This window comes from Beta vulgaris, chromosome 1, assembly GCF_026745355.1.
Source record: "Beta vulgaris subsp. vulgaris cultivar EL10 chromosome 1, EL10.2, whole genome shotgun sequence".
Lineage (NCBI taxonomy): Eukaryota > Viridiplantae > Streptophyta > Magnoliopsida > Caryophyllales > Amaranthaceae > Beta > Beta vulgaris.
The window spans coordinates 42,015,727-42,087,815 of record NC_079202.1 but is presented as its reverse complement, the minus strand read 5'-3'; the positions used below and the strand labels follow the sequence as shown (position 1 = coordinate 42,087,815).

Genomic DNA, 72,089 nt, shown 5'->3' with positions numbered 1-72,089 from the left:
ATCTGTAATAGCCCTGTTTCTAAGAGTGTTTATTTAAAAGCTAATTACAATTTTTAAATTAATTATGTTTCGAAAATCTTATTTTATATGAATTATGGAGTATGAATTTTATTTGTCGATCATGTATATATATATTTGTTATGTTAATTTTATGGAGTTATTATTATATAATTTTATATATCGCATTTAATGAGCAATTTCTTGATATGTATTTACCCGAATAGGAAACCGAAGTCGGGTTCCCTTCCTTTATGTTGTCGGTTAATGAAGTAAAACCCCCCCAAGATCTTTTCGTCGGCATTCTCGCCTAAACCAAAACCCCAACTCTATCACGCTCGGAAAAAAAACCCCAAAGAAAACCCCCAAACCCATTCTCTCTCCTCCCCGTCAGACTCTCTGTTTCTCTCTCGCTCACCTACGTTGCGCCTCGCCGACGTTCTCCGAGGCTGCCGGAGATCCGCACCACTCTCTCCTCCTCTATTTCATGTTACGGTTGTCCATGGGTGTCGTCTTACGTCGCTGCTCTTCGTGCGTCGCGTCGCACCAAGACCGCCGACTTTACCCGAGCTTTCCTAGTCGGCTCGCGTTGCTGCTGGTGTCGTTGTTGTTCGGTTTCTACCGTCACCTCCCCTGCCTTGTTTTCTCTCCCCTATCCGCGTGTCGTTGTTGCTGCTGCCGTTGTTAACTGTTGTCGCTGTTGTGCTATGGCGGTGGTGCCGCCGTTGCTTTGGCCTCCGCGAATCGTAGCACGCCGGATTAGCGTTTCTTTTCCCTTCCTTGCTTGCCTCTCGATGTGGCCATGATTTAGTGGTACTATACCTTCTTCTTCTTCTCTTACTATTCTCCATATGTTAGAAGTTATCATTGAGATTCTGAATTTCAAAATTTGGGGTATTAATTGTGGATGTTTGAATTGATTTCTTGAGTTATTGTAAGTATTACAACTATGCTAATTTTAGTATTACTTGAATTAATATGAAAGACTTGGTTAGTGTTAATCCTTGAGGAAATTGGGGTTGGGTGTGAATTCTTATTTTCAATCGATTGTGTTTGTGTTGGTGATTTCATAAGTGTTGTATTATTGGATTGTTAGTCATTGTTGGTAAACTTAGTTTGGAATTGTTTCATAATTAAGTGATAAATTAAGTTGGAGTATTGTTAGTTTTGGAAATTATTTGTGATTATAAGTTCTTAAATCAGTTTAGTAAAATGTGTTGGGTTAGTTTGATTGATGAGAAGCCTTGTTCTAGTTATATTGATAGTAAGTTATACAATTGGATTAATGTTTTTAATTAGAATTGTCATTTAGATTATTGAAATGGTTTATACTAAGAAAGTGAATTGGACTAATTCTTGAAATGATTTTATTGAGTGATGGTTATTGTTATTTATTAACATAATTGCGGTGAAATGATGGGATTGGATTATGGAGTTGAACGTTATGATTTATTTATATCTAGAATGGTTTTTCTACTATTATTGGTTTAGGAAGGCTCTAAGAAGATGTCTAGTTTGATGAAAGCTTACGCTAAGATGTATTAATGGATTAAAAGATTAGCTTCTAAAATGATAGAGTATGTGAGGGAATTGTTCAAGGGTGTTTGAAGAATAATTACTTGAGCATACCTTAAAAGTGAATTAATTTAATTAGTTACTCACATGAAGTTAGAAAGAGAATTAATAATATGAAGAGTATGAAAGTTAGATTACTTAACTATAGAGTAGATCGGAGAAGATGTGTTTGATAAAGTATTTGATTGGATAGCTATGAATAGAATAATATAATAAAGCGATGTTGATTGATTAGAATTGAGTTTATAAGATTACTTAAGTGCAAGTTTGTGGATTACTTTAAAGTACTTTGAGTTATACAATTAAATGACTTCTAATTAGAAGAGAGGTTGACTCGCTGTACTAAGTAAGAATATGATCCATTAATGGTTGGTATTTATAATAGTATTAGAATCGAACTTACGAGATAACATGGACCATAATTGATTAGGTCTAATCAACCTTTGTTTCATGAATCTCGAGTTGTGGAATCTACGCTAACTCTCCTTAGTTAATTCTAAGAGAGAGACTTATTGTAATTGTTGATGGTGTTTAATAACGGTTATTATCATTATTGAGATGAGTCTACATAGATATCGGTGAAGTGAAAAAGAATATGAACTATCTATATGCAAAAGTATGTGATGTGTGAAATCGGGTTAGTAACTCTCGCTAGTTAATTCTAGCTGAGAGACTTATTGTCACTATGGTTGGGTATTTTATAGAATATGATTAGTTACTTGTGTGGTAAGTATGTTTTGTAATTGTAATTGAGTTGAATCGAAATGCATAACTATATTGGCCTCGAAATACTTAAGCGATTATAACTCTCTAAGAAGAAGCCTTGCTTGTTGTTCAATGATTGTCAAGGATTACTATAACTATCGAATAGTTCTAAGAATGGCGAGTGAGTTATGAACGATAATCGAAAGGAATCTGAAAGGGGAAAGTAGCCTCGTCTGAGTCGACGGATGAGGTGACATGAACAGTGCCCCATGGACTGTGAACCTTGGGGCCCCACAGGGAAACCTGCCCATTGCTCTGTGGGGCGATAATCGGGCGATATATCAGGTAATGTGAAACCTGTGGATGGCTGATGAAATCAGCGGAAAAATGTACTCCGGACTAGTCGCGGTTATTGGCCAAAAGTAAAGCGAATGGTTGGGTGACGACCCCCACTGTCGGAGTGTAAGCTTTGTCTCCTCCGCCGCGTTCTCTTTCCCCCTGGTTAAAAGGAATGTTATTTCAAAGTATGAAAGTTATATCGATAGTGGATTCCCGATAAGGAATCGTATCGTGGTAAGTTGTTTCGATATCGGATTCCCGATAAGGAATCATATGAGGTAAGTAATGAATGTTTATTGAGTATATGAATATGAATATCGATATTGATTTCCTGATAAGGAGGCATATCATGGTAAGTGATACTAACGTTAGATTCCTGATAAGGAATCGTATCTTGTTATGTGAATTCCCGATACGGAATCGTATCTCGTTATTGGATTCCTGATAAGGAATCGCTATGATGAAAGTTGTTATGTTATTTATTGCCTGATAAGGGTTTGTGTAGGACAATCAAGAGAATGATTGATAGAGTATCAAAGCATAAGTTGGGATTTCTGATAAGAAATCAATTAAAGGAAGTAAAGTTTATTACTTATATCAAAGTTGGTGACCTCATATTCCTACTATGGAATCGTGGTAAGTTAAAAGGTTGATCAAATGAGAATATATGAAACGTATCATTGTTAGGAGTCACCTTAGCGTGTTTGCTACTATGTGATTAATGATGTATTATGAAATGTGGAACTAGAAATATAATATGTATGTTCAACAAGATTATTGCTGCTAAGCATGCTATGATGGATGTGATTGTTGAACTTATGTTGACTGCTGAGTCGTTTTTAAGTAAAAGCCACCAAAGCATGTGTTACTCTTGTTTACGGGTTTAGTACTCAGCTTTGCTGATGTGTGTATGTTGTTTTGTCATTTTGTGGTCTGTCACTTGGTGGGTGCAGTATCTTAAATGTTTCAGGTTGAAGCCGTGAGTTAATCTTCTACAAGTTGAAGCTGATACGAGACGGTGTATTATCGTAGTTGTTACTATGTGAGGGCGCTTAACTTGTAATAGTTAGTTATCAAACTTTTGTTTTAATTCTTTGTATTTAAGAGTCGTTAGTGCTCCTGATTCTCTGTTGGTTGTTGCTCCGCGAAAGCGTTGAGGTTGATGAGTTATGGGATTTGGAAATATTTTATTTATTGAAATTGAATAGGTTCATATTATTTTTCGCTTTAGCGTTGTTCTATTTTCAAAGGAAATTCTGCCGGATTTTCTGTAGAAATTTATGGGAATAAAGTCTGAGAATCAGAGCATAGTTGCAATAGTTAATCAATTTGAATAGAATTGGGAATTGAGCTCCACCCTCTCCGATGTAGTTCGGTGAGTGTGATGGTAATAGTTCGGGTTATCTCGACCAGAGTCTCTTTCGCTGTGCTTAATCCTCTCTAAGCTGGTTGGGAGAATTCGGGTTGTTACACTATCCTATCATTCTCATTATCATCCTCTCCTTTTTTGATATCAACCTCATCATTAATGTGATCAACATGCAAATCATCACACAAGCGAGTGCAGCTCATACCCTGATCATAAATCTCTTCATACCATGTACACCTAGTATAGTTACTCTTAAACCCACAAGGAATCAAATGATCTTTAATTTGATCCACATCACGATACCCCTAGAGTTATTGCAATCACAACAAGGACACAAGACTAACTTTGATCCATTATGCGATTGATGTTCTAATGCAACCTTGATAAATTCATCAACCCCTTGTAGAAATGTCGCCAAAATCTGATTACCATACATCCAGTTTTGATCCATAGTCATACACTAGAGACACCAAACAAGAACACAATCGATCACGTCATTCAAAATGTCTTATCAAATGCAGTCATGAACATTTGGGTCCTTATCACTCCAATGTAACCCATCCTTGAGTTTCTCATCTCACTATTACATGAACATTTGTTTTTCAATATAATTCTGAGAAAAATCTGGTACCACTTCCCTAAAACTCTCTAAGTACACGATGAAGATAGTAGTTAAACTATCAACATATGTACCTAGAGAATGCTTAGGGAAATGAGTTAGATCTTTCTTAGAATCAAAAATCAAACATTCATTCGCATCCTAAGTGAGATAAGAAACTCAAAAATAGTATGAAATCGTACTATTCAAGACTCACTCCTAATGAGTAAGCCTCGAACGAGTATCTAGGCTAATGATGCACGTTGAAATTGAACAGCACAAACCAATCCATTCCATAAATTTCCCTCCCCACCCCTTAAGGTATGTCCATATAGTTTTGGTCATAATTCAACATATACTTTCCCAATCTTATAACCAAATAATTCGCATATACTTTCCTAATCACATAACCAACCAACACTAGTAGAATAAATGCTTATTGATGCGATCATTAAAGGGCCTATTGCGGCGATTTTGGCCGCGCAGCAATTAAGGGGGCAGCAATAGGTAATTAATATATTGTTGCGGTTTTAAACCGCAGTAGTAGGCCAAGATATTGCTGCGTTCCTAGCCAAACCGCAACAATATGTTTATTTTTTATTAATAAACTACAACGTATTGCTGCGGTTATTGCTAGGAACTGCAGCAATATCTTGGCCTATTGCTGCAATTGTTGCCCAAAACCGCAGCAGTAAGCAATCATTCTACTAGTGCAATTCCTTAAATTTGAAAGATTAATACTAAGCAACTAACATATCCACGGTCCACCAAATTCTCAGACAAACTGAAGATGAAATGACATATAAATCTCATTAATATATAAAGATAAAAAAAGTTAGTTACATAAATAATACAAAAAGATCAAAAAGTAAAATAAAAAAAAATTCAACAATTACAAGTAATGACTAATTACAAAAATATAATAAAAACAAAAAATGTATTAAGAAAAATAAGAAACTGAAAATTAAAAGAGTTGCTAAAACAAAAAATCAACAAACAAACTCGAACAACAAAGTTCAACTCTCTACGAAGCAATTCCAACAGATACACCCATCTTTCTACCCACCTTTGACTCCCTCAACAACAACAAAATCACAAACCCAGCCGAACTCCGAGTTACTATTATCATTCACATCATCGAACTCCAAGTATCTTACAAACAACAACAACAACCCACCTTCTCCAATCAGCAAAACCCACGACTAAACCCACACATTGCAGATTACAACTCAACAAAATTCATGACTAAAACCCACGACTAAACCCACAAGTTCCAGAGTTTAACTCAGCAAAACTAAACCCCGACCCGAGTTACCGGAAAACTCCGATTCATTGCCGAACTCCGGTCAACGCACCTCCGTCGTAGTGGTAGTTTTGTTGTTGACTGTTGCGACGAACGATCCACCGACAAACCCTCCGAATGCAAAAGGTGGAGGACAGAGCCATGAGCGAGTATTAGACAATTGCGACGAACGAACAAACAATCGACCGATGTAGGATGGTTAAAGCGTCGTGGTTAGAGGTGATTGAGATGATGAGAGGGTTAGAGGTCATTGAGATGATGAAAGGGTTAGAGGAAGAGAGAAGATGATAGGAAGCGTGAAACTGATGAGAGGAAGAGAGAGAAGATGAGGGTAAGAGGAGGCGTACGTGAAAGTGAGAGGAAACCCTAGATGGGCCTTTTTATAAACTCCTTAATTAAGATCTAGAAAGAAAAAAAAAGACATAAATTAAAAAAAGTCAGAAATTAAAAAAAAAGACAGAAATTGAAAAAAAATACATGACTTACATTGTCGGCGACAACAACGGTGGCGGTGAGACCTGGTGTTCTGCGGCGACGATGAGACCTGATCTGGGTGGCGATAGGGTGACATTCAACAGCGACAGTGAGTGAGAGAAAAAAGAGTGAGAGAGAAAGATGAGAAGGTCGAAGTGCAGCAGCGGTGGCGGCGGAGAGACCTGGAGTGCACCAGAGGCAGCGGCAGCAAGAAGGCCGCAAGGAGCCGCCGACGAAGTGGTGGCATCCGGAGTGGGAATACCCACTAGTAGAATAAACGCTTATTGTTGCGGTCAATAAGTGGCATATTGCGGTGGTTTTGGCGGCGCAACAATTAAGGGGGCAACAATAGGTAATTAATATATTGCTGCGGTTTTTAAATCGCAGTAATATTTGAACATATTGTTGCGGTTTTTAGGTAAAACCGCAACAATATACTTATTTTATATATTCAAATTTATAATGCATATTGCTACGGTTTCTTGGAAAAGCCGCAGCAATAGATACATGTGTAATCAAATTTTTTTTTTCGCATTTTGCCATTAAATTCGAAACACAAAAAAATTCAGAAAAATAACAAAAAATCAAAAACTTCCACCAAAAAATGCAATGAAACTAACAAGGAAAAGAAAAGTAAACAAAGTAAAAAACAACAATACTAAACAAGAAAATAAAAATCAGAGATTCCAGAAAAATTACAGAAAACGAGAATTACATCATAATAAACAAACAAAAATGAGATAATTACAATGAACAAACAAAAATGAAATAAGTACAATGAACAAGCAAATCTGAAACAATCACTACAATAGTCTACAACACTAACCTAACAAAAAGAATTGAATTAAAAAAACCATATGTTTGGTGAATTAAAAAAAAACCATATGAGAATTGAATAAAAAAAAGTCGGCAGCGATAAAAAAGAGTTTGGACTTGGAGTTCCGGCGATGAAGCAAAGGCGGCGACGATGGAGGGCTGACGACGAAAAGAGAACGACGACGAGCAACGATAGAGGGCTGACGACGATGCTTTGCGAGCAAATGAAAGGTGATGAGCCGCTGACGACGATGCTTTGCGAGCGGATGAAAGGCGCTGAGCCGCCGACGACTTGCGAGCAGATGAACGACCGGTGAAAAGAGCACAACAACTAAGGCCTACTTGCTGTCAACGGGAAAAGAACGGCGACGAAAGCCTACTTGCTGTCGACGAAAAGAGAACGGCGACGAGGGCTTTGCTGTCGACGAAAAGAGAAAGGCCGACGAAGAGAGATCCGGCCGAGGTTCGCGGAAGAGAGATCCGTCGAGGTTGAGAGGAAGAGAGAGGTTGAGAGGAGAAGAGAGAGAGGATGAGAGAAGAAGAGAACGGCGTGTAGGTTTTATGATAGAAGTGAGAAAGAAAGCCCTAACTCATGACAGGTAGTTTTTTTTTTTTTTTTTTAAATTTAATGATATTGCTGCGGTTTCTGATAAGAACCGCTGCAATATATTAAAGTTTTATTTTTTAATATTATTTTATCATATTGCTGCGGTTTTTGATAAAACTGCAGCAATATATCTGGTCAAATAGTCAACCTTCTTTCAAAAAAATTTCTATTAGTACTATATTGCTGCGGTTTTAGGCCAAAATCGCAGCAATATGTTAATTTTATATTTTGCTTTTCTTTTTACGTGATGTATTGGTGCGTATGGGTAAAACCGCAGCAATAAACATTTATTCTACTAGTGACCGAGAGAGAGAGAGAGTCTGAGTAACCAACAAAAACAGAAGGAGAGGGTCGATCTACGGTCGCTGACAAGGTTAAGGTAGCGCCAACGAGTGTGAGTTTGACGTAATTGCAGGAGAAAGGGAGAGAAAAAGAGAGAGAGAGAGATAGAGTGAGAGAGAGAGTGAGAGAGTGAGTGAGCATGTGAGTTTTGAGAAAGGGAGAGAGGAGCGTTTAGGGCTCAATGCCATTAGAGAAAAAAGTAACCGAGCCTTCGTTATTTGCATCGCACGACCGTCCGAATATGACGTAGATAGGGTATTGAAAACATTTGTGTGACACAGTCCTTTGGGACCCGACGTAGGTAAGACGTGTCCAAAGGCCTGGATACACGCAGTGATGTGCGTCGCATATCCTCAGCACGCGACGCAGATTGCTGGATGCAACCGTGTGCGTCGCTTGTGAGCTGCGTGCGACGCACATCATGTCAGTCATTTGCGTTGCTCGCGCATTACCATGTGAGGCACATGATTCGTCCACATCTACTGTCATTTTTTGCGTCGCACGTTCTCTTGTGCGATGCAAATAGGCTCTTCTTGAGCATTTGCGTCAGTGCTTCTAGGGTGCGACGTACATACACTGACGCAAATTTTGCATTTCACTAGTAGTGGAGTCACTTCAACGTAATCTTTCACAACAACGCTCTTATAATTGTTCTGCTCATACCTGTAATAGAACAAAAAAATGTCATGAGGCGAAGCTCAGCAACATACTACTATGACATCATAAATTCATTTTAATTCATTTTGTTGCAAATAGGGAAGAGAGAATAAGGTAAATATTTCATAAACATATATGTAAACATGAATCTATTATTGTCCTTTGATCATGTTTATCATCATAATTATCTAATTGTTAACTTGGCGAGTATAAATAAGGGACGTCTCCCACAAACATTATCATCATTATCATAGGGCAAGAGACACCTAGGACATTGTCCCTAACAAGAAGGAGGCATAAAGCCATGCATAGTGTGGTGCCACCAGGGACAATTGTCCCTAACCAAAAGATGTGTTCCGCCATAGAATAGCACGGTACGTGCACCCCAACATAACATTGTACTTCCAAGAACCATCTTTCACTTTTGTTAGTCATGTTCCATTTCTTTTTATTTATACATTATACCTCACAATCATCATGAAAATAATATTCTTTAATCTTCACTAAATCATCAAAAATTACATAACATCGGTATTACATGAATAACGTCATGAATCATCATATTTATAAAAGTTCATACCCCGCAATCCATAAAGCATACATTTAACATAAACATTATTTAAAGATCAAACATGTATTTAGAAAGGGATTGCGGTGGTTAGCAGTAGGCGTTACATCAAATCCTGCGTAGTAACTTTGATAGCCGGGGAGGCTGTAATATCCTTTTTCCTTTAATCAACCAATAATTGGTGACGAGACGGTTAATATTGTAACTTCTCTCATTCGTTATTATCACAATTAAAAAGATGGCTCGTTAACCAAGCAACTTAAAAAAGAAACTGCATATATTTATTAATTTTTAAACTTTATAAGTACCATCGTATTACTTGAATAATTGTCGTTATTACATTAACTGTTCATTAAATAAAATTCTCATCATTTGTACATTTTAATTAATTAAGATCAATGATATTGACTTAATAACATATAAGATAGGACTAATTAGTATTAAATTTGCATAATTTGGTTCACTCGACTTGGTCCAACACTCATACTAAGTCATATTAAACTTCAACGATTATATTATACACAAGTTTATATTACATACTTTAATATAATTAGCCCAAATAACAAAGTTATATTGTAACTAACAACAATTTATATTTTTTTATCTTAAAATTTAGGTCAGTTCTGACTATAACTCTTGTTCAACATAAGTTATATATATGTGGCCAAATCTTCACTTACACCAGTATCTATAGTTTGCTTCCAAAAACAAAAAAAAAGACATGGTAATATTGTGGTATCTTAAGTAATGTAAGCTAGCTAGGGTAGCACTTGGCAGGGAGCACATCATCCTTTCTTTTTTCTTGTATTTAATAAGTTTAACCATGTCTTATGCAGAGTTGGATATCATCTTTGTCGGAAACCCAAGTGAAATCTTATTAACATCATGCTACCTGCTAAGTAAGTAAATTAAATAAAGCTAAGTAATTCAGTTTAAGTTTGGCAACTAAATAAAAGTGGTCTGCTAATGCATACCTATGTTATCTGCTTCTTCTATCTTTGGCTTTGAGATATAACAAAGGATGTAAAGGAAGGCTGCGGCGTGCAGACAATTTGGAGTTGCAGGTTGGCACTTTAGCAGTAACGTTACGGTGGCGCTACTGTAAACCACCAAAATAGAAGGCTGATAAGAGGTTTTTAGTGTGTCGCTAAGGCACTAAGAACCGCTTTCCAAACAATATTTGTAAGTCCTAACAAACAATTACTAAGAGAATAGTAAGGGCAAGTCAAGGGTCGGTCCACAGGGAAAATGGGATTGATTAAAGTCTATCAAGTCCAGACTACCTAATTGAAAGGTATTTGGGGGTTTGAAAGATGTTTGGTAACAATTAAGACTAACTAACAACTAGAACAAGCAAATATCACGAGTTTAAATATCAAATAAAAGACACTAGAGTTAAGGTTACTAGTATGAATAAGAACGGATAATGATTGTTAATGCGATTGTGAAGCAACAAAGACGATTATGCAAGGTTTAGTTCTCCTCTAAAATACTCGAGTCCTCTCTCGAATGGTCCTAAGAGTAATCACTTAATCAATCAACTAAATCCTCTCTCGAATGGTCTTTAGTTAATTGATTAAGAGATTCAATAAGTTTGGAAAACCCCTAATGAAGGATCCCCTTAATTTCCATCCAATATCTTGGTATAGAAATTAAGTTGATTCTTGGGGATGATAAAAGAGTTCAAAATCCGATTTAAGAACATTTGAAATCAAAATACCAAAGTATAAATGTGATCAATATCTATCCTAAGGTTCAAAACACCAAGATCAATGCATAAGCTTCTCCATAATCACAATCACATCAAATCATATTTAAAACCCTAATTCATACTTTCACCCTAACCCTAGATTATGAAACTACTCACTAATCATGGAGTTAAAGCAATTAAACAATGAATCTATGACTAATCTAAGGCTAAACATGGATTAAGTAATGATTAAACTAATGTAAATCGCAATTATGGAACTAAGAGAATAAAGATCTTAAATAATATAAGAACATAAACAAACACAAAGAGAATGAATTAAAAACTGAAACTTTGAATTAAGATGAAAGAAAAGTACATTCAATATCAATGGAATCACAAACTATGATCTCTAATCTCAATGAAAAACTCAAGTGTTTTCTCTCTAATACAAAACCCTAAAATATTGTGTAAAAACTAGAATGAAAGCGCAAGTCTTCGAAATAAAACAAAAACTCGTTTAATGAAGCCACGAGCTCCATTTTCCGGAAACGACTGGTGCGGGCGCACCAAGATGAGGTGCGGGCGCACCAAACAGAGGTGCGGGCGCACCAAACAGAGGTGCGGGCGCACCAAAATCAGGTGCGGGCGCACCTCACCCTTCTGCCTCAAACTGGACAGTTCAACTTAAAACGAGCATAACTTCTTCGTTTTATATCCAAATCAAGCTTATGACCAGTCGTTGGAAAGATATCGAAACGAGCTTTCACCTCCAACTGGAATTACCTTCATCCGATTTGTGGTTTGAAAGTTATGTCCATTTGAAGTTCTCCGTTCAAGATTTCATTGTGCAATGTGCTCCTTTGTGCGAGCGGACATGGGGAATGGTGCAAGCGCACCATTTATCAAGTGTGCTTTGTTTTCATTGCTACCTTTTCCAACTTTACAAATCGTAGCCATCTTAGTAGTTTCACCTATATCAAGAACATGGCAAAACAAGGTGAAAGCAAATGTACTAGAAATTCGGTCAAAAATGACTAAAAATCTAGCAAAATATCACTATGATCAAGTATGATCAAGTGAATGAAATAGAAGGGGAAAGGGAGAATAAAGAGGGAAGAAAGGGGAGAAAGAGGATCAAAATGAGCTAAAAGGAGTCCATAAAGTACGTTTGAAACACACTTATCAAAGGCCGAGAGCAAGGGTGAAATATAACAGTAAGGAGGAGGAGACAGGAAGAAGTAATTATAAATTTTGGAGCAATTGGTAAGAAAATTAGTTTTAGTTTTTGTTTGAGTTCTTGATCGGTAATTGCTTGGGTATTTATAGAGCTGAGAATGGGTTTGAAACTTCACCATTGTTGCAAAGAAGTCTCCTTCTTCAGGATATTGATTAATGGAGGAGATGGGATGATCTTCATTTTAGATGTTTGTTGGATCGAGGAGTTGTTCTTTGCTGACTTTGTGCTTGAAATGAGGTGGCTACTAACATGAGCATTGAAAATTTGTAGAGTGGAAGTGTTTTTCTTCAACCAATTCATGGATGAAACACGTAGGGAGAGAGAAAGAAGGTAGGATAGAGTTATAGAACATATAGGGGGCTAGGGGCATTCTTAGAGATGGCCAACAGTGCGGGCCAATCCAGCCATCCAACCCAGCCCACCTCATGGGCTATGTGAGCGGGGCTCGCAAAAAGCTCGGTCTAGCCCAGCTTGAACCGTGAAATTGGTGGGTGGGTCGTGGGCCAAATTTCTTGAGCTCAGCCCACTAAAGCCCGCAACTAAAACCGCTCAACCCGGACCACGAAATCGGACCAACCCAATCCATGAACCGGATCAGCCCAGTCCAAGTTATTATTAAACCAAATCGTGTATATTTAAATCAAATTATATATATTTAAATAAAATTGCATATATTATAATTCAATCAAATTTTATAATAATGAAATTATTCATTAATATTAATAATTTTATATATTTTTATTCATTTTAAAGATTTTATATAACAATAATGAATTATTTCGATGATTAAATAATTTTGAAAAAAAAAATCTTATGCTGGCCCGCCAGCCCGGTCCAGCCCACTAGACCCACGAACTGCCAGAAAACGGGTAACAGACTGGTGTGGGCCAAGATTTTTCAGCCTGTGGACCAGCCCACCCAACCCATGAATTTCACGGTCCGGACCTGGGCCGTGAAATCTCAGCCCAACCCGCTACAGCCCACGGTCCGGCTCGCCCAACCCGCACTAGTGGCCATCACTAGGCATTCTTAGTAAATCTTGATATTATTTAGTTTTCGTTTTGCTTAAATATTTAGTTGTTGTTCATATTGTCTATACAATAAACTTGAAACAAGTTTTTACATCTTTTATTACCTTTAACAAGTTTCAGTTCAGTTCAGTTCAGCTCCATTCTTTTATAACCATTTTGTTAAATATTATTATTATGTTGGTATAATTTATTTTATTAATTACTCTTATTATTATTATTATTATTATTATTATTATTATTATTTATTTTTATATCATTACTATTAAGTATTATTATTATTATTATTATTTATTTTTATATCATTACTATTGAGTATTATTATTATTATTATTATTATTGTTATTATTATTATTATTATTATTATTTCTTTATATTATTTTGTTTATTATAGCTTTACTCATTATTATTACTATTATTATTAAGAGGAACATGGTTTAGGTCAAAACACAAATAAACCTATGTCTTTTAGCCATAAACCAATCAAATCGCGTCAAAATGGTTTATGATGCAATTTTCGCGGTCCGATCCAATCATTATTTTTATTTCTAAATATTATTATATTATTAAATCTAATTATTAAAATAGTAATATTAATTTACTTATTAGATATTATTGTTATTATATAATCATCATCAAGTACTAATATATAAATACAAATAATATAAAATAATTATTATTAATTATCATTATTATCATTTATTATTATTATTATTATTATTATTATTATTATTATTATTATTATTATTATTATTATTAATTTATGATTATAAATATTATTTATTTATAACTATCATTTAAAAATATCCAAAATACTATTATTATTATTCATTATTATTACTTATCATTATAATTATTCTTTAAGATTCATATTATTATTGTTTGAATATTATTTATATATTTATTACATTCAATTATATTTATTAAATTCAATTTAATTCAGTTCAGTTTAGTTCAACTGTTTTATGCCGAAGAGAACAGACCCTTAGTAAGATTTAGTTTATACTTAAACTGACAATTAGTAAAAAAAATAAGAATATTTAAATACGGCATATTGCATTACAATATCATAGAAACTTTTACAGAAGAAATGAGAGAAAACATGTGTTACTTCACATGGAAAAGCACACACGCATATAATTAGGTGCGGGGCACCAAGCCACCAATTCTTGCAGTAACTTCAAGGTAGAGAGTTTGGTGCGGGCACACTGTACTACGGATGTGCGGACGGACCTAGGCCCCTGATTCGCTTTGTTCGTTTTTCTTCTCTTCATCATGTTACATCAAATGAGAGAATTCCAAAATGTAATAACATCACACATCACTAACTGACACATTTAACTATAAATATTTCAACAATCCTCCTTCATTTATAGTATAAATTCCCTGAAGTCCGTCCACTTTCAAACAAGATAAAACAACTACACTTGTGAATAAATGAGATTTTCTATAAGATTGAATTTCCACTTAGTATAACATACTTTACAAGCTTTCGATTGAAGTGACTGACTAAGCATTGAATCACTCAACCATAAGGATATTGAAGGTGCTACACATACAATCTTATGCAAACACACATGTAAAAACCAACTCCTTCAAAAGGCTTGGAGTCCATATCCTCTTCATGAGTATTCTAAGCCAAGCTTCGAACTTGGTGAAGCTACCAAACTTCTTACTCACAAATGTAAACCTTAATCAACATGCTCCTACAACATGAGCAACTAATCAAAGGTTTATTAAGATATAACATCATCCTCCAACATTGTAGAAACAAGTACTCACCTCGGGATGTATTAGAGTTGATCAAAATGGGCCTGACCCAACCGGAAAATGGGCGACATTTTGGCACGATTTTTCGGCCTGATTTTTGAGCAAAAAAAAGAGGCCACGAGCGACTTAAATATGAATTATTAAGCTAATATTTGGCCCAACTCCAAAATGGTCCTGAAAGCCCACATGGCTTGGCCCGAACTAGCAGGCTTTCGCGCGAGAATTTCGGCCTCAGGCTTTGACTCGAAACTGGCCACTTTTCTTGGCCTAAGCCCGGTTCAGCCCATGATCACCTCTAGGATATATCTCTTAGAGTGCTACAAGTCACAAATAAAGTTTGATCCTCATTACTTTCAAGATCTTGCGTTGTACAAGACATGATTGAGTTTTCTCCACTAGTGACTTAGTTATGGGTGGCCTAATCTCGATCCCTTTCGAAGTTATGTACATGATGTATCATATTTATATATATAGTTTTAGGTGAATTTAGGTTGCATTTTAGAGCTTTTAGATTCATATTTAGGTTCATTATGCATCATATTCTTAAGTTATGTTATTATACTCCTATTCTGTATGTTCTTGTTTTTGATGAATTTCAGGTAATGAGAACGTATAGGAGTAAATAGATAAGCTTGAGAATTAGGAGCACTTGGAAAGAATATACAATGCACAAGGATCATATGGATATGTAATAGTATGAGCATGAGCGAAAAACGAAGCGGAAAATCATTAAAAGAAATGTGAAGGAGTCACATCTACTCTTCTAATCATAACTTTTTATGTGCTTCTTAGAATCAAAAAATTCTATCAGATCAGGAAACTAGACTTGAAGAGCTTTCCAATTATTGGTGGCACGCCACAAGGAGACTTCTAGTCAAGAAGTTATGCCTTTTTGAAGTTATAATGTTTTTGCTAGAATCTGCAACGCGCAGATGCCAAATAACTAATCCTCTCATTTAATGATTTAATTCAAGACTTTATTTATCTTTTAAATTACTTTCTTAGTCATATTAGGTTATCTAGTATTAATTAGATGAGGTTTTAACTCTTCACTCTCTTTGACACATTATTTTTATATTTATAGGTTTTAGTTTAGTTTTCTCTTCCTTTTCCTCTCTAGTTTTTTTTAGTAAACCCTAGTTTTTATTCTTCATCATTGATTCATGTGTTTATTAGTTTTATCTCTTTTCTTTCATTGATTTCTTTGATTATGTTTTTCTTTGCAGATTTATATTTTGTTATTTATTTCAGGATTGAGTAGTTTTTATTTTCAGGATTTAGGAATCCTAGAAATAAAGCTAGGGTTTGTATAGTTTTTATTTCTTTCATTAGAGGAAATATGTGATTATTTCTAGTTTTTTATGCATGCGATGCATGCGACGATAATTTTTAGCAAAACTGTAACTCAATATCGAAACAAATTAAATCATGTAAAGGTTGATATGGATTGAGTATCGTGCCTAGTCATGTACAGAGAAGCCAATATAAATATAATTTGTTTTCATGATTTTATGTAATATTGTTATTCACTTGTATCTAGCCGAGTATGATTAACGTAGTTGTTTGTTAATTATCAAAAAAAAAGTATAGCCAAAAGCCACAAAGGCACATGTATGCAAGTAACAAACCACATAATTTTATCCACCAACTCATATGACTATCAATCTCACCTACCATATAACTATCCACCCCATATACCACATGACTGATGTATCTCACTTTTTTTCATCTAGTCCTCCACGTTTTCATCTTCCCACTTACTCTCTCCGTTTCCTAAAGATCTTCCTTGTTACTGTTCCTACAGATACCAAGGAGGATCCATTTGTGTGGAGTGTGGGGTGAGTAAAGTAGGAGAGAGAAAGGAGTTAAGATAAATAAACAAATAAAAAGGGGATAAAGTAGGAGAGAGAAAGGGAGTAAATTTGAATTAATAATGTAATGGTGGACCATATGATAGGGACATGAGAGGGTAAAAAGGAGAAAAAAATTCCAAATAAAGAATACAGTAAAAGAGGGAAGATTTTTTGGAAACACACTTAAACGGAAAGAGGGAAGATCTTTAGGAAACGGAGGTAGTACAACCTTATATCTTTTCTTTCCTCAAAGAATTAGAATGACACATCTCCTTATCCCCACTATCTTTCATATCTCACTCAAAAAGATCGAGATTTCATATTCATATTCACAGCAAACACCATATTAATAAGCCAATCTGGTGTCAAAATAATTAGTCAACGCTCCATTAATTTTTAGGGTAATTTTCATCTCTGTTTTTGTGGGTCTTTTTAGGTATTCATTTTGATTGAGTGGTAATGTTCAAAACATTCGTGGAAATGGGGTTGCAATTATTTGGTTGACGAATTAAATTTGGGAACTCAAGTTTGAAGGTAATTTTTTACGTTCTATGTTCTCGATTTCTTCCCAAAAATGGTCGTGTCAACTAAATTTCTCAAAGATCCGGTTAAATTTTTTTTGAACTTTTATTTGTGAAGATGATTTTTTAAAGAAAGTTCTCTCCAAAGTGCTTGATCATCCATTTTCCTTGTTCTTTCCCTTTGTTTTTTTTCAAGACTTCTTCTACTCCTTTTTCTGGGTTTTTAGTTATTCATACTTCTTCTACTCTTTTTTTTGAGGTTTTATTTTTTCATACTCCTTCTACTTCCTTTTCTGGATTTTAGATTATTCATAAGAAATTTCAATAAAATCAATCATTTTCATCGATTTTTAATTTCACTACTTATTTGTTTTGACAAATTAGTGCAATTTCATTTTTAGTTTAATTTTTGTGTCATTGTTATTGTATTCGAAATTGATTTATATTTTATAATGCCTTTTTTGTTACAAACATGTACTAATTTTTTAAACGATTATTTCGAAATTTATACCATACACTACAGAGTTAAATTATTCATATATAAGAATTGTTAGTTTTTTTTTTCAACTAATTTGAAATAACTTGCAAGATTAAAAATAATTATGTATCTTTTTTAGAAGTTCGCAAATCGTCAATGGACAAATGTGAACTACCATTCGGAATCGTATGTTTTTCTTAGTTTGTAATTTGTATTGACGTTGTAGTGTATTTGTATTTTTTTGAGTATGTAATTGTAAATGGTTCTTGGGAACAGAGTACTCCCTTTGTTTTTTTTAATCTTTATCACTTGGAATCTTGAAACTATTCATGCTTAAAAAGAATCTTCACAAATATTCTCAATTTATAAGAAAAAATAGTCATGTGCGCTCTTGTTTGACTTATCTTAATTAGTAGTTTATTAATATTTAATCATTATAATTTTTACTGATATATAATGAAAGATATTTAAGTTTAAAAACGTGCATTGGAACACTCGTACAGGAAAGTGAGAATGATAAAAAACAGAGGCAGTATGTAATTCCTAATGGGTTATAGTTTGTAATTAAATTTTCCTGTTTTTATAAAGTTTCTTCATTTGAGTGATTTGTAACGTTAATTATGCAATTCTATTGATTTCACTTGACTTGTCATTGGTTGTTATAATTGTATTTCCGGAAGTTTTTTTGAAGTCTCGTTTTAGTAGAAATTGATTTTGTAATTTAGAAAGGAAAGGAAGGTAAAACAGTCTCTTCAAATGGGGACACCATAAGTATCCCCTTCCCTTATATAATAGAGATTAATTAATTAGATGAGCTTTTAACTCTTCTCTCTCTTTAACACATTATTTTCATATTTATAGGGCTTAGTTGAGTTTTCTCTTCCTTTTCCTCTCTAGTTTTTTAGTAAACCCTAGTTGTTATTCTTCATTATTGATTCATGAGTTTATTAGTTTTATCTCTTTTCGTTCATTGATTATATTTTTCTTTGCAGATTAAGATTTTGTTATTTATATCATGATTGAGTAGTTTTTTATTTCTAGGGTTTGGGAATCCATGTTTATATGTTATGATTTGATTGATATTTATTGATGGTTTGATTAGTTATTGATATCTCTAATTGATTAGTGTTTTTATTGTTGATCTTGCAGTCTGATCAATTGTCTGATTAAATATTGCTAATAATTGTTTGTATTGGCCAAGATCTTACTTTTAGAGGTTTGGCTACAATTAGCAAATCTGATTATGTTAGCGATCGTATTGCATATGTTGATTTGAGAGCGTTAGGACCCAGCCGTAGGATTAACCTGTGCTCTAGACATCTGATTAGTTGAACTATTGATGATATTTTGATAGATTATATATATGAACATAGTGAACCATTCCTCTAGATCCTTTTTAGTTTGATTTTCGTAGTTTGATTAGTTTAGAACTTTAATATTCATAATCCCGATCTTTTTTAGTTTATCTATACCTTAGAAACTAGATTAAAACGACCATCTCTTTGTGGATTTGAGCCTACTTACCCTACTACATTGTTAGAAGGTTTTGCAGGAATTATTTTTGACAGGTGTACGACAACCTATCAAATTTGGACGCCATTGCCGGGGAGACAATATTGTTTTTATTGTTGGTGATACTGAATTGTAAATATTCATTTTCCCTTTTGTGAATATTTTTTCCCCTCTCTATAATGTGTTCTCATGGAGTTTTATAATTGTAGTTCAGAGGGGGGTGCTTTTTATAATTATCCAGGGCGGTATGATTATTCTAAGCATTATAATGCGAATGATTATGTTTATGATGCATCGTATGATTGTCCAATTTTACTAACTCTGTGCATGAATTCCTATGAATATTCCCATTACCCTAATAAGTCTTATGTGTCTGATTATACCTAATGTTATTAACCTGAAATTAATAATTATTTTCAACCCAAAACATCATAGCGTTAGGAACATTTTAACATGACGAATGAGTATATTGTTAAACAACATGAAGATTTAAATGAATTGGCACATGATGATTACTATTAACATTGCGAAATCTATTGAGTTACTTGTTCAAAAGCAGTCTACCAACCAACAAGTTATACTTGATGATACTGATATTAGTGTTGAGAATAATAATTCGGAGGAGAAAGGTGTTGATTTGACTCATCATAATTTGGTAGAAGGTAAGGGTGTAATTGGTAGAGTTGGTAGTTTGTGTCTCTATGTTGACGAATTCATAGTTGAGAGTAAAGTGTATGACACTTTTTCGATAAACTTTTCATGTGCATATGAGTCTAAAGTTGAGAGTGAAATAGTGTATGAGTCTTTGTCGGTTTCATCTGATATTGTTTTTGAGTCTCATGTTCCATTCTCTCAAAAACTTGACATTATTCCTTCATCTCCTATATTATATCCTCCATTGTTCCTTCTTTCTCCCATTTTGAATGACTCTCATGATAATGTCAATAATATAGAGTTAGTTTCTTTTTCTTCTTTTGAGTCATGTAAAAAGACTAATGATTTTTATTTTTCTTCTTCTTGTAAATATAACTTCTCCTTTGCCTTTTCTTTTTATAGTTTTTACTGTTATTTAGAACTAACTTATTTTATTTTTCCTTTCCACTCTTATATAATATGCTGTGAGATACAGGAACATATGATAAGCTTCTTAGAGTCTTGAACATGCAAGACCTTAAATTTGCGCTTCTCGAGAGGCAACCCAAGCATTAACTTATTTTCTCTTTTTTTTCTTTACTTTTTATTTTTATTTTGATTCTTTTCATCATTTTTGTGTGATTTTACTCACTTTTTTTTGTGTTTGTTGTTGTAGGTGGCCGAGATTTTCTAGAAACATAATACAAATTTTCGAAGTGTTGGTCAAATCGCATAACAGGGCGGGTGTTTAGGTCTGACCGGACGGGTGTTTAGGTGACCGGGTGAGAGAAAAATATTAAGAAAAAAACACCAACAACGTAAACGAGTAGGGAACTCCCCTGTTTCGATCTTTCCTCCCCACCTCTGCATCTTTCGCCTTCATCACAGACCACCGATGTCTGCTCGCCGACGTTTCGCAATCCTTCGCACCATCTTCACCACACAAATTACCGGCGCACTACCACTTGCACCAGATTTCTTCGTTGGCCCCCATATGCGCACCACTTCCCCTTCTCCTTTCCTCAGCTGCGCTCCACCGTTCTCAGCAACATCATAATGTAGGATTTTATAAATACTATGAGCGGAATTTCATGAATCTAATTCATAAGCACTTAAAACAGGATCACATGCATATACAATCAAGGATCACATATAGGTTTAGAATTAACCTTTGTAGCGTGAATTCCACAAAGCTTGTATAACCCGGATAAAGAACCCCAATTGTGATTCCTCTACTTGGTCCACCAACTCGGATCAACACTCCACTTATGCTAATTGGAAGGAAGATATTCTTCTTCTGCTTTAATGGAGTTTTTACGTGACTTTTGAAAGAATAGGAAAGAGAAGAATAATAAGAGATATCTCACGTTTTTCTTTTACTGCCTAACCTAATATATAGATATATTTAGGTTAGAAAATAATCCCTTCCTCTCCTCCTCTTGGCCAGCCACCCCTAGGCCCTTATGAGCTCTAGGTTTATTTCGTTGATCCAAGTATGATGTTTGACCTAATAGGATCCATTATATTGGGCTTCGGGTTTATAATTTCCTAACCCAAAGTTCTATAGCATTCTCTAGCAAGACGTATAGACGACCCAATACAACGAATTAATTATCTCCATAATACGATCCATAATATAATTAGTAATTGCATTTAAGTCGAGGACATAAATCCTTCACATAACCTGCGCCCAACGACCTCAACGCCACCTCCTCGGAACACCCGCAAGGCCGCGAACCCCAGCCATGCTTTCCCCTGTTTATTCGTCCTCCGATCATTCCTCACACTTCACATCCCCATGCCTTGTCCTTCTCCCCTCCGACACCCATTGCATCACCACCATCTCTGGTACTTTCGAAATTCCAGCCTCCTACCACCGTTCCCTCCTAATCCAGGCAACAACCCAACGAACCACCCTTGCTTATCTCTCCGTTTCTTGTTTTTCTTTCTTTTTTTCCTTTTTTGTTTAGTTCATTTCTGATTTTTTTTCTTTTTTTTCATCTTTTCTTTTTAATTTTCTTTTCTTATTCATTTCTCATTCTCTTAACACTTCTTTGTATTTTTATATTTTGATCGATGATGGTTATAGGATTTTGTCAAGTAGGCACCATATTGGTTCAAGTGGATTTGTGAAGCATTACAACATGATTTTTGAGCATATTTGACTCTTCTCCCAATTAATTGGGTAGTAAGCATCTATTGTCACTTGTACCTATTATTTATGTTCTTCCGAATTTTTGGTTGGATTGTTTTTTTGATGCCTTTTTGTTGAAAATCTTTTAAACACATTGATTGAATTTTTGGATTGTTGGAGTTTGTGTATGGTTTTAGTAGTGCATTGCGGCTCTTGATGTGAGATTTTTGTGTTGGATGATTGTTGGGTTAGTTTTGGTTCCTTCTCTAATCTTGTTTTTGCAGTGAGGACACTGTAAATTCTAGCTTGAAGGAGAAATTGTCTATCATTTATTGCATTCTAGTGTAGATTTTATTGTTATCCTAGGATGTTGCACAATTTGTACCACTCAATAGAAGTGAGAGTTTACGTGTAACAAAGAAAAATTGTACTGCTTTCTTAGTTGCATTAGAATATTTCATTTTATCTCATTTTAGTTGCATCTGTGGGACTATTGCTAACACTTTTTGAGAACTTTGTTGATATTTTACTACATTTATTAAGCGTCGTTCACCTAATTCATGATTCTTCATAGCATGATCATTTCACAATTGATTGTTTGTGGTAAGATTGATTGATCTCTCTGGCTCGATTTAACTTTACTACGCAGACACCTAACCTAAGTGAGCTTACGTGCCTGTAAACTGATGTATCTGTGTCAGTTATGTTCTTTCATGTGTGATTAGTTTCTAAAGTTGTCGCATTGATCTTGACTTTGACTTAGTATTCTTTAATATATAATAATGCATATATTTTGATATGATTGAGGCGTTATATTTAATGATCTTAGCTCTAGAGCTTTTTTTCTATGTAGTACCCTTGTATTTTTTGAAATTCGGCGTTGCACCCGACCTTTTTGAACTCTACACATTGTACCCCTAGACTCTCTTCACGTCACATGAAATACACTTACTAATAAAAATTTCTACTCTAAATCTCATTTAGTCTGTAATTTATCAGATCATATTTCAAACCTTAGTAATCTAACAAGGCTACAAAATCCTACTATATGCCCACAAGGTAAGAAAGTCCCAAAATCTACTGTTTTATATTGTGTATAAGGGTATTTTGTGTAACGTTAATAAATCTTAGGGGTACACCATGAAAATTTCAAAAACATCGGGCACAACATAAAATTTCGTAAAGCACATGTGTACTATGTAAAAAAACCCTTCTTTTTTTTTTTCATATTATCCTTTCTCTAGCCCCACTAAGCCTTTCCTTATTGTGTTTGATGTATACCTACATTACAAGATTTTGGCCTCATTTAATTCTTGTCCCAAGCCTAGTTTGGGGAAGCGAGTATTAGTTTTGGTTTAATTTGTATTAAATTCAAGTGCTCTATTTATGGTTTAGAAGGATGAGAAAGTATGTCTAGTGAGCTTTGAAATTGAAATAATAAAAGTTCGAAAAAAAAAATAGAAAAAAAAGTGAAAAATGAAATGAAAAAAAGGTGAAAAAAAAAGTTTTCGATAAAGCGAAATTATAAAAAGGGTTATGATTGAATTTCTTGAGTGAAAAGTGTGGTTGATTTTAGCTGGAGATTGTTGGTTGTTGCATGGAGATGTTATGACCTTTCATGGTCATATTTTCAGTTATATAATGCCCCCCCTATTGGTTTTTCCACCACAATTTCCAAATTAATTATTTCCATACCTTTAACCTTAGCCCCATTACAACCTTTAAAAGTCCTCTTAATCCTTGTGTATTGTATCATTGAGTATTAAGTGAGTCAAAAAGTCAAATTTAAAGAGTACATGTTTCATTTTAGTCGACTTGTTTAGGTTAAGTGTGATCATTTATCCTTTAAACACATCAGAGATTTGAGCGCACATGACTATAGTGAGGTATGTAGGATTTGGTTAAATCCAACTTGGGTGAGATGGTTTTGTGTCATGATTAGAGAGTAGACTACGATACATGACATGTTATGAGGCTTTGTTCGAGACTTTTTCAATGTTTACTTTGTGTAGTGATTATATTTCTTGCGTTTTCAGTTGAGTGTTTACCCCTGTTTTAGTCCCTTATTGTAAGGTGTCTTACTTTTTCAATGTATATGTCTTATTGCTTGAGGACAAACAATGGTTTCACTTGGGGAGTTTGATGTATCATATTTATCTATAGTTTTTAGGTGAATTTAGGTTGCATTTTAGAGCTTTTAGATTCATATTTAGTTTCATTATTGCATCATATCCTTAAGTTATGTTATTTTACTCTTATTCGGTATGTTTTCTTGTTTTTTTTTTATGAATTTCAGGTAATGAGAACGTATTTGAGTATAATTAGATAATCTTGGGAATTATGAGCACTTGGAAAGAAGCTACAATGGATATGTCATAGTACGAGCTTGAGCGAAGATGAAGCGGAAAATCATTAAAAGAAATGTGAAAAAGGAGTCACGTCTACTCTTTTGATGATAACTTTTGATATGCTTCTTAGAATCGAATAATTCTAGCAGATATGGAAACTACACTTAAAGGGCTTTCCAACGATAGGTGGCACGCCACGAGGAAGCTTCCTAGTCAAGAAGTTATGCCTTTTTGAAGTCGGACTATTTTTGCTAAAATCTTCTAAGCACACGCACGGATCACTAATCCTCCCATTTAATGATTTATTCAAAACTTTTCTTATCTTGTAAATAACTTTCCTATTCATATTAGGTTATCTAGTATTAATTAGATGAGGTTTTAACACTTCTCTCTCTTCCTCTCTCTTTGACACATTATTTTTATATTTATAGGTTTTAGTTTAGTTTTTTCTTCCTTTTCCTCTCTAGTTTTTTAGTAAACCTAGTTGTTATTCTTCATTATTGATTCATGAATTTATTAGTTTTATCTCTTCTCTTTCATTGATTTTGTTGATTATGTTTTTCTTTGCAGATTTAGATTTTGTTATTTATTTCACGATTGAGTAGTTTTTATTTCTAGGGTTTGGGAATCCATGTTTACATGCTATGATTTGATTGATATTTATTGATGGTTTGATTATTTATTGATATCTCTAATTTATTAGTGTTTTTATTGTTGATCTTGCAATCTGATCAATTGTCTGATTAAATATTGCTAATAATTATTTGTATTGACCAAGATCTTACTTTTAGAGGTTTTCCTACAATTAGCAAATCTGATTGTGTTAGCGACCGTATTGCATATGTTGATTTAAGAGCGTTAGGACCCGACCGTAGGATCAACCTGTGCTCTAGACATCTGATTAGTTGAACTATTCATGATATTTTGATAGTTTATATATATGAACATAGTGAACCATTCCCCTAGATCCTTTTTGGTTTGATTTTCGTAGTTTGATTAGTTTAGAACTTTAATATTCATATTCCCGATCGTTTTTAGTTTATCTATACCTTAGAAACTAGATTAAAACAACCATCTCTTTGTGGATTTGAGCCTACTTACCCTACTATATTGTTATAAGGTTTTGCAGGAATTATTTTTGACAGGTGTTTAACAATCTATCAGTACACCATTACCCTTGCCAATGGTTTAGTGACCAGATCCTCTAAGTTCACATTAGACCATACAAAATCAATGGTAACGACTCCATCATGAATCATCTCATGCACCTAACTGTCATAAGATAAATGTGTCGAGATTTGTCGTTATACACTTGGATATAGGCTTTAGAAAATAGTTGAAGCACTATCACAAAGAATTGCAATAGGAGACATGGGTTTAGGCCGTAGATCCACTTCACCCATCAAATTTCTTAGCCACTCCACCTCCTTCCAAGCCGAGGCTAATTCTATGAATTCTAAAGCCATAGTTTAATCGGCTTCCTTAGATGACAAACTAAAATGAATAGTTTTATTCAAATATCTCAATACTCGCCGCAAGGCTTGCCAATGTTCCACACTAGGATTACTCCTGTACCTATTTAGCTTGCCAACTGCAAATGCTATATCAGACCGAGTACTACTCATATCATACATCAAGCATCCAATCAAACTAGTATAATCTAATTCAAAAACTGGATTACCACTACTGCGAACCAACTTGATGTTTAGTTCCATCGGAGTAGCATATAGAGCTCTATTTTCTTCATTAAACTTCTTTATCACCTTCTCAATAACATTCGCTTCTCCCATATATTTCATGGAGAAATTAAAAGAGAGAAATTCCTTACTCTAAATGACTTGCTCCAAATCAGTACCGAAAATGAGTATATCATCTACATATAGACAAATAATAACTTTTTTACCGTTATTATCAATTTTCTATATACACACTTATCGTAGAGCTGATCATTTTGGTCCGACCAGATTTTGGGCAGATTTTTTTGTCCCGTGGTCGGGTCCGATTTTGGCACGAGATAGTGGGCTTTGGGCACAAAATTTTACCCCGGCACGACCAATGGGCAGTTTTTTTGCCGCGGCCTAACCCGAACTCGGCCCAGCCCATGATCAGATCACCTCTAAGTCTTATTAGATTGATTTAATCTTTAGCCAAGACAACATCACCAAACTTTTGATGCCACTGTTTTGATGCTTGTTTAAGTCCATACAAAGATTTAATAAGCTTACACGCCTTATTTTCTTGTCCTCGGACAACAAAACCCTCAACTTGTTTCCTATATAACTCCTCCTCCAATTAACCATTAAGCAATGTCGTTTTAACATACATTTGGTGAATTACTAGATTATGAATAGCCAATAAAGCCACTAATAACTAATGGTGGTAATTCGTGCCACCGGAGCGTATATATTAAAGTAATTGACACCATAAGTTTGTTTAAAGCCTTGGAAAACAAGTCTTACCTTATACTTTTCAACGGTTCCATGGATTCACATTTTCCTTTTGAAAACCCACTTAAAAATCGAGTGGTGTGCAATCGGGCGGCAAATTAGCCAACACTAAAGTATTATTTTCCATTATTGAGTCAATTTGATCATTCATGGCTTCTTTCCAAAAGGCCAAATCATGATATTTCATAGACTCACCAAACATTTTAGGATCCTCCTCAACACTAAAGTAATAAAGTGGTTGAGAATAAAAACATTCCTTGACCCTTCCACTAAAAAATGTTGGAAATCCATGCCAAAATCCTTTTCTTTCCTAGCTCTTTAGGAATAGGAGCAGCTTCATGATCTTCACTAGCATCAATGACATTGTTTGAAGTACTATGATCAATATCAACGGTTGAACCTGTGCTTGGTAAGTCCCTTGGTCCAGGATTTGAGGAAAATCGAGTTTCATCAAAGATTGCATCCCTTGACTCAATCATTGTGTGTATTGAGTCAAAATCATTATGCTTTATGACATAAAACTTATAAAATTTACAATGCTCTGCATAACCTATGAATACAGAATCAATTCCTTTAATTTCTCACCCAAGGCCTTTCCTTTAGGTTCCGATAACAATTTTCCTACATCCCCAAAACTGAAGGTAATTGAGATCAAACATCCTACCAAACCAAAGTTCACATGGGGTAACTTTGATCCTTTTATTTGGAACCTTATTCAACATATAACAAGCCGCTAACACAGCTTCACCTGAAAACCCGTTACTCCAACCCGAGTTAGATAACATGGAATTAACCATTTCTTTTAGGGTCCTATTTTTTGTCCCGCAATACCATTTTGTTGTGGCGAATACGAAGCGGTTTTCATGAATGACTCCAATTGATGTAAAATAATTTGGATCATATTATTCCCCACTCTTATCAATCCAAAATCGCTTAAACAACAATTAGATTGTAATTCAACTTCGATTTCATAAATCTTACACTTATCAAGTGCATCATCTTTAGAAAATAACAAGTACACATAACAATATCGAGAAAATCATCAATGAAAGTTATTAAATACTTCTTATTTTCCAAAGATGGTGTCTTATGAAAGTCACATAAATCACTATGCACCAAATTAAGCTTGTTTGATTGTCTTTCAGCCTATTAAAATACTTTCGATTGTTAATAACAACTATTTTATGAATTTAAGGCCAAAATACCAAATTTCGGCGTTGACTTTTTTTAAACTCCAATTGACTCTTTCAATTCTTTCTCCCTACTTGTTGAATTCCCTGTTTTGAGTTTTGAATAATGACAAACCACATTGAACTATTATATTGCATGCATATTTTTGTTTACATGTATAGGTGCCAAAGTACAAGTTCAATGGATAGAAAGACGAAGCTAGTGAAGCCAAGTCTTGACGAAATTGCATGAAGACCAAGATCAAGTTGTAGCTTTTAGGTCTTAGATGCAATGTAAGTGGTATAAAGGTTTGAAACTTGAGAGATGAGCTAATTGTGAATGACAAGTAACCTCGGGTACTTGTCATACACAACTACAAGTAAAACTTGGTTGATTGGAACAGTTTGGAACAGATCTGAACCAGCCTCTAAGGTTTACTTCATGCATTCGTATTTTAGGAAAGTTTTCTTTCGCGTAAAATTGATTTTCAAATACACGGATGCATGGTTTGTTATGTGAGCAAGATTTCTTAAGTATGGTAAGTGTGTTATATGATATTATACTGAGTATATTTTCCTTGGAATAATTTCCATACTTCCAGGAAAGTATACCTCATAATATACTATGTAATATTTACTTACCAAAGGCTTATTTAAGAAGTTGCTAGCATTCAAACCTTAAGCTTTTGCACGCATATTTTCATACACTCAAGCAAAAGCACTTCATCTTCTTGAACTCTCAAATCTAAGCATAAACCTGAATACCACATAGATCTTAAATTACTTCATTCTAAGCGTGTAAGGCTGTTTTGTTTTTGAGAGAAAAATTGATTGTATTTGAGCATCCGTGAGTTCAGTTTGCTGGGGAAGTTGATCAGGGATCAACTTCATTTGAACCATCATAGTTGGTGGTTGAGTCGAACTTCCATAGGTGGAAGTTGGGGAATCATCTTGTGCATAGGTGCATAAGTGATTGAGTGTAATTCTTTTGTTATTCTGAGTTGATTAATAAAAGAGTGAGTGAGTGGAGGACGTAGACTTATTAGAAGTCGAACCTCGTTAAATCCTGTGTTGTTTATTCATTGCTTTTATTTCGCTGCTAGAGAACTGTTCTTTACTGTTCTTACTTAATCGAAAAAGTTACAACATTCGGACAAAACTCAATTCACCCCCCCCTTGAGTGTCTCTTGCACTTACAATTGGTATCAGAGCCTAACTTCTTGAAAGGGTAACACCTAGAGAAGGAGGACATAATGACTACTCAAGAAATGACCAGTGGACCCGGAGGATCAAGGCTACCAAAGTTCAATGGAACTAACTATCCTTGGTGGAAGAATTGCATGAGAAATCTGATCATTGGCACAGACTATGAGTGCTGGATGATCATCAGAATGGACCAAGGAAGGTGGCTAACAATTCAGATGGAACAAGAAGAAGGAGAGTGAGTACACTACTACAGATCTGAAGACCTTCGAGAAGAATGCAAAGGCCATGTCTCTACTTCAACAAGGTATTGCTGATAATGAGGTAAGTCATATTAGCATGCTCTACTGCTAAGGAAATATGGGAAACCTTAGAATTAGCCTATGAAGGCACTAGTGAAGTCAGGAGATCTAAAGTTGATATGCTTATGTCTAAATATGAAACTTTTGATATGAACCGAGATGAAAATATAAGAGATATGTTTACTCGTTTCATGACAATTATCAATGAACTTAAATCTCTTGGAAAAGACTTTACTAATGAAGATTTGGTGAGAAAGATCTTGAGAAGTTTGACAGGTAAATGGCTGCCCAAGGTGACTGCTATTCAGGAGCTAAGGATCTAACGAATTGTCCATGAACAACTTATTGGGTCATTAATGACTCATGAGATGTTGGTGGAGTCAAAGGAGGAAAGCACAACCAAAAGTCGTGGGTTAGCTTTGAAGGGTGAGGAAAATGATGAAGATCTGATGATATTGGTCTCATGGCTAAGAGGTTTGAGAGGAGTCTCAGAACGCAGTTCAAGGGGAAGTCTTGGAAGAACAAGGGCAACTTGAAGAAGACCAGTTCCAGCACTGGTTGCTTCAAATGTGGAGAAACTGGACACATGATCAAGGATTGTCCAGCATGGAAGAATGATAAAGCAGGATAGAGAGAGAAGAAAATGACTAAGAGGGCATGCTAGCCGCCCGGGGTTATTCTGATTCAGGTGGTGAAAGCGAGGAAGATGAAGCCCTAATGTGTGTGACCGCTCTGATTGGAGACATAGACCAGAAGCAGACCAGTTTAGGAAAGAAAGGACACATGTGCCTCATGGCAGGAAGCAGCTCTTCCGACGAAGAACAGGTAACTACTCTAATATGCAAGAACAAATGAGATATTGTGATAGAGATGAGTTACTAGATTTTATTGATTCTGCTATTGAACAAAATGTTAAAGGAAATGCTGCTTATAAAGCTAACAAAAAGAAGTTGAGAGAAGTAACTCGAAACTTAGACCTAAGTGAAAGCCGTTCTGCTGAACTTGAACTTATTTGTACAGAACTGAAAGAAAAAATTTCAGAGCTTGAAATAAGTTTGGATCAGAAGAACATTGAGCTTGAGATGCTAAGACCTCAATCAGATTTTTCAAAAATGATTTTATCAAAATAATGATAGAGGATTTAGTAAACTCAAGGAGGCTGAAGTTGAAGGTATAAATTTCGAGTTACTCAAACAGAAAAGCTTTCTTTAGAACATTCTGATTTAATTTTGGCTCATAATATCTAATTGATGATGTGGAAGAATTGTTCAATGAGTATGTGGATTTGAAAGCTTCTTTTGCTAGCACAAGTGGTCCTAGTGTTAAGTCGAAGACTTATGTTTGGAATATGAGGGTAAGATCTGTGATCTTCAATCCGAATTATAGAACTAAGAAAAGGCAAGAACATTGGACCACTCTGAACCAGATCCAGAACTGGTTTCAAAACTTAAGGATGAGCTTCATAAGGCAAAGTTGGATCTTGCCATTGCTGCAGAATTTAATGAAGCTCAACTTAAGAAACTTGAAACCAAGGAACAGGATTTAAGTGACTGCTTGAGACAGATGAAAGGTTGCTCGATGCTCAGAGTACTTTAAACATTCTGACTTACAACCTGGTAATCCTCAGAGGTTTGGATTAGGGTATTCTGGAACCAGTTCCCAACAGCCACCAAAGTTGGGAAGAGATGAGACTTGGATTTCGAATTCAAGAGAGGTAAGTACATGTTTGCAAAGGCATGCACGTATGTACCTACTGTGGTAAGAATGGTCATGTTATTAATACTTGTTGGACTAAGCAAAAACATGATAAAAGAAATCAGTCTCATGTTCACAATGTCCTTATCAGAAGGGTCACACACACAATTGGTCTAACAATGGAAAACATGATAAAAATAAGAAGACCAATGTAAAAAAATCTGGGTTAGAAAGGACAGAGTCAAACCAGTTCCAAGGACAAGGAACCCAAGAAAGTCTGGGTTCCTAAAACTAAACCTTGATTTGTTTGTGCAGGTTAGAGTGAGAGCAAACCATACTGGTATTTGGACAGTGGTTGCTCGAGACACATGTCAGGAGATAAAAGTCAATTTCTCTCACTCGTAGCCTATGAAGGAGGAAGTGTCACCTTTGGAGACAATAGCAAAGGTTTGATTAAAGGTATAGGTAAAGTTGGTAAGACACTTTCTCAAGCGATTAATGATGTTTACTATGTAGAAGGTTTGAAACATAACCTCTTGAGCATTTCTCAACTATGTGACAAAGGAAACCATGTTGAATTTGAAACCAATCTTTGTCATATAGTCAACACTGAAACAAGGGAACTGGTCTGCAAGGGATTTCGACATAACAATGTTTACATAACATTTTTAAGTCAGATTCCAAAGACCAGTGCCACTTGTCTTAGTGTTATAAAGGATGATCATTGGCTGTGGCATAAGAGACTTGGACATGTGAGTTTTTCTTTACTAAATAAACTGAGATCTCAAGACTTGGTGACAGGTTTACCTAACATCAAGTTTGCTGCAGATCATATTTGTCATGAATGTGCTAAATGTAAACATGTCAAGTCCTCTTTTCAGCCAAAGAAGTTTGTAAGCACAACTAGACCTTTCGAACTTGTACACATGGACTTGTGTGGGCCCATGCGCGTGCAAAGTCGAAATGGTCATAGTTATGTGTTTGTGTTAGTTGATGATTATTCTCGTTTCATTGGACAATCTTTTTGAAGTTTAAAAATGAAACTTTTGAAGAATTTGAAATTCTGGTAAAACAAGTCCAAAACAAGATTAGTCATCAACTGGTCTCTATCCGGTCTGATCATGGTTCTGAATTTGACAATGTCAGCTTCGTAACCTACTGTAATGATCATGGTGTATCTCACAATTTTTCAGCTCCTAGAACTCCACAACAAAATGGAGTGGTTGAAAGGAAAAATCGCACTCTAGAAGAAATGGCAAGAACAATGCTTCTAGAGAGTGGTCTTCCTCGAAACTTCTGGGCTGAGGCTGTGAGTACTGCGTGTTATATTTTGAAAGAGTAATGTTGAGACCTTTACTGAAGAAAACACCTTATGAGCTCCTTAGGGGAAGAAAACCAAACATTCACACATTTACGTATTTTTGGGTGCAAATGTTTTGTACACAACAATGGTAAATCAAGTTTGGACAAGTTTGACCCTAGGAGTGATGAGGCTGTTTTCGTTGGATACTCTTCACACAGCAAGGCATACAAAGTTTTCAATAAAAGAACCTTGTGTGTTGAAGAAAGTATCCATGTCTTGTTTGATGAGACTAACATGTTCAGCAAGCATGTGCAGGTTGAAGATGCTGATGAGTTCGAAATTGGTATGCTGAACTTTACAGGGCTAAGGATGAAGAAGGTGCTGAACCAGGCTCACCACACAACTCTCATAGAGAGGAAGAGTCTGGTCCAGCACAGAATCAGGTAGCTCAAGAGGTAAGGGAAGGAGATAGTGACTCAGATGCTCATCCACATGAAGATGATGCAAAGAGACCACTATGGAAACTGGTTCACCTGCTCAAAACAACAATGAGACAGGGGGAACCAGTACAGGAACAGGTTCAACATTAGAAGGCACAAATGCAAACTTTGATATGAACAAATCTTTTAAGTACAAGTCCTCTCACCCCACTGATCTAATCATTAGTGATATTAACAGGGGGTGCAGACAAGGAATTCTACTTTGCAAAACTTTTGTGCATTCTATTCCTTCTTATCAAATGTTGAACCTACTGACTATAAGGTTGCTTTAACGGATCCAGATTGGGTTTTAGCCATGCAAGATGAACTCAATCAGTTTGAGAGAAATCAAGTATGGCATCTTGAACCCAGGACGGAGAACATGTCTGTTATTGGAACTAAATGGGTGTTCAGGAACAAATTGGACGATTCAGGAATTATAGTCAGAAACAAAGCTAGGCTAGTGGTTCAAGGGTTTAATCAACAGAAGGAATTGATTGATGAAACCTTTGCTCCAGTAGCCAGGCTTGAAGCTATCAGGATATTAATTGCATTTGCTGCTCAAATGAATTTTAAACTCTTTCAAATGGACGTTAAGACAGCCTTTCTTAATGGCTATTTGAAAGAAGATGTTTATGTAAAGCAGCCCCCTGGCTTTGAGGATAGTGATTTGCCAAATCATGTTTTTAAACTCGATAAAGCTCTCTATGGTCTCAAACAAGCTCCAGAGCTTGGTATGAGAGACTTTCCAGTTTTCTTTTAGAAAATGGTTATAAGAGAGGATCAGTTGACAAGACACTATTCTTGAAAGAAAGGGGAATGATCTGTTAGTGGTCCAAATATATGTTGATGATATTTTGTTTGGAGCTACTAATCCTGATTTGTGTAAGAGTTTGCAGATTTGATGAAGAGCGAATTTGAGATGAGTATGATGGGAGAGCTTGGATTCTTCCTTGGTCTTCAAATCAAGCAAACCAAAGATGGAATCATGATCCATCAACAGAAATACCTCAAGGAGCTGCTGAAGAGGTATGGTCTGCAAGATAGCAAGTCCTATGAAACACCTATTCCAACTTCTACAAAATTGAGCCTTGATGAGAAGGGAAAGGATGTTGAGGGAACGCTATACAGAGGTATGATTGGCTCACTGCTTTACTTAACAGCCAGTAGGCCAGATATAGTGTTTTCAGTAGGGTTGTGTGCGAGATTTCAAAGCAACCCTAAAGAATCTCACCTAAAGGCTGTTAAAAGGATTCTTAGTATCTCAATGGTACTGATGATTTGTGTTTGTGGTATCCAAAGGGAGCAGCATGAGCCTCATTGGATAACAGATGCTGACTTTGCTGGTTTTATTGTGGACAGGAAGAGTACTTCTGGAATGGCCCACTTCTTAGGTTCTTGTCTCATTTCATGGGGATCTAAGAAACAAAATTCTGTAGCATCTATCCACAGCTGAGTCTGAGTACATTGCTGCTGCTTTGTGCTGTGCTCAACTCTTGTGGATAAAGTCACAATAAAGGATTTTGGGGTCTGTTTCGGAAGTGTTCCGATTTTATGTGATAACACAAGTGCAATCAATATTTCGAAAAATCCTGTCCAGCATTCTAAAACCAAGCATATTGAGATTAGGCATCATTTTCTAAGGGACAATGTTGAAAAAGGTAATGTTGAGTTGGAGTTTTGCAGGTCAGAAGATCAACTAGCTGACATATTTACAAAACCTTTGAGCAGAGAAGTGTTCATCAAGCTTCGTACCTTGTTGGGTATGATTAAGATTAGACAATGAGCTCTTAGGTCTTGACTTGTCCCTTTGGCTAGTCAAATGATGTCAATTTGTGTATATATTTCTTTTTCTTCTGTATTTTTTTTTTTTGCTTTTTAGGGCTTACAAAGCTCTTATGTGATGCTGAACTGATCATCTTAGTACTTGGTACTTAAGCATAAGTCTTAAAAAGGTAAGTTGGCACAACCAGTTGCAGACCACTTGGGAACCAGATTCTTGAGGCGGTTATCTCTGAATATTGGTTTATTTTTCAAATTTCAAATTAGGAAAATAAATGAAGTGACGGTTGTAATTAAGGCAACTGCAGTTTGCGAAGAACGGATATATCCGTTTGATTTTTTTTCTTTCTTACCATCTTATATATCTTCTTGCATGTGATCATACTTTCCTTATTTCTCTCTCATTATCTTTGATCACATATTTTCCTGATTTTGTTTTCTTTAGTTGTGTACTTTCTTTCGATCAAACCCTACTTTCTTCTACTCCTTTCTTTCTCGAATTCTTGAAACACAAATTGTTCAAGTTTTCTTTTCTTGTTCTCAAGTGCTCACAACAGAGTAAATTCAGTCTCATCATGTCAAAAAGAAGGAGTTCAAGGTTGGTCGAAAAGGAGGTTGAAGAATCTCCTGAAATTGAAACGAAGCAAGCAAAGGAATGGTTGATCCGGTTGTAGAGGCAGAGGTTGAAGAAGAGGAAGAAGTTCTCTGATACGGAGGTCTTCAAAGAAGCCAGCAACTGCAAAATCCACCACTACAAAATCAACCACACCAAAAATCACCACAAAATCTACCACCACAAAAGCGGTTACTTCAAAATCAACCGCCAAAAACACCAAAACCGCCCCTCCCAAATTACAAAAACCACCACCCAAAAAGCCTGTCACACCAAAATCAAAGGCTCTCTCCAAAATCGGTTGAGGAGTCTAAGCCGAGGAGTCGGAAAAGATGGAGGAGTCAGAATCTAACAAGGAGTCGGATATGTTCTGAAGGGAGAATCAGGAGATGGAGAAAGAAGAAGTTGAGAAGGAGGAGGCTGTAATCGTTGAAAAGGCAAAGAAGGTTGTTACCCAGAAACCGTCATCCAAAGCGGTTAGGTCTGTTCAGAAACCGGTTCCCAAACCCACTCATACTAAACCATCAATCAAAACCACCAAGCCCAAAATTTCTACCCCTACAATTGCACCCCAACCAGTGGAGAAATCAAAGAAGAAAGCAGATGCTGATGTTGAGGGGGAAGTTCCTAAAAAGGAGACTGTTAAGGCTGGTGCTAGCAAGGGCCCTATGATAAAGACGGTTGCTAGGAAGGATGCTGAATCTTCCAAAAGCAAGGAGATCATGGAGCAGGAACCAGAATCAGACCGCGTCTGATAAAAAGAGGAAGGTGCCTGCTACTGCTGCAGCTGAGGGTTCTAAACCCAAGAAAAGTAAGTCTATTACTCCTGTGCCTTTGTATGATTTGAGGGATAGGTCTATACTGGTTAGTTTTTCTGTTGCAAAGAGTTGGTTTAATCAGAAATTCTTGCATGAGGTTAAGGAAGCCCTAGATTTTGAGAAATGGTCTGTCTTGTTTGCCAAAGAACTTGATGTGTTTATGCCTTTGGTTGAGGAATTTTATGAACACCTGCATACTAAGGACGATGGGTCCTACTTTGCTTTTGTTAAGGGCACTCCCATTAATTTATTTGAGAAGAGTCTGGCTGAAATTCTCAAAGTCCAACACAAGGGACTGGATGAGTACTCAAGGGAGAACTGGCCCACAGTTAAAGGCCTCACAGCAGAACAGATCCAACCAGGGTTGTTCACTGGTCCTCCTGACCCTAAGCAGGGGTATACCATTGGCCATCTAAGGGAGCCAATCATGAGGATCTTTCATACCATAGCCTCAAAGATTGTGTTTCCCAGAGCACAAGGGCGCATGAGTGTTTGGTTGATGGATAGTGTTCTTATTTACTGTCTCATGGAACATATTCCAGTCAATCTCCCTGCTATGATTTTGGGTCACATGATCTGCTATGTGGAAAAGGCCAAGCATGCACTGCCCTATGGAGGATGGCTGACCTTAGTGTTCACTCATTGGAAAATTCGTATGGAGGAGACTAGGACCATGTCTCACCTTACGAATCAGATTATAGGTCAGAAGGGATGTCATATGCAGGTGGTGTTCTGAAAATGAAAAGTGCAGCAAAGGGTGATGCTATTGGTGAAGGGACCAGTACAGAATTAGTTCAGGCTACTTATGCCTTGGTGAAGCAGTTGAGTGACCAGAATCAGATGATGCAGAATATGCTGAATAGTGTTACTCAGCTTTGCACTGCTCTTCAGGAATCCTACAGAGAGTTGAGGTTCGCCTTGACAAGGCTGTATTCAGGGTAGAGAGGATTCTGAGGAAAAGGATGAGTCATCCATGCTGCTGGTGATGAAGATGATGAAGAGGAGGAGGCAGAAGAGGAGGAGGAAGAGCAAGAATAAGAGGAGGAGGATGAACATGAAGAAGATGCTTCAGAGAACCTTGAGGTGGAAGAAGATGATGGGACTGAAAATGACTCTGGAGCTGATTGATTCTCTTTTCTTCTTACTATCTTTTGCTGCTAACCCCTCTTTTCTTAACTTTCTATCTGGTTACCCCCCCCTTTCCAAATTACAAAAACAATTGATCTTCTGTAATTTGGTCTACTACTGGTCTGTAATAACTCTTAATTAGGACAAGTAGCTTTTGGTACTCTGCAGGAACTTTGGTAGCATCAGCATCCCTAGAATGCTGTTTGAGCTGCCTATTTGGCTTGAATTAGTTTATATTATGTTAATTCCTTTAATTGTACCCTTGATTTATTTTGATGATGCCAAAAGGGGGAAGTAGATCTGATGCTATAAACTGTGTGTTGCAGCAACTAGAACAAGGCTGAATGCCTTGTTAGAGGTGGCAGACTAGACTTGGTCTGGAAGTAAGTGTATTCAAAGCACTTTACTTCTTTTCACCCTAATGACTTAGAAATAAGTCTGAACAACTACGGATGTTCTTCTTGCGAATGCATGTTTAAGTCTAAGAGCTCTGAGTCTAATTAGTATTTGCCTATGGTACTTAGAAATACTTTCTTAAACTGTTGTCAGTTAGTTGTGAACTGGTGTACTTGTAAATAATGCTTAACCTGCAGGAACAGTACGAGACCAGTGCCTTGAGTTCTTTCTTAAGAATTCAAATTTTTGAATAAGTTCTCAAAACAAATGATATTATTTGCAGGGGGAACGTCAGGTTTGTCATCATCAAAAAGGGGGAATTTGTTGAATTCCCTGTTTTGAGTTTTGAATAATGACAAACCACATTGAATTATTATATTGCATACATGTTTTTGTTTACATGTGTAGGTGCCAAAGTACAAGTTTAATGGTTAGAAAGACGAAGCTAGTGAAGCCAAGTCTTGACGAAATTGCATGAAGACCAAGATCAAGTTGTAGCTTTTAGGTCTTAGATGCAATGTAAGTGGTATAAAGGTTTTGATGCACTATAAAGGTTTGAAACTTGAAAGATGAGCTAATTGTGAATGACAAGTAACCTCGGGTACTTGTCATACACAACTACAAGTAAAGCTTGGTTGATTGGAACAGTCTGGGAACAGATCTGAACCAGTCCTCTAAGGTTTACTTTATGCATTCGTATTTTAGGAAAGTTTTCTTTCTGCGTAAAATTGATTTTCAAAATACACGGATGCATGGTTTGTTATGTGAGCAAGATTTCTTAATTATGGTAAGTGTGTTATATGATATTATACTGAGTATATTTTCCTTGGAATAATTTCCATACTTCCGAGGAAAGTATACTCACATAATATCATATAATATTTACTTACCAAAGGCTTATTTAAGAAGTATTGCTAGCATTCAAACCTTAAGCTTTTGCACGCATATTTTCAGAACACTCCAAGCAAAAGCACTTCATCTCTTGAACTCTCAAATCTAAGCATAAACCTGAATACCACATAGATCTTAAATTACTGTCATTCTAAGCGTGTAAGGTTGTTTTGTTTTTGAGAGAAAAATTGATTGTATTTGAGTATTCTGTGAGTTCAGTTTGCTGGGGAAGTTGATCAGGGTTCAACTTCATTTGAACCATCACAATTGGTGGTTGAGTCGAACTTCCATAGGTGGAAGTTGGGGAATCATCTTGTGCATAGGTGCATAAGTGATAAAGTGTAATTCTTTTGTTATTCTGAGTTGATTAATAAAAGAGTGAGTGAGTGGAGGACGTAGACTTATTAGAAGTCGAACCTCGTTAAATCCTGGTGTTGTTTATTCATTGCTTTTATTTCCGCTGCTAGAGAACTGTTCTTTTACTGTTCTTACTATAATCGGAAAAAAAAGTTACAACATTCAGCAAACACTCAATTCACCCCCCCCCCCTCTTGAGTGTCTCTTGCACTTACACTACTCTAAGCTCATCTGCAGTTAAAGCCGGAATTTGGTGCTTTGGTCTGAAGTTCATAAAAAGGTTGTTATTAACAATCGGAAGTATTTAATAGGTTTTTTTAGACAAAAAAATGTTAGGTCATTCCCTACAAAACTTGTGTTTTATTAGGTACTTCCTAACAAAAAAACCCTTTTCTTTAACATGCATGTTTTATACTTCTCTATATTCATGTCAACTTTAGGAATTAAACCAGGACTATACATATCATATAATCTATGATAATTAACATGACATAGACGATTGTGTCATAGAGAATAAACGTCGACCATGTAGAATCCACACTTTTATTATCAATAGGCAGTTTAAACATATTATTAAAAAATATCCTTGACTTACAAATACACCAGGCCGCCTTTACTTAAAATAAACTTTTCGGCTTTAAATACCATTTTTAAACCGTACTTATTAAGTAAACCTCCGGACGTCAAATTCTTCCTAACTTTGGGAACATAAACAACTTCTTTTAAGAGTTAAAGTTTTCCTGAAAGTGATTTTCAATGTACAAGCTAAGGTCGATCCATCCTCCAAATCTTGATAAGTCTTGGTAATGCCTATATTTGTTTTTTGATAATAAGTAGTCGATTCTTCATTAGGTTAAAACAATATGGGAATCATACCCCAAGTTTCTGATATAGTTAGTATACTTCACATAGCAAGTAATGTCTATCTTTGCATACATGCCTAGATGCCCAGAGTCCACCCACCAAGAATCATCATCCTGCACCACATTAACTTCAGAAATCATTGCAATAAAATCCATCTCTTCTTTTACATCATACGCACGTTGACCTTGATGGAAATCAACCTTAGGTTGATCATTATCCTTGTTCTTTTTCTTTGCCAAAGACGGACAATTCCTTTTCAAGTGAGAACCACCATACCTCCAACAAGACATGGTATTGCCTTTTTTCTTATCATTTTCGGGGTAATTTTTATTCGAACTTCATGGGCGTTTCTTGGAATTATTAATCCCACTTGTTTGCCCTTGTCCCACCTTATTGATAGGATAACCCTGGATCACTTTTAGGGTACTTAGAAATATCTTGATACCGTATACCCTCTTCAATGTGGAGATGGGCACCCAAATCTACCAAAGACATGGACTCCTTATGTTTCAAAGAATTCTGAGTGTCCTTCCAAGATGGGGATAATTTGTCAATGATGGACGCAACCGAAAACGATTAATCCATCAACATGCCTTGTTGTCTAATTTGGTCCAACATATGTTGAACCTCATGAAATTGTTCCATAATAGACCAACCATCAATCATCTTGTAAGAATTAAAATTGCTCACTAAAAAATGCATCCTCCGCAAATTTACTTGATTTAAGAGCATCCCTAAGTTCCTTTACGCTCTCAACGTTCTAATAGAGATCAAATAGAGTGTCCAACATTGCAACATTCAAGATATGACCCCGACAAATGTAGTCATCATTCTCCCATGAGTCTCCTCTGGGGTTTTTTGTTTCCCGTCCTTTGAAAATGGTGGCATCGGGGTACGAACATAAACAATATTCAATGATGTCAATAGAAATGCATCTTGTGCAGGTGATAATGAGCCTGTCAAGCTCGCGAACAACTCGGGCTCAGCTAGGTCAAAGCTCGGCTCGTTGTGGCTCAACTCGAAACTTAAACGAGTTGAGCTGAGCCGAGCTAAGCAAAGCCCGACTCGAAGAGATCGTGATCAACTCGATGGTTATTATTTTATACTAAAAACATATTATATATTATAAAAATAATTTATATTATTGGACTCACTTTATACAAATTTTTCGCAAAATAAATTCCCAAACGAGCTCGAGCCAGGGGAGTGTTAATGAGCCTGGGTGGCTCCCAAACTATTCGAGCTCGACTCGATCAAATCTCGGCTCGAGGGGGCTCGGTTTGAGCTCGGGATTGGCCTGAGACCATAACGAGCCGAACCCGAGCCTCCTTAAGTTCCGCTCGAGAGTTCGTGAATAAGCTCGAAAATATTCTAGATAGCCTTTATGTAAAAAAGTAATGTCCCACATCGATAAAAAAAAGTAAAGACCAACCTCCTTTTTCCTATGTTAGCTTATTACCCTTTAAGTCTTTAATTATACTTATTGTTTGATTTATCTTTTTTTATAATGACGGATAATCATTAAATAAGCAAGACCCAAAAACTTAACTTAATATAAAATTAATTATTCTACTAAAATTCCATAACTTTAATTATTTGTGTAAACATATTGGAAAAAAAATGATAACATTGCTAGCAAACCTTACATATTACACATTTGCAGAATACATGGCATGATGGCAATATGTATTTTAAAATGTAGCATTTATTTTGTTGGGCTTCACAAAACGGTAAGGAATGAAAGCTAAAACATTACAGTGCCTTTGGGGTAATATTATTTTCAAATTACAAAAGTCCCACATCAAAGCTATAACAAGTGCAATAAGAAATCAACTCTTTAAATATGGGTGTAAATGGAGGCTTGATATTTGAGGAAGTTGTGCCTAATTCATTTAATGGGCCAAACTCTTCTTGGACATCTGCATCCCTGACTATCTCTATTTTTATTATTTGTAAGTTCAAGTTTCAAGCCGAGTCTTGAGTCGCGCTCGGGTTAAGTTTTCTCGAGCTCGAGCCTAGTCGAGCTCAAGAGACGAGCTTGAGTGGCAAAAACTAATCACGAGCTTGAGTGGCAAAAAACTAATCACGAGCTCGAGCTAAGCTTGGCTCCTCCAAGTTTGTCGAGCTCACGAGCCTAACTGAGCACATAAAAATTTAAACGAACTCGAGTCGAGTCCAGTGCTATTTAAACTCGGCTCGTTCGATAAGCACCCCTGAATGCGGGCGTAAAAGAAACATCTTTTAGAATAAATAATGAGACACTAAACTTTTGTCAACTTGGGTGTAAAAGAAAAGGTCTTCAAAAGAACTGCGGTTTTGTGCGGTTTCCGTGTTTCACCCTTTACAAATTACACATCGAAGGCGCTACATACTTGTACTCTATGATCTCTATCTCTATGTACTAGGTTGTTGAGAAATCTCAAATCAAACGTCAAAATATATGAAATTCAGATAAACCACGTCAGGCATGACCCAAAAGCCAAAAGGTCTGATTTACACTTTACACTAAAAAATTCCTTTCTTCACGCAATTACTTTTCATGTTTAATTTGAATTTCAGCGTTGTCATAATGTAGATTTGCATAATCTTTGTGTAATTTAATAGAACACTAAGTTAATCATTGTATTGATAAGGAGTTCGACCATATGTCTCAATGAAAGAAAAGGCAATAACTGGAATATAAATGGGGGTATTACTTAATTGAAATGCCTGTAATACTAAGTTTAGTAATCGGTTCGATTGATAATCAAACGTTTGTGGGTTTTGTTACTACGGATCCGTTGTGTAAATGAATATGCATATTATTGATAATTTGTTTTTCTGGTGTACTGTTTGTCTAAACAGTTGCAGTTATTTGCTATCATGTAGCAAAAGAAATATGGTGATAACTGACAAATATGATAATGTTTGATGGCCTAGAGCTAAGAGCAACGAATAAGCAACGTGATTTTAAGAATTTCAGGTGAAACTTTTTTATGTGAAGTATATGAAGAATCTAAGGCTTTCTTCAACTCCACGGATTCTTATTTTAACTGCCTTTGAGTTGTGATGTTAATAGTAAACAATAACAAACATATGTTTCTTTTAGAACTCTTTTATGAAGCTTCGTTAAGATTGCGCAACAGGTTTTTCCGCTCTGTTGCTATATCGAGGGTCATTAGTATTTATCAAATCCGTTCCTTCTGAGGAAAAGCTCATGCCATTTTGCATTTTATGGTTTGTGGAATGCTATAGAAGAATGTGTTTGGTATGTGGAATTTTAGACAAAACATGACTGTTCTTTAACGAGTAATCGATATCTTTTAGGAAGAGTTTACCGCTGCTGCCTGACTGTGCTGTGGTGTAAGAGTCTATACAAGGTCCGATGAGTACCACGCTACATTCTACTTATTGCAAGAGCAATCATACAGGACACTAGTGAAGGTGGCCTCATCTTCAAGGATTTATTTCATCACTTGAGTAACACTTGTTTACTTCTGACAAGCACAGGGATGTAGGCAGCGTCTTTCCCTGCATCACAATTCACAGGTGCTTATATGCGTTCAGGTGAATATGCTACATAACTTGCAGAATACCATCTTTGTTAATCATACTGACTTATGCTTCTGGTATCAACTATGCCATAATTGTGTTTTGCTTATATTCGTATCAACTTGCTGAACCTATTTGCTATAAGCTTTTATTATGACGATATTAAGTTTTTGTTCAAACTAGAGGTCAACAAGATTGTATATGGTTGAGCATCCATGTAATCATGAGTATAGATGCTTTAACTTGCACGATGCTTTCTTATTAATTGAGCTATTTTTTCTCACAAGTAAAAGTCCAATATATGATGCAGCTTTTCAATTTTGCTTTTTTACAACGTGATGTCAAAATCTGAATTGGATGTACCGCTCAATATATGCATATTATTTACTGTTAACTAGTGTAATTCGCTTGATGACCATATATTTTTTATTAATAAGGTCGCAATTTGGACTGTATGGTGAATCTAGTTTTCTCTGCACTAGAATAATTTCCATGCTTTCACTCTTTAATGCTTTACAAATTTCTTATACTCCTATTATAGTTAGTCAGAAAGAGAACTATTCCTTCTGTCCTGACTCTTGATGCATAATTGTAGTAATTTACTTCGATGTGCAGTCATTGTTTTCTATTTTCAGTTCCTGCTGAGTTCAGTATTCACTGGTAGTACTCTGTACTTAGTTATAGGAGCTGCAACTGCTTATGATATCGATAACTCATAAAATATGGCGTTCAATACACGCAATTACCCTTCGAATTACTTGTACACTACAATGTGCTTGCATCTACAATATTTGTGAATGTACTGTGAGCTGGTAGAAACTAAAACAAAATGCTATCGTTATGTTTCAAATAGTGACGGCTAGAGGTGCTTTCATGTCAGGGAGTTTCAATCATCAAGAAAGCAAATGAAGGTTTAAAATTGATCCTGGCTATTCATGATCTCTTTGATGCAGCCACGAGGTTGTAAGTCCCAGGATCACTTCTCGCTCTTAATTTAACATTGGGCTCTTTACTTCTTTTCTGTTCTGAATCATTTTCTTCTGAACCACAATCCTCATTCCTCATCTACTCTAGAAGCATCTTTCTTCTGTTAAAAAATGTTTCAAACCTGACAGAAACTTTCTGTTTTTGCTCCTGGGATTGCACAAATTCTGTTAAAACGCCCATGATGGTGTTTTATGATCTGGGAGAAGCAGACCATGCTTAAATGATGTCTCTAAATTTAACACATTGAAAGTAGCGCTTCGTTGAAAATAATTGAATGAGTAGGTTTTACATAAGATAGGTGTTGTGAAACTAGGGAGACTTTCAAAAGAATATAGGGTGTGTCTTTCAAGAGGGTAGGTGCCTTTGGTGGAATATAAAGTGGCTTTTAACAAGATATGGAGGTAAGTTGCTTCATTCTATTGTCATATCCTTGTGACATTAAGTGAACTTGTTTTGGATAATCCTCTGAAGTGATTAAAGAGCCAATGAGTTACTCTAGGATTCTGAATAAGAAAGCTTGCCTCTTTGCAGAGAATCCACTATAATAAAAGCGAAACACAGTTGTCAAACCAACTCCAGTATGTTTAGAATGTACACATCCTTTACAGCAAACTTTGCTGTCAAAATCTGGTATCTTCTACTATAGGTTTCTTATTGACGGATAATACTTACAAAAACAATATAGCTATTGCCTTCAAGTTTGTAGGACGCAGCTTTCTTCCGGTCTATTTCTTGCCTCCAATTCTTCTTCCATTGAATAAGCAACAGCTCGGTAGAAATTTATTGCTGCGTCTGCGAAAGAAAGAGGCTCATTTTAATGAATTAAGCAAACAATTTATTAAACTATCATATACAAGTCAAGTTCATTTTGCAGGTATTAGTAGGGAGTAGGGACATCTCTTCAGGTCAATCAGTTTAATTGACACAAATCTGGAGAAACTTTGTAATCTAAAATTGGTCTTATTAGTGGCCCTAACAAATTATTCAGCAATCAAAGTAGAAATTGGAGGGGAGGAAAAGAAAGGTAAAGAGAAGTGACAGGAGGGAGGGAAGGACAGGATCAGAATTTTTTATCCGAATCTTTCCAGAAGGGAATGAAAATTGGATATCTACAATTCTTTTCTTCCCCATTTTCATATCCAACCTTGGGAGAATGGATCTCTCACCTATCATTCCAATTCTCAATTGAAAACTCTTAAATCTATAGCTTTTGCACTGATAAGAAACAAATAGTTTCTCATCAACCCGGCTTCTGAAACTAAAACATGTCTGAATGTAAATCAAACTCTAGAAAGCCTTTAACGTGGTGCCTCAAATGACTATGCAGTCTATGGCAGGGTTAGTGGGTTCAGGTCTACATAGCTCTACCGTGCAAGCGAAGATATCTCTTTTTTTTTCAGATCCTTGTTCAGGAAGTATCGTATGGCCTACATCTAGATCCAAAGCAGGGAATAATTGATCCAGTTTTGTTGAAATTGTATGTGGCAATACAAGTGAGGACTGAGAGTTGTATACTTTTGGTGAGACTTTCTAAAAGGATTATGTTGATGTATTGTTGTTGTTCTGATTAATACTTTACTGATCAACTTTTCATGAAGATATGCGCTAGATCAATTTATTTCTTCATTTTTGAATCTTTATTTGTAGTTTCCATGTCCAGATTGATTAAATACTTAGAATTGTTTCGAGAATGCAAACGACAGGCATAAATAGAAAAGCAAAACGTATGATGGATAAAAAAGATGTGGTTAAATTATAATGAACAAGTATCATAATTCAAGGATTTCAAAATATACCTTCCGTTGCTGCTATTACTCCGACTGCTATTACTGCTGCTGCTACTGCTTGTGCTATGATTATCCAGAGCATTGCTGTTATCGCTCTCACTTGAGATGCAGGATTTTCTCCTCCACCAGTCTTTCTCACCAACCTTCACATGTCCATTCGATGTTGGTTCTGTTTTTGGCATCGGAGCTACCTTGAAGCTACTCGCGACAGTCAAACTTTTCTTGCTTTTCCTTGATCCCAATATTGGAAATACTGATGTCTTTAGAAGAAATTTGCCATTATCAACACTCCGACTCCTCACCATCTTTTTTTTACTCTCACTCTTCTTAACTTTCTTGCTACTCTTCTTCTGCTTCTTTGTCTCCTTAGGCAGCTTAGTATTATCTTTGATCATCTTCTTTTCTTCAGGAATATCAACCTCTTTCTGCATCTCTGTATCAACAGTCTTCTGATCAACTATGTCTCTCAAAGAAAGCTCGTAAAATGTCTCAGGCAAGTCCCGTACCATGTCCATTAACTCCCTCCGACCTTTGGCTATTGCCTGAGTCCTCGAACTAGGCGACATATTCTGATACTGATGCTGGTTCAAACTTGTTGGATTCAGAGGAGAAAAATTCACAGACTTAGGACTTGTGGGATGCACAGCAGGAAGAGAGTTAACAACAGATTTAGGACTTGTGGGTTGGGAAATAGAAGACTTAACTGAAGACTTAGGACTAGTGGGGTGCAGAGGAGGAGGAGAGTTCACAACAGACTTAGGACTTGTAGAATGATGCACTGCAGACCGCAGAGACTTAGGACTTGTAGGAGAACTCGGCCTCCACAACCGCGGTGTAGAAGAATCAGATTGATCATCTTCCACAACTGTGTCAACTACGATGAACCTAAGACCTCCATCATTTCTGTCATCTATTGTAGTATTAAGACTATCATAAGAGTTAATTCTACCATCATTTGTTTCGTTTTCCTTAAAAGATCTTAAATTTAAACTATCAACTTCAAAGCTATCATAAGATCTTAACCCACCAGTACTATTTGCATCAGTAAAACTATCATAAGATATTAAACCCAAACTATTATTATTTGTAGTTTCTACAAAATTATCATAAGATACAGTTTGTCTTCTTGGCTTGACTGTATAACTTGAGGGTTTAAAACTGCCATAACTATCATTTATTAGACCAACAGGATCATATAAATGGATTCGATTTTCAGGAAGTTTTGCTCCTGAATCATGCATATTGATGCTGGGATTTTTGAGTGATGAGGGTGTGAAAAATAGAAGAGATAGAGAAATGTTTTTGAGTTAGGTGGTTTGGGGTTGTGTGTAAGGAATAGAAGAAATGAGGGAATGTTATGGTGGTAAGATCATTACCAAAAAAATTGTATTGAAAGTTATTTTCATTTTATAAGAAAATCTTGTATGATTTCACCAATTCGTGCGGGATGGTTCACTAAGTCAAGGGTGTTCTTCTAGATGGGTTGGAGTGGGACCCTTTCTTAGCTATTAGCTAACTTTCTTTTTAATTAATTTATTATTAAGACATACTTCTCATTTTTTAAATAAATACAATAATTTGATATTTGTACTATAACATATACTTAATGATTTTTTTTAATTTTTTTTTGTTTTTTTTGATTCGGTAATTTACTGGCTTAAGCAGAGATTTATACACAGAAGCATAAATCCACACAAACACCACAAATATGGGGTTGATGAGAATCGAACTCCTGAACATGAGGTTGGGAGGTGGGAGCTCCAACCATTGGGCTCCCATATGATTCTAAAAAAAAAAAAAACTTACTAATTTTGATCAATTTTTACTATAATATTAAAACAAAATTGATGATGTAAATCATTGTTGGATTAGTCTCATTATATATATTTTTAATTATCATTTTTTTTTATGAATTTTATTAATAGATGATTAGAGATTTCTATGATCAAAATTTTATATTTGCAAATATAAAAGGTAAAGTGTTATTCATTTACGAACAGGAAGAATAGATGGTTATCTAGTTTTGTTTTGTCATTGTATTGTAGCTTTTAATTTTGGTTTGTCATGATTTTTTCCTTGGCTAAAAAGTCTTGCTTCTATATATGCTTTTAGCATAATATGAATGTGTAGTTGGGTATTTTCTATTGGATGAAATAGGTGGCAATATCTTGCTGCTTAATAGGTCATGATCATGTAATAATGGTATGCCACTAAAGTTTGGCACTGCATATTTTTCCACATACATCACTATCACCAAAAATTGACATCAGATTTGTTTAAGGCCTCTAGTATGAGAGATATGGCCTTACTTTCATCATGAATCTATAACAAGTGCTGCCTAGCTTTAAATCAACGATATTATTTTCTTAGAAACTTGTTGGCCCTGATAATTTTTTTCTTGCTATATATGTCTATTTTCTAATGTTTTATTTTCGTGATGCATACCTAATTCATTTTGATAAGTTTTTTTTTCTCAGTGCTATGTTATAAATACTTCATTCGGCCTATTTTTTTTTTTAATTTTTTCTCCCAACAACTATGTACGTATATAGAATAATTAATAATCGTTTGAATGACCCTATAATTTGGGTTTTTTTTTGAGTGACTGGAACATTTTTTCTTTATTTTTTTTTTAAAAATTATATAGCAAGTAAGTTCTGAAAAATTCAAATAAAAATACACTTATAGATATACTTGTCACTCACCAATATTGACAGTTAAAGTAATCTCGCAATTCTTTTCTTAAAAAATGTATCCCACAATTATAAATCACGCTCGATTGCTGGTAGTATGTTCTAATGAAAAGGAAGACCTTCAAACTTCAAGTGCCAAACATTATATTTGTAGCTTTAAGGATTTGTATAATATACAAGGTACAAAAATGATTTGTTAGGAAAAGCTAAATTACAATTTATGATTTGATTTCATTGTTGCATGGGTATGTACTATTATTAAAAATGGAGACTCACATGTAATTTGATACGTATTTTTTATTTAATTTGTTAGCCAGTGAGGTGAAGTAGCACTTGAATTGGGGGTCAATTCAAGTTTGATATCCTATACGGTCTAAGTAGCTAGGGATGTTAATAGACTAGATAGCTCATGAGCTAGTTAGAATTGAATTGGTCAAAACTCAGCTGGAGTGAGATCGACTTGAGAAGTTAGCAAGTTGAGTTGAACAACTCGAAACTCAACTTAAAAATTTTAGAGCAACTAAAATACCCAATTATCAGTTACTATCAAATGAAAAATGCATAAATCTAATATATTATCTATCCTAGGAGTGCTAATAAGACGAGAGCTACTCAAGATCAACTATGTCTAAGCTCGACTTGATGAAATCCCGATTAAGGTAAAGCTTGATCAAAACTTACCTTGGTAAGCTCAATAATTCATCTCAAGCTAGCTTGAAATACTAGCAAGTTGAGTCAAGCTATCCCAAACTCAACTTGAATAGAATCATTTACACCCTAGGTCTAAAATCAAATTATGAGTTCGGTAAGAACTTTCTAAAATTGGATCATATTAGATTCGGAATGGATTTTCTTCATCAAACAAGTTACTTTTTCCTTGCATCAAGATTGAATTAGTAGTAGTTGTCAATCCTTTTTGGTTCCAAACTCTAGAGTAAACGTAGAGGGAAAATAAAACCATATCATAGATAGTTAAGTGAACATGAACGCCTACTTTTCGTATGTTTTTAAATTGTAACGGGGATGGAGACATGTAGTAGTCGAGATTTGAGCTTGCATCGGATAGATATGTCTTAATATACTAATACTGTATGTTTCTAGGTCTTATCATGGTTGCTAATCCTATCAGGCTGTCTCAATTCACATAAGTATTTAAATCATTATGAGTTGTGATTACACGAAAAATGGGATGACTAAGTTTCAGGTTAGGTGAAGGACATAAAGATTAAGAAATAATTATTGTGAAACCTGTCCTATATATGACTTACCTTAATTCTTATGTCCAAATATGTAGGTACCTACCACAATCTCGTTTGGATAATACTATGACTTGTGAACTTGGTAACACAGTTGGTCTTTATGTTTTTTTTTCTTACATTCTCAAACATGTAAAAAAACAAAAACAAAAACAAATGCGGTTGATCTTAGGTTTTGGATTACACTATGTTGGGGTGGTGGGTCGGGGTTGTATGCAACATTTAGAGCGATATGCATGAGGAATATAGTGACATTAGTTAATCTTATGTTGAACTAATGCATAGGATTACATTGAATAATAGTATAAAATTGAGTATACTTAGTGCCAATTAGTACTTATAAGAGCTAGGGAGCTAAGGCGATGTTATAGTGACACTAGATGGATCATTATGGATGGTAAGAATTTTTTTTTTTTTTTTTTTGAACAAGTAAGAAAATATTATAAGCTCAAAAACAAGGCATACACCCTAAAGTCTTCAAGCTCTGAACAAACCAACTAGGTTGGACTCTTCATTACAAGGAGACTGATAGAAACTACTCAAAAGAGTTACACAACATTACATAAACTGTCCCACCATGACCTATCTTCACTACTCATTCTAACAGGTAAATGAGCATTGATTCTACATATTACATCCTTTTTTATCTTAGCAAAAACACAAGCTAGAGATTTAACTATAGCATTCCACACAGCTTCATTTCTAACACACCAAACAGCATAAACTGTAGCGTCAAAAATTGCAATATACACTTTCCTTTGAAACAGTGAGCATCTTCTTCTCCCAAGCCATTTGTACCAGTGTACCAAAGGTTTATCTATCCATGGGATCTTGAGCCAGCTCAGCGCTAGTTGAATCAGTCTAACACTGAAGACACACTGAAACAACATATGACAGTGTGATTCATCACAGCTCTGGCATATAGGGCATTGAGCATCATCAAGTACACCCCATTTGAGTAATCTGTCTCTAGTGTATAATCTATTCTGGACAGCCATCCAACACACAAAGTTATGCTTTGGAGTAGCTAGTCTACACCACACAAACTTATCCCAAAAGCATCTTGGATTTTCACCCACAATAAGATTATAGATATTTCTAATCTGGTATGTGTGAAGCTGCATAAGAACAGAGACAAAGATATTAGTTTTCTTTTGCTCCTTTATATCACAGATACACTTCCAGTACCAACTAGCACTGCTATGAGGCTTCTACTCCCACCAGTCATCATTCTGAATATACACTACATTGATCCACCTTATCCAAAGAGAATCTTCTTTCTTTGCAATTGCCCAAACAAGCTTACCAAGAGCTGCTTGATTCCAACAGTCAATTCTTCTGAAACCAAGTCCTCCAGCCTTCCTAGGCAAACAAGTTTGCTTCCAATCAACATTGCCTGGCTTTGAACTAAAGTATTCACCACTCCAAAAAAAGATTTGCATACCTCCACAATCTTCTTAATCATACCTTTAGGAATAACAATAATCGGGCCCAAATAGATGTGAAGACTCATCAGGACAAAATTAACAATTGGACTCTAGCTGCATAGGAAAGGTTTCTAGAGCTCCAAATTCTAATCCTGCTAACCATTTTATCACATATAACTTGACATTCTCCATTACTAATCCTTGTAGAGCAAATATGCATCCCTAAATATGTGAAAAGAAGAGAGCCTAGAGGGAATCCAGACACATCCAGAATTCTTTGGATCTCATCATCCATCATACCAGCTGCATAAACAACAATTTTATTTTTATTCACACACAAACCAGAAGTGTCTGAAAAAAGTTTAAAACCTTGCAAGAGCAGATAAGTGGACACAAACTCTCCTTTACAGAACAACAACACATCATCAGCAAATACAAGGTGATTAAGCTGAATGGATTTGCACCTAGGATGGAAGTTGAAACCACTCTTCATCCCCACAAACTTCATAATCCTGGACATATACTCCATACAAATCACAAACAACAAAGGTGAGATAGGGTCACCTTGTATTAGCCCCCTCTTAGGCTAAAAAAACCAAAGAGATTACCATTAATCATTAAAGAGCATCTTGTGCTAATAGTAACACAAGTCATCACCAGATCAATGAATTTCAGAGGAAACTCCAAACATACCAGCATCTTTCTAACAAAGGACCAGTCAATAGTGTCATATGCTTTTCTCATATCCATCTTGATCATACAACTAAGCCTGCAACACTTCCTCCCATAACCTCTCAATAAATCCTGGCATATCATTATAATATTCCTACCCTTAATGAAAGCCCCTTGATTGTCAGAAATGAGCTTAGGCAGAATACAATTCAATCTCATACACAGAATTTTAGAGATAACTTTATAAATCACATTTATTGCAGGCTATTGGTCGAAAATCAATGACTGAATTAGGCACCTTACATTTACGAATAAGGGCTAAAACAGTAGCATTAATCTCTCTCAATATTTTCCCACTATGAAAAAAAGAAGTAATAGCTTGGGTTACCTGAACACCAATCATCTCCCAGTTATCTCTGAAAAAATAAGAGCCAAAGCCATCACTCCCAGGTCATTTATCTCCTGGGATGCATGGAGAAAAAAGCTTTCTTCACTTCTTCAGGTGAAACAGGAGCAGTGAGACCATCATGATCAAGAACATCTACACGAGGGCCAAGATCCACAAACAGACTTTCTATTCACCATGGCAGAGCCCAACAATTGCAAGTAATAATCCAGAAAAGCTTGATGAATTTGATCAGGATTATCAACCCATTTCCCCTCTTTGTCACATATACTATACACATTATTCTGTAACATTCTCTGCTTGATAGCTTGATGAAATAGTCTAGTGTTATCATCTCCATCTTTAATCCAAGCTGCTCTAGCTCTTTGTCTAAAAAACTCAACATATTTCTTATGCACTCTCCTATAATTATCTGTAACAATCTACTTTTGATTCCTCAGATCAGGATTGAGAATATCTACCTGAAGATGATGCTGACAATCCATCAATTCCTTCAAAGCCATTGCATCTTGAGACTGAATGTCCACAGAGCCATGAACAAGCCTTTTAATAGCCTGTTTTGTTGCTTTCAATTTAGACACAACAGAATACATCTTGGAGCCAGAAACATGACCACTCCATATTCCACTAATAGCCTGGTCATAACCTTCCAATTCTTTCCATACTCTGAAAAATCTAAAAGGCCTCCTCCTAGTTTGTACATCTTGAGGGAACCTAATAGACATAGGAGTGTGGTCAAAATTCGCTTCAAGGATGAATCTTACTTCAGCATCAAGAAAGGTGTCACACCAAAATCCACCTATAAGAACACTATCCAATTTACAGAACACCTTATCCACACCCCGCTGCTTATTACTCCAAGTGAAGAACTGCCCCACTCCTTTGAGATAACTCAATCCACAATAAAAAACACACCTTCTGAAAGCTTCAGTTTCTCTACTAGAGACCAAGGAACCAATCCTTTCATCTGAATGCAGAACACAATTGAAATCACCAACCACCATCCAGGGATTAATGTTCATACTAGCAATCTCCACCAGATCTAACCAAAGGCTCTCCCTACTAATGGCATCATTAAAAGCATAAACAAAGCTGCATCTGAATCCATAATTCATATCTTGAACAGGAGTCACAACACAATGCACAAGTTGACTAGTCATTCTGCCAAAATCAACAGAAAAGGATAGTGGATTCCAAGCAACCACAATTCTCCCACCATTGTGACAACTGGAATTTGAGGTAAAACACCAGCCCTGGAAAACATTATTATAAAGTGAACCCATATTACTAGGCTCACCTTAGTCTCCAAGAGGCAAACTAAACCCACAGCTGGAGTGTTAAGAAATTTCCTAAGACTATGTTGTTTCTACAGACTGTTTACCCCTTTAACATTCCACACCACTACTCTATCCATTAGGGATAGGGAGATTTCCACCCCCCTTGTCCACTTTCTCTCTATCTTCTGAAACAGGCACTCTCACATTCATTGCATTCACAACCTCCTTTACAGGCAACTCAACCAGGTCATTTGCTTCATTTTCAGCCAGAGAAGCAAAAGCATTGTCCACTTCCACCCCAGAAACCTTTGGAGCAACATATTTAACAACTTTAATAGGGCTCACAAACACATCACCCCCACCCCTACTGCCAGTTCTACAGGGGTCTTTTCTACCACCTTCCTGCAATCCTGCTCAGAGTGACCCATCAAAGTACATTTAGTACATTTAACAGGTTTCCATTCATACTCAACATCCACACATACCTCAACACCATTTTCATTGATGAAAGCTATTTGATCTGGGAATTCATGATCAATATGCATTTCAAGTAAGATTATAGCAAAATCCCGGTCTGTCTCTGTTCCTAGTAGCCAAATCAACTTTTACAGGTTTTTCCAACCCGTCTACAATCTTAAACAAGCTCTTTTCACCCCAGTGTTTGAAATCAAGCATCAGTCTCACCCAAGTAGGAACAACCTTGAAATCATCTTAATGAACCTCCATATCAGGGGACCAGGCCTTAAGGAACATATGCTTTTTATATAAAAAAAAGGCATATCTCTAGTTAAAACCAGATCTCACTTTTCCATTGATTTAAATCTAATCAAATAAACTCCAAATTTAAGCATTGCTACTTTATCCACCCCTTCATTCCTCCAGATTCTTCAACAAAATCCATCCATAACTGTTACAGGTGGATTAGCACCAACTACATATCCCACCAAAGAAGAACTCCAAAAATCAATCTCAGATTGTATATCTTCAAGATCAATTTTAATAGGATTAACCACTTTAGACTGTTCAGACACACTTTCACAATTATCAACATTCAAATCAACAGTACTATTCTCAATATTTTCAGGCAAATCAACAGTCCATTTCATAATCGGGATCGGAGAATGAGCATTACCTCGAGAGCTTTTCGCAGCATTCCCATCCCATTCGGGTCGATCATCGGATTTCTTCGAAATGACTGATAGCCAATCACTGAAATTCCTCTTAATAGCATAATCAACAAGGAATTCCTTCAAAGAATCATAAGGGGTCTGTAATTTCTCAATATCACAACCTAGATTACGAACCTCACTGAGTCTCAATTCACCCACACCAGTAATCTCATCCACCGACCTCATTTTTCGAGCCTGAGAATCCACATTAGGTCCTTTATACTTCCCCGCCGAGGTCTTACCTCCACCAGATTTCCTTGCCATGGCTTCGCTGATCAAAGCGAGAGAAAACTAGAGAGAAAAGGCGCCAACAACATTTTTTTTTTTGAATGGCTTTAATTGGATGGTAAGAAGTTAACACCATATGGAAGCAATTTTTCAATGGAATGAGTTATAAATTGACTAAGACTAGATTCATAAGAGTAAGTCAAGGTGACTTAACGGAAGAGGAGCAAGTAACTAGGTTATTATACAACTGTTGTATACTACCTTTGAGGTTAAAGAGAAATTCTATAGGACGAATAAATTATTACATTTTATTTATATGTCGGAAAATCTTTCAAGTGAATGAGGCACAATTTTTCTTTGAAGAAACATGTGTTTCTAGTTTTTGATTCACATAACGTAATAGATTGATAGATAAATAAATAAAGATACATAGATAGATTGTCATGAGGAAATATCATGCACTTACCAACCGAGTTGGGCTATGCTGAATGTAATTATCTGGTGGGGAATATATAAGAGGGCTTATTAACTTTATTACTGTCAATGAAAAAGCCAAAGGGAACTAGTGTCACTCATATACAACACTTAGTTCTACAACAATTAGTCATTTGATTAGTATTTCTCTTAACAAAAACATATCTTCTTACTCATATGTGGCCGACCACATCTATAGTTATAGGTGTGGCCAGCCCATATATAAGGCCTACACGGGATTTTAGGGTTTCCCAAGCAAAATGCACGTTCAACTTCAATCTAGCTCAAGGAATTCCATTAAATTAGAAAAATAAAGAAAGTGAGTTGCTTCAAATTCGTCATTAAAGCTGATCATGATGTTGAATTTCTTAAGACGCTTTTATTCTTATTATAAAGTTTTTTTTGTCAAAAAGAACCTTTTAAAAGTGTCATTTTGTGAGAAACAACCTTATAATTTTTTTTTGTGAGAAACAACCTTTAAATGCGATTTTCTTGTCAGATCAAACCCTTCGACCATTTTCAGACATTGACTTGAATTTTCCGGCGAGGACATTAGTTTTTACCCTCTTCCCTCTCTTTTTCCCTCCAATCTCTTCCTCCTAACCCCACCCAACCTCCAGCCTCACACCCATTCTCCATCCTCCATGCTCACACTCTCGCCTTCTCCTTCACACAAGAAGCCACCACATTGGTATTGGCCGGAGGCCTAGGGCAAAGCCTCCTATTTCAAATCTAAAGAAATCTTTATCTCTCTACTCTCTTTCAAATGTCAGCCAATCTCCTGGGAACTTGTCATTTCATCTCTTTTCTCTCATCTCACCATGGTTGCACAAAAAATTCAGCTTGTTGCCATTAACCAGTAAGAAACAATGACCCTCCAATGTTGTTAACCTAAGAAACCCTTCCCCCTCAAGCTTGTTGCCATTAACCAAAGAATGGAGACAGAAAACAGAGGCGACAAATTTGGGAGAGAAGGAAAGAGGATGAGCAGCAGTGGCGGTGGCCGTGTTCAGTGGCAGCGTTCATCGAGGGTGGAGGAGAGAGAGATGTTGCGTGAGAGAATGAGGGGTCAGGGAAGAAAGTGAAAGAGAGGAGAGAGAATGGTTTGAAATAAGAAATTGGAGGGAAAAAGAGAGGGAAGGGGTAAAAAAAAGTCTTCGCCGGAAAAATCAAGTCTTCGCCAGAAAAATCAAGTCAATGTCGGAAAATGGTCGAAGGGTCTGATCTGACAAGAAAATCGCATTTAAAGGTTGTTTGTCACAAAAAAAAATTATAAAGTTATTTCTTACAAAATGACACTTTTAAAAAGTTGTTTCTGACAAAAAAAACTCTATTATATATCGTGACAAATTATGTTGTTTCCCGTGTTGTAACTTGTAATTGCTGTTGTTACATGTCATTGACCAACCCCATTCTTAAGTTTCTAACTACATCTCACTTTAATTCAGGCTCCCAAACAACTCGCAAATTGAATAAACCGCCTTTTCCCCAACCTACGAAAAGAGGGTAAATGACAAACAAGCAACAATATAGCATGTTTTGTGTTAATAAGAATAATAATAATACTAAACATCTTATCTCTCTCTAACATATTGTCGTATGTTTATTCTTTGCTCCCTAACGACTACCATAAAGATGTCATTTTGTCAAAGTAAAGAACGCATGCTTAATTTATTAACAGATATTACCTTCTCAAATTCATTTCAAAACCTAAGGTTAATGTAAACAAATTAGTCAGAACCATGTGGAACCAATACTAATATTGAAATTCACACCTTTCCTCTCTATTTGAGAGAAAATTTTCAGACCATTCATATTATGCCACATCATCAATTCATCATCAAGTTGAACATAAGATGAAATTTCAAATTTTTAAAGAGCTACCCAATTTTTATAGATGGACACCCTACTTATTATTTTTGTGTATCTTAATTCAATTCCTGAGAATATAGTGTGAATATCTATTATAACTAAGGATTTTTAACTATTATAATACAAACATTTTATTGCTCTCTCGCAATAATACAAACTTTACATCAAATTTCTTCCGGTAGGTTGAAACCAGTTGTAATTTGTTGTAGGAGGTAAACAAGCTGACATGGCACTCATTAAGACACATGTCATTATTTTATTGGCTGATTTTTAAATTTTTTATTTAAATATAAATAAACATTTTTTTTCCTTTTTTTCTTTCTTCTCTACTGCTCCCTCTCCACTTTCTTTCTTCCTCCCCCACCCCAGCACCCCTAGACCTTGCCCAACCACCGCTTCTCTCTCTTCATCCTCCCTCATAGCCAAACCAACTGAAATCCCACCCCCACCCCCCATCACAAAATTGTCTTCCCCAACCACGAAACGTCCTAATTCAACTACTTAAATGATCACAATGCAATTTCATAAAATGACCACGAATTAAATAATTCAACTACCAAATCTTCATCTAAAAGAAAAACTGAATTTAACAAGCAAATGTAACCCATGGCAGAAGAATCAGAGCAAAGAAAACAATCAAAGAAAGCGAATCTCTCTCTCTCTAATTTTCTCTCTCCTCTGCGTGAGTTATTATGTGAAGAAATTAGTATTACAGCGAATCAACAACAGAAGGAAAGAGAATGGAGTTTTTGGGGGAGAAAAAGGGGGAAGAAATAAGCAGAGAAATGAGATGGATCGATGTGGAATTTTTCGATGATTTTGAGCAGTTGGGCGGTAACGAGTGAAGGCGGAGAAGAAGGATTGAGAAAGGAGGACATTGGCGAGTTTGTTAGGGTTTGATTATGTAACAATGGTGGGTTGAGCTGCGTGGAAGAAGAAGGGAGAGGGAGAAGTGTTGGTGGAGACGAAGGAGGACGACAGGACATCAGCTATTTTCACCCGTCGCCGACTCTCATCCTCTTTTTCCTTCTTGTTTATTCTCTCTCCTCATCACTTTGTCAGCCACTCCTCCTTGTTTGGTGGTTACTAGTGCAGATGTGGGGAGCTTTGGCGGCATAAAGAGGAGTTGCGTTCAGGTGAGAGACATTTCGTGGCTGGGAGGGCAATTTTGTGGTGGGGGGAGGGGTGGTGAGGATGGACTGGTGGTTTTGTGGTGGGAGAGGGGGTGGTGAGGGTAGACTGGTGGTCTCTTTTGTGGGGGGAGGGGAAAAGAGAGCAGGAGATTTTGGGAGTTTTTTAAAATTCTGTTTACCTGTTTTACAGGTTAAAGGTCACTTTAACCGACTGTGAGAATTTTGATGTAAAGTTTATATTATTAAATAATAATCAAAAGTTTGTATTATTGCGAGAGAACGGCCAAAAGTTTGTATTATTGTAGTTAAAAAATCCTATAACTAATTTTTAGGACTACGTGTATCTTAGTTGTCTTATGTAACTTCTCAAGATATAATAAGAATAAAATTAATATTTTAAAATATATATTTATACTTTTTTGGTATAAGTCAAATTCAAGTGTATCCAATTCAATTTTGGATCGAATCAATTTTTGTTTAGACGTATTTGTGTAAGTTATTTCGAGTTTGAGTTAAGTTCAAATCATATTATTTACAAGTTGGATCAAGCCAGGTTCAAATTGGGTTGTCTAAACAAAAATTTGAGTCGATTCACCTCTAAGTTCAGACTTTAGATTTAGTTTGGATTGGGTCATTATGCTTATCTACTTAAGTTTGGATCATGTCATTATTGGAAATGTGCATAAGCTTGACTACAAACAGATCAATAGATCTTTATCGACTTTAGATTAACTAGATATAGATAGTTTTCTCCCAATAAATTCGGTAAAACTCTATCTTATTCTTATTTTATTGAAATTCTACACTCTATTAGGTAATTTAAGAAAGCAACAATCATTCTAAAGTCAAAAGTTAAATTTAAGTAGATCACTTCATAAAATAAGTAGTAGAATTAGAGACATTTATAGGAGTAGTGTTTGTGAAGAAAATACTTATACTAGTATTCAGTGTCATGTATTTTTTTTTTAATTAAGAAATTAAGTTAGCCCAAGGGCTAACCTCTACAAGGCTACTAGCCTGTAGGAAACACCAATATATTGGCTGGTATTGATAAGGCATGCATAGCATGTTAAGGAAATACCTAACATAATGCTGGAGGTAAGGATCGAACTCCTGACCTTAGGAGATAAGGGGAAGCACTCTACCCATTTGAGCTAACTCCTATCCTTATTCAGTGTCATGTATGATAAAGAGGTTAGGAGCCAAAAGCCAAATCCTCCTCTTTTTCTGAAAATCTATTACTCTTTGTTTGAGTGGGATCCCTGCCAGAAGTGAAAAACCTAGTGTAAGATAGCATATGATTAAGAATATTTCATAGAAGTATTATTTGTTGTGAAAAAGTAAAAATATATTGTACGGTACGAGTATCTTTCATTTCAGGTGTAAAAGAATGTGGACACCACTAACATGGGGGGCAACACAAAGAACGCGCAAAAGAGCCGCAATTCGAATGATAATGTTTGCCATGATTTATATTTAACAAACGTATGGAATATGGATTCGTCCAAATATTATTTCTTAGTTTTTGAATATATACAAAGATAATATCTATACGTGATGGCCATCATGGGGCCGACGTGTGAATGTCAATGAATACCATTTCCTCCTTTCTTTTGAGCAAAGGATGTCAATGAATACTTACTATAACATATAAAAAGAGAAATATAATACTACTATAAACTGAAAATAGAATAGAGAAGAAGGGAACCGACTCACAATGAAAAATGGAATCTTCAATCACACGACTTCATCACCGGATTCTATCTTGCCCACGGGTTGTTGTTTTATATTCAGTTTGGTTGGTTATTTGGTTTTGTAAAGGGTTTTTTCTACAATGTATCTTGTGTTTTTTGGAATTGTAATTTGTGCTTCAACCCAAAAACTGAAATTTTTAGACTTGTACTGATCATTGTACTTTAGAATATGGTTGAACGATACTCTCTTGAACCTAATATTGGTATTTTACAAATTTTTGTATACGGCATGCCACACTTTGAACAAATGATATGGCCAGCTAATAAAAAGGCCTAAACTAGACCTTATAATGAAGTCTGCGTGCCCTTAAAAAAAGCCCAAGCGTGAATTCGTTTTCAGAGGCTTACTTTTCGTAATATGGGTTACTTTTGAATTCATTTTCAGAGGGCACTAGTAGAAAAACGACGATTTGCGTCCCCTGATTTGCGTCGCACTGAAATGGAAATGACGCAAAAGGGTCATTTGCGTCGCACGCGAAGAAGAGTGTGATGCACATCATGTGTAAATGAGCACCAGTATGAGCTATTTGGGTCGCATATACCATAGGTGCGTTGCAAAAGCCCAATGTGCGTCGGACCTTCAGGCACATACGACGCAAATCGTTGGGTCGCATGTTACTTCAGCGCGTTGCAAAAGCCCAATTTGCGTCGGACTTCATGACCCGTCCGACGCAGATCTGCGGCCCATTAACCTGCGTGTTTTTAGATTTAACCGTATACCAATTTGAAAGGAAAGGAGCACTTCGCCACTCTCACTCACTCCATTAAACCTAAAAACTAAAACTCCACTCTGAGCCGCTTCCTATCACTCTCCTTTCTCTCTCTCTCTCTCTCTCTCCCTCCCTCACTCACTCCATTTCTTTCCTTAAACCTAAAAATTCCAGCGGCTATCACTCTTCTCTCTCTCTTCTCTCTCTCCCTCCCTCACTCACTCCATTTCGTGTTCCATTTCCTTCGTGAAATTTCGTTCGTTCAGCACTCCATTTCGTTCGTGAAATTTCGTTCGTTCGTTCGTGAATTGTAATCGTTTTTGTTTTATGAGTCTACTGATTTCATTCTTCGCACTCCAAGAATAAGGTAACTTGTTTATTTTTCCTTTTTCTTCTTTTTCGCATGTCTTAATTTTTAGTTATTTGTCACTTTTTCAGATCTGTTTGAAGACCTCCCCATTTTTTCAATTTCGTGACTGTCGACATTTCTTCGCGTTTCCAGTTCGAATTTCCAGAAATTTCACAAAGAACAACTGAGGAAGAGCCATGAATTCCAGAAATTTCATGACTTCCAGTTCGAACATTTCTTCGTTTGTTCAGATCTAATTTTGTTGATTTTTAGGTTCAATCTTTTATCTTACTTTTGTATTTTTTAGATCTGACAAAGAACAAAAATGAAGAAGAGTAATATTTTATTTTCGTTCAATTTTTAGATTCAATTTAGGTTTATTTTTGTTCAATTTTTAGGTTCAATTTCGTTTTATTTTCGTTCAATTTTTATGTTCAATTTCGTTTTATTTCCGTTCAGTTTTTAGATCCGATTTTGTTTTATTTTCGTTCATGTGTTTCCATCTGTTTTGACATTTTGTTTTTCATCCATGTTGGGTTCGACCATGTTGTAATTCTGTTTCATCCATGTTGTATAATATGATTTTGACATTTTTAGATCTGGTTAGTGTTTTATTTTCGTTCATGTGAGTTTGTCTCTGTTTTCAAGTTTGTAATTTAGATCTGGTTAATGGTGAAATGATTTTTTTTTTTTGAAAAATGAGCCATTTGCGTCGGACGTGGCCCTCCATCCGACGCAAATCCTACTTTTTTTATAAAAAAAAATCATATGTGTTGCACATAGCCAATGGTGCGACGCAGATGCGTGATTTGCGTCGCACCATTAGCTATGTGCGACGCAAATTTCCCTTCTTTGTTGGGTTGGGGAGAGCCATCTGTGTCGCACCGTATACAAGGTGCGACGTAAATAGCTAAACGATCTGTGTCATTTCCGCATATGACGCAGATCAATTATAGGTCATCTGCGTCGAGACTTGTGCCGTCGGACCCATGTCCGACGTAAATAGGGGTCTCAGGTCCGACGCAAATCGGGTGTTTCTCTACTAGTGGGGGTTACTTTTTGTAACAATGTTTACTTTTCGTAACAGGGATTACCTTTGAATTCATTTTGAGAGGGGTTGCTTTTTGTAACAGTGGTTACTTTTCCTAACAGGTGTTATTTTTGAATTCATTTTTGGAGGGGTTACTTTTTGTAACAGGGGTTACTTTTGTTGAATCTAGCTTTTTTTTCTTCTAATTTTTAGGTGTTATTTTTATTGAAACTAGGGGTTACTTTTTTTTTGAATGCTAAGGGGTTACTACACTGAAACTAGTGATTACTTTTTGTAATGCTAAGGGGTTACTTTTACTGAAAGTATGGGTTACTTTTTTTTAATTATAAGGGGTTACTTCTACAGTAAATAGGGGATACTTTTTTGTAATTATAAGGGATTTACTTTTACTGACATTAGGGGTTACTTTTTACATTTATTATAGGGTTACTTTACACTTATGCAGGGGTTATTTTTTTAGGGTTTACTTTTATTCAAAATAGAGGTTACTTTTTCGAATACTAAGATTTGCTTTTTTGTAATGTTGACTGGTTAATTTTTACTGAAAGTACGGGTTAATTTTTGTAATCATAAGGGTTACATTATACAAACACCAAAATATTTCTCAATCTCCCTCCTCTCTGTTTGATCAAACCATGGAACCACCACGTCCTCCTCCTCCCAACACTACCATAACACCACCACAACCACCGACTCAAACAACAACCACCATCATTGGCCTCTCAACTCCCTAAGCTCAACAAAGTTGCAGCACAGATCTGAACATTCTCTAGATCATCTCGACACTCCGAATTCGAAGCACTGATCGTCAAAGGAAGCTGCATCTGAAATTCCTCCTCATACGAGAAGTAATCACCTTGACGACACGATCATTATTAACCTACGCCAATTTTTCGACAACAATCGCCGACGAATTTCCAGAATTAGTGGGGAGCGACTGTGACTACGATTGTGATTGCGCTGCCGCCATGGATGACGTTTGTTGTTGAGGCAGATGACGTCGAAGGTTGAGTTTGCGATGATGAAGAAGAAGTCAAAAATTTGAGGAAGGAGGAATGAGGAGGAAGGAAGGAGGAAGGAGAAAAGAGGAAGGAGGATAGGGAAGGCTTGTGATGCACGCAACCACACAATTTACTTTTCGTGTGGCCTGTGTTACAAAAAATGTTCTGGTAGTATTTTCGTTATTTAACATTGATGTTCAACACTTTTGTTAATTACTTTTGTAACACCCCCAAATTTCTCTCTTTTGAAGATTATAATTTAATATAAAACACTTAAGAAACTTTAGAGTATTACCGCCACGTGATAACGTTAAAGGCTAAAACTACTAACTACTAATTTAACAATGCAGCGGAATTAATAATAATAACTTCTCTTTATTGATAAATAAAAAATATTGTTTCTACTATGACAAAGGGAATTATAATAAAAAAATAACTACTAAACTAAGCTATGTATTACTCCTCACTAGCTCCCCCATACGAAGTATGCATCAATCAACCTGTAAATCCTGCTCAACGAAAGGGTCATCACAGGGAGAAAGCCATAAAACAAACAAACAAATAAAAGCGTGTCAGTAAAAATACTGAGTACATGTATATCCGGAAATTTAAATATTTTATTAAACATTCAAAAATATTCATATAAACCTTCCTTGGACACTTGTAATAACTTATATAATATAAAGTATATAACTTTAATAAAACTCCTTTTCCTTGTCAAGGTACCTTTCCTAAAGTGTGCACACCCCCAAGTTTAGTATTCCTTAATGAGTCTATTACGAGGGGAACTACCTTGTCCACATGACTTAGATAAAAAAGTACATGGGTAAATAATATAATGGCTACCGTTCTTGCTAATAAAGAACAAGTTGTTGCCTCTTTATAATTGTTATCATGAAAGATCATATATCTAATAAAAATCCTTCTGAAAAAAATCCTCCTTTAAAAAGAATAATAATTCTTAAAACTTAGCCATATAAAGGAATAAATAAAATAACTTGCTCAAGGGTTAACCTTTGAAAAATATTAACGTTTCAAAACACTCCTTTTAAAATATTTAAATTGAATTTAAATATCAAACTCCTTCTTAAATATTTGAATATAAATTCAAAGATCAAACTTTATAAATATATTAAATGAAAGACATAATTCAAAGTTCATGAATAAAATTTGTAAAATTCAAACATGTTCATAATAAAACTCATAAAAAACATGTTCATATAAACAGATGCAGTTCATAATAAAACTCATAAAAAACATGGACTTCAATCCAAAAATATTTTCCAAAAACATGATACTGCACCAAAATCGTGTTATTGAAGCTACCATTATTTCCGGAAGTAATGTGAGAGCAAAAGTTTTTGTCCCAAGAATGACATTGACGTCGTCGACCAAGTTTCCTATCAAATTTCAGAGACGTCAATTTCCTTTAGGTAGTGTTTGGAAACTTGTATTTCATTTCAAATAATGGAATTGAAATCTGGAATTTAAAGTTTGTATTTCAATTCCTAACCATTGTTTTGTAAAGGGGGTTTGATAGAGGAGAGAGAAATAGTGGTTTAATGGAGGAGAGAGAAAAGTGTGGGTTTACTAAAGGAGAGAGAAATAAATATTAGAAAGAGAATGAGTGAAGTTGGGATATAGATACTCATGGAGTTGGGATATGCATGAGGAGAGAATCTCAAATGACAAGGTAATAGCTTGAATTTCAAATTCTACTAATATAGGCTTTTGATAAGAATTCGAACAAATTCCATAATTTCAAATTCCATGCCATCCAAACAATAGATTTCATCCAAATCCAGGATTTGAAATAAAATCTTGCTATCCAAACATAGCATTAATGGTTTATTTTGCTATGACTATAAATAAAAGTCAAGGACAATCTTTGTCTCATGTAGGCCTGTATCTCCCGAGACCTACTTTTAGCCATGGCCAATTTTATGTTGCTTTTTCCAGAGTTACGAGCAAAAAAGGTCTGAAGATCCTTCCTTTTGATAAAGAACACGGAGTGCGTACAAGTACAACAAATGTAGTTTACAAGGAAGTGTTTGCAAACATTTAAATTGAGCTAAAAGGTTATATATGTAATTAACATTTTAATCACTCATATATGATGATTTTATGATGTTGTGTTATTTGCATCATTGTTATTTTTTGATTGTTCCTTAATCTATATATCTATATAAAACTGGATACATAAATCCTACATGTCGCAACCTCATTCAGTTTGCCAAATGTCAGTTTCTAATCAATCTTCACGATTTGTCTGCCACATGTAGCCTTTTGCTCGGCTTACGCTTATGTGTCGATTAGATGTTAATCTCATGTGTATGCCCTTACTATCCATAATCTATATATATATCTATATAAAACTGGATACATAAATCCTACATGTCGCAACCTCATTCACTTTGCCAAATGTCAGTTTCTAATCAATCTTCACGATTTGTCTGCCACATGTAGCCTTTTACTTGGCTTACACTTATGTGTCGATTAGATGTTAATCTCATGTGTGTGCCCTTACTATCCATAATAGCGAATATAATCTTAAATTAAATCAATTACAATACACTAATAACTCTCTTGATTGAAATACCATTACTAAAATCAAGCAAAGATATAGCTTAACATATATGTTTAACAAAACTTTTCTTTACACTTGCCAAATCAACCGATTCATTTCAATGCAAATGAAGTTGGAGATCCATTATAAAATGAAATCAAGTCATTGCTATAATTTCCATAATCGGAATATTTCAGAAACTTTTTTTTATTATCCAAGGCTCTGTATTGGTAACTATATAATACACGAAGATGGCATGCCATCACCATTGTCTCTACGGTCCATTGAAAATTTTAGACAAAAAAAAGAAGTCAGTTGTTATGGCATATAATGTGAAAATTTCTACTCTATTGATGAGAAAAACATGATGTTATTTGTTAAATGTTATATGATAAGCCCAGATTTTTGCTTCAAGTTGTGAGTTGTATTTAGTTGGTTCCGATTTTGGAATTTGCAGGAATTTTCATTGGCGGCTAATTAGTACGCTTTGGATTGATCAGTTAAAAGGTCAATGCTTCTTTGAAATGTGAAGAGTTATTGTTGTTCTGGAGAGCATAGTATAACATGCATTTGCTTGGAGTTCATGTGCTTTGGTCTAACAACATCATCTAAAATTTGGTACTACTGGGCTGGAATGTATAACTTATCATCTGTATGTATTGTTTTTATTAACCATCCATGAAATAAATGTAAATTTGCAATATTAATGTTAGATTTGCTTCAAGTATTGTTTCATGATGATTCTATGGAGAGGTTGAGAGTTTAGAAAAAAAGTAAGAATTGTAGTTAGAATTTGTCAATTTGAGTACCAAGATAAAGTTTTTCAATAGTTATGTTGTGCCTTTTTTGTTTACTTGATGAGGTTTTGATGTTTGTTTTGATCAAATTTTTCTATTTTTAGGTTTCTTAATATGATAATTGATTATTAATTCTAGAAGGTTTCATATCAAAAAATAAAGATGTTCAATTTTTCTATGCTAGAAAATATGAGTTGTTGTCAATTTCTCATTCACTAAGAATTACTCCCTTCATTTATTTTGAATTGCTACATTTTATTTTGGAAAATTAAACTACCAAGCAACTTTGATCGATTATTTGAGTTTTTTTTTATAGGTAAATATATAGTCATCTATATTTTGGAATCGTCTCGATGTGTAGATTCATAATATTGAATTCTTATATTAAGAATTAACAAAACGTCTTGAAAAATATTTCCAGCAATTAAAAAGAAATATAGGAAATATTACAAGCTCACACAAAATATTGGAACCAAAAATCACATAGATTACATAATGTATGAACATATTGGAAGTTATCGATGATAATAACACATGGAATTTAGGCAATGTTAGTATTGGTTATAGATAGAAACTAACTCATAGGTCTATCATAAGACAAGTTAACTTAAAAATAAGACCTAAGTGAAAAACTAAGAAGAAAACAAAAATGTGTACCAATTAAAGTGCACGTAAAAGATAAATACTATTCACCAATATATTAAATCAGACAATTTAACTTAAAATGACAATTATAAATAAGAAAGAAGAAAAATAAAAGTATGTATCGAGTACATAGATACTACTAGCCAATAAATTAATTGACTTAAGTTTTTATAATTTCTAAAACCACAAAATAGGAAACTATTTTTTATTTACTTTAGAATGAGGTAGTTTGGATTAACGTAGGTTTAATGTCATAATTTTGGTATTGTCAATCAAAACAATTTATTAAATTTATTTGTGTATCTTTGACTACAAACATATGCTTATCTATCAATTGAGATCACTATATTTTTATGAATATCTTTGAGATTTTGTACATCCTATATTATTAAGGTTAATCTCTCTATTTTGGAGCTTCCTATGTATATATTTATCTGTGCAACTAGGTGACACGCATGGTATTGGTGTTTGTGCCTAATTAATCTTTATACTCAAATCAATTAAATTCAAATATTATATACATACATACTGAAATCAAATGTTATGCTAATAAACAAAGAAATAAAAACAATTTTCATTTTCAGAAATCTTAGAAATCAACAAAAACTTATAGAATTATGGCATTCAATTAATATTTTTATTGACAAAAAAAGGTGCATAGTAAAGATGCTCTGGATTACCAAATGAACATATAAGATTAAAAGGTAGGCACCAGATATGCTACTAAGGAATATCGACCAAACTTCTGGGTTGTATAACAGTACAAGGTTGTTGTTAAGCACCTTGGGAATCGCGTCATTTAAGGTGCGGTCTTATCTGGAAGTAGCATGGGTATTAAAATTTTTATTCTACGAATGACACTCACCCCATCGGATGGAACAATATTTCCCATCAAGTTGCAAAAGAGACAGTTCCCTTCGATTGTGTGCTTTGCGATGACCATATATTTTTTATTCTACCAATTCAATGCATGTAAAGCTCTCACTAAACAGATTCAGTTCGTATTACACTGTTTAAGGACAAGATTGAAAGACATGTTTGTTCAGATTTTTTTGTGTTGTAAACTTTTGCTACTTTAGGATATACTCGCTCCATTCCATAAAGTTCTTCCCACTTTACGTATGTTTAAGAGTAATCCATAAAGTTATTTTCATTTATACTTTATTATAAAAATTCGATATTCTAAAAGTACATATCGAGACGAATCAAACAAGACCCTCATAATTATACTTTCACTTAACCATAAATCACAAAGGATATTCAAAGGAAAATTTGTGAATAGTGTCAAAAGGTGTAATTATCAAAAAGGAACAAAGTAGTATCATCCTAATTAAAATCAATAAATTACAATCATATAAGTTTTTTTTGTGAACTATGGTAAGTTACCATCTGAAAACAACTTTGTATGGTTTGCTTATATGAGTCCTTTAATGAATATATCTAACAATATGTCAATCAAATTTCATTATTAAATAATATGAGAGTTAGTCACTTGGTTCTCGAAATCTTGATCTCATACGTCTATTTATTAGTTAAATACATACGTCATTTTTTTTTAATGATGGAAACTTATTTTCTCTTTATTTTGATTAAATTATATTTAGCACATAGGCTTAATCATATTATCGCTACCTTTTATGTGTTTAATATTTAGCTAAATGTTTATGAACTTTTACACCATGGTTTCGGGGAAACTATCGTAAAATCTGAAATTTTTTATTAAACTAAAAATATCGTGTATATAATTTGCATGGGTCAAAAATCTATACTAAAAATTTCCTGTTTAAATTTATTATCAGCATACATCTTTTCCACCCACACATGAGAATAATAGTATACTATTGAGTGAAATTATAGTACTTAAGATATAAATTTTTTTCTTAAGAGAATCTTATTTTGCAAAGCGGATAATATACGTGGTTGTTTAAGATCATGGCATGTTCCCTTCGCATGACATCCATAGAATTTCCACAACGAGAAGGTACTTTATTATTCTAATAGTTTAACACCAAATTTAATTTATTAAAACCAGAAATAGAGAACTTGAGCAAGACTGCATAAAAGGGGAGCGAAAATGATTGCATGATTGAGTATCAATAGTGGTGCAAATAGTGATTTAGTATGAGCCTCTGAATGAAGCAACAAATAGAGTGAAAGCTTTTCAATCAACTTTTTTTAGTCATATTCCACCATGACATTAGTTACATTAGACACACGGGTCATAAGTCAGTTTTAGAATATACTCTTAATATACGATATGATTTTAAAAGGGAACTTTAAATCACGAGCTAATATTCAAACCATGATTTTTTGAGAAACATCCTAAATTCTTAAATTTGTAAAACAAAAACTTCCCGTGAATTTTACTGTGTTTTTGTTCCTTTTACATATTTATAAATTTATATATCATGATTAAGATTTTAAATTTTTAAAATGTTGTAACAAATATCATGAAATATTATTTTACATAATATAACTTTTAATGCCTGAATTCTAATAATTTTGGATTCAATAATAAATTTAGAATAAAAATGACTACTTAACAAACAAAACAATTCCCGTTCATTATGCATGGGTCTAAATCCAATCTATATAAAACCTCTCGTGCATTTTTGTACGAGTTAAAAACTAGTTATGTTATAAAGCAATAAATACACCCGTGCATCCTAAAACTAGTTTTCCTAAATAATAACTTCCCGCAATGAGAGGGAGAGGTTGGTCTTCGGACCAATTATCTTTCCTAATCAAAAATAAAATAAAAATAAGCCAAAATTGTCAACAACTACCTAATATATATCACTTTTCATAAACAACTACCTAATATAAAATTTTTCTTATACAACTACCTAAGTTAACAAACCCGTCAATGTAACACTACCAAAAGATGCTAATTTTTGAAATTTCCGTCACATGGGCCCCACCTTTTCTAATTTCCCACCAATTTTACTGCATTTCTACTTTCCTTACATGGGGCCATTAAATTTACCCGTGCTTATCTTTGTTTGGCTTTTCACATTCATCCTCTAACTGTAATTCTTCCATTTCTCACTCATCATCTTCAATTCTCACCCACCTTACTGTAATTCTTTCATCATCAATCACCATCTTCCTGAAAAAGGCTTCCCATTGTCGTTTCTTCTTCTGTCGGCATCTTCCTTTTTTAGAAGTACCTTTGTGGTCCAAAGAGTAGAATAAATGGGAAGAAAGAAGGGGCAAACTGCAAATAAAGCATCAACTGGAGGTGTAGAAAGGTATCTCACTGTTCTCTCACTCTTACTGTATATGTAAAAAAGTTGTGGTAATTGTTTATTTGCATTGAAATTTAAGAAACCCTCTTTGAATGATTAACCCGAAAATATATTGAATTAGTTTAGTTTTTGCTTGCTAATGGATGTTTAATGGGCCGTGTTTATATTAAAATAATTCTAGGGTTTGTAACTGCAATGTGAATTGTGTAAATGTGTTTTTTTTAATTTTTGTCTTGTACTGAATTTGGGGATGCTGAAATTGAGTGAATCTTCTAATTTTTAGGGTACCACCACTGTATGTTGATATGAATATCTAGTTTGGGGGCAAATTTGTAGAAATTAATGCGGAAACTCAGTATGCGCCTGTGGAAATTAATGGGGTTAAGAGGTTTCCTATTAAGGGGATGAAACTTCAATATTGAACTTCAACCATAATCATTGATAGTTTAAGAGAAGTTGTAGTGAAGCAAATGCAATATGCAGGGCAACATTTGGCCAATTTCAGTGTATAGTTTATGCTGAAGGGAAAGACATTGAGTGATGGGACAGTGAAGATTGGAGGGGAGAGGGAAATTAATTTGTTGGTTGATAGTGTACGTAGATAGATGGAAAAGGGTTACTGTTTAGGTTTTGGAGGAGCCCATTGTGTTAACAGGGCCAAAAACAAGGAGCAAATATGTGAGTTGGGCTCCAACTAGAAGGTAGGTTCAAGTACCAGGCTTAGTACCTCCAACAAATAGCCTAAGCATAACTATACCAACCAATCAACCAAAAACACCCATCAAGTCTCATATTTAGCCAAAATAAAGTTCAAGGAGCCAAATATTGAGGTAGTTTTAAGCCCTATAAGAAGATCAACTAGGCTTAAATCAAGTAGCCCTACTAAAAGTGATGAGGGGGTTTTGCCTATAACCAAAGCCCAATTTTATTCTAAGGTCACTAAATCAAAATCACCCCCCAAGATTCCCTTCCTCTGTAACTGGTTCTTCTGCCATCATCTCAACATCTTCTCCAAAACCTAAACATTCACCTAATCCCTCATTATCAACTGTTGC

General features: G+C 35.3%; 1 protein-coding gene and 1 long non-coding RNA gene across 3 annotated transcripts; one reads left to right on the top strand and one right to left on the bottom strand.

The window, feature by feature from the left end:
• The first annotated feature begins 42,283 nt into the window (after nucleotides 1–42,283).
• On the top strand, nucleotides 42,284–43,802 carry LOC104894702 (uncharacterized). The gene is made up of 2 exons (XR_002039799.2): nucleotides 42,284–42,487; nucleotides 43,308–43,802. It is a non-coding gene; the product is annotated as an uncharacterized LOC104894702 (long non-coding RNA).
• Nucleotides 43,803–44,995: 1,193 nt separating this feature from the next.
• On the bottom strand, nucleotides 44,996–47,702 carry LOC104894701 (hypothetical protein). Of its 2 annotated transcripts, XR_007273528.2 has the most exons (3): nucleotides 46,316–47,702; nucleotides 45,192–45,311; nucleotides 44,996–45,058 (listed from the first exon to the last, which is right to left on the bottom strand). XR_007273528.2 is itself a non-coding variant. In XM_010680993.4 (2 exons), the coding sequence occupies exons 1-2, from the start codon at nucleotides 47,545–47,547 to the stop codon at nucleotides 45,245–45,247; spliced, it is 1,299 nt and encodes a 432-aa protein (XP_010679295.1). In that variant the 5' UTR covers nucleotides 47,548–47,702; the 3' UTR covers nucleotides 44,996–45,244. The 2 variants fall into 2 exon arrangements, 1 of the variants encoding a protein (XP_010679295.1); XM_010680993.4 differs by having other exon boundaries at nucleotides 44,996–45,311.
• Between the last annotated feature and the right edge of the window lie 24,387 nt (nucleotides 47,703–72,089).

Bases quoted from the DNA above. Each gene is read 5' to 3' on its own strand.
- LOC104894701 (XM_010680993.4), bottom strand. From the start codon at position 47,547: ATGCATGATTCAGGAGCAAAACTTCCTGAAAATCGAATCCATTTATAT. The intron at 45,312-46,315 runs GTATATTTTGAA...TTTCTTTCGCAG, and splicing joins AGTAATAGCAGCAACGGAAG to ACGCAGCAATAAATTTCTAC.